Genomic DNA, 71,202 nt, shown 5'->3' with positions numbered 1-71,202 from the left:
CTTGTTGTGATTAGCTAGCTATGTCTATGTTTTCCACTAATATATCCATTTGTCATGTTTGTATAATAATTTCCATGTTGTAATATTTGCAGAAACTATGGAGCACGGCCGAGACGAGGAAGCAGAAGAGGTGTTGGGGGACATAATCGCAGCCGGAGGTGATGTCATCTCGTATCTCAACGAAACCGATGGTCTGGAAGGGGAGGGTGAAGCAGGCTACGGTTATCAAACAATGGAGGAGGAAGGACATGATTATGATGGCTCCGGTGACCGAATGACGGTGCAAGAAGGAGACCGTGATGACGGCTCCGGTGACCGAACATAGTCCGGCCAGGTATATATATTAATTAAGCCTGTGCTGACTAGCTAATTGATGCATTCATTGTTTTGGTATGTACACATATTAACTCTCGTCTTTCTTCTTTTTTCTAGCCCTCCGGATCGAGCACAACTTCGGTAAAGAAACGAGGCCCGAAGAAAAAGTTGCGCTCGGATGAAAGGTTCACGATCACAGCAATCGCGCGCGACGGCCAACCGATTAAACCCATCCGGACCAAGCAAGCATTTTCTGCTCAGTGCGGGGGGACAAGATCCCGACCACCATCCACCAATGGTATAAGCCTAAGAAGGAAGACCCTAAGGTGTCTTATGTCAACGATATGCAGAAAGATGCTCTTTGGACCGCGCTGAAGGAAAATTTCACCCTACCGCCAGAGGAGGATCCGGAGAAGCCAGTTAAAGAGGCATTGATCAAGTCTCATGCTCTTAAGAAGATGGCAGATCTATTCAGGAGGTGGAAGACTAAGCTGAAAACAACGTCTGTCGACAAAGAAAAGACACCAGAATTCACCGGCCGGTATGAGAAAACCAGAGAATACTGGGACGCATTTGTGGCCCACAAGACATCGGAGAAGAGTAAGAAGATGTCAGCGAAAAACAAGATAAATGCTGCGAAGAAGGAGCATCACCATTGCACGGGGTCAGGTGGCTACCTCAAAGCCCGACCGTTGTGGGCCAAGGCTGAGAATGACCTGCTTGATAAAGTGGTCGAACCAGAGACATTGAACTGGCCAGACCGTTGCCGGACTTGGTTCTTCGGGGTTGGCGGCACCTTGGACCCTGTATCAGGGAAATGCGTTTGGACGAATGAGCAACTGCGAATACCCATCACGAAGCTTTAGGACTATATCGCCGCAGCGCAGCAAGGGACGTTCGTTCCAGACAGAGAGAACGACGAGCTCACAATGGCCCTCGGGAATCCTGAGCACCCTGGACGGACACGAGGCACGCCAGGCTCCATTCCGTGGAGGGCTGGGTTTCCGGACGCAGGCGGTTACAATTGCCAGGAGAGGAGGAGGAAAGTTGAGCATACCCAACTGCAGAAGCTGCACGCAAGGGTACAAGCTCTAGAGGAACGAGAAGCAGTTCACAGCAAGCGACCTACCGAAGCTACCCCGCCATCTCAGCGGAGAAGCAGCGTGGCTTCCACCGAGCTGCTTCAGCTAGAGCCTGTCTTCATGGATCCTGCTAGCTACCCCGTGGATGCTATCACGGAGTCTCAACATTGCCACCTTATGACGCAATGACAGAAGTTCAAAGTCAAGGCTGCTGTCGGCTCTGTTCGACCTCCTGAACCCAGCGCAACTTTTCACTGTGGTCCAATTCCAGAAGGATATGCTAGGGTGATGGTGGATGAAATAACGGAGGGATTTGAGGACCTCGAGCTTGACCACCCTACCGGTGAAGGGGAGACTCACCTAGGTTCTACTCTGAAGACTCCATGCCTATGGCGGAAGGAGCTCATCAACCTTCCGAACTGGACGCCTCCACCTCCTCCTTCTCCGGCAAGTCAGGGCACTCCGGCGATCGTGGATCTTGTTCCGGTAGTGCTGCTCCTCGTGATCTGGGTTCACGTAACGTCGGTTGCCGTCGGCTATGGGCCGTTAAAAGGCCAAAACTCAGGTCCGACTACAAATGGCCCAACTCATTTATGGTCCGTTAACAGGCTGAAAGGCAGACGGGGCCGGGAATTGGCCCAACACTTAAATGGGTCGCTAAAAGGCCAAAACTCAGGTCCGACTACAAATGGCCCAACAGATATATGGGCCGTCACCAAGCTGAAAGACACACCGGGCTGGAGATTGGCCCAACACTTAAATGGGTCGCTAAAAGGCCGAAACTCAGGTCCGACTACAAATGGCCCAACTGTTTATAGGCCATCAACAGGCTGAAAGACACACCGGGCCGGAAATTAGCCCAATATTTAAATGGGTCGCTAAAAGGACGAAAGATGTACATTGTGAAAATGGGCCCATCCACTAAATGGGCCGTTAACAGGCCGAAATCTCATCGGGCCGATATTGAGCGCAAATATATAGCGGGCTGTTAACGGGCTCGAACTGACGATGGGCTACAATGGTGTCAAATCTTTAACGGGCCGTTGACGGGCCGAATTGGCACATCTCGTATGGGCCGAGGGCTTAAATGGACCTGACACAAGTAGGCCTTATATGGGCCGGCCTGCTATTTTTTAATGAGCCGGCCTTTTTCACCGGAATGGGCCACTGTTGGGCCGTGACATGTGTCGACCTGTCATAGGCGCCTCCTGTCCAATGAGTGGAAGGCATATGTCCCAACGGTGAGGCAACACGTGTTTCCTCCAGCCAATGATGATTTTACACGTGGAAAATCCCCATTGGTCCGGGCTGTTAACGGGTTATCGGATCCAAAACCGGACCCGACAGCTTAACGGCGTTCTGTTACGGTGGATGCCACGTGTCGGTCACCCTTGACGAAAGCACTTCTGTGACGTGCGATTTATCATCATGGAAGTGGACACTTCCGCGATGATAATTTTGGTAATGTCATGGAACACTTCTATGACAGCACAGGTATGACTATCTTGATTCTGTCATAAATTTGTCATGGATGTACATGCATGACAGAAAACGTGACCTACTGTGATAAACACGTATCATCACGGAAGTGTATTTTTTTTGTAGTTAGGGGGTCGAGGGTCGGGAAATAAGGTATGTGGAGGGTCGAGGGTTTGGCAATGTGCACAAGTTGATCCAAACCCTAGAAGCTCTGCCGAGGCCACTCAAATTTACCAAGTTAAAAGAGCGTTGTCGTCGAGGCCACCCCGAACCCTTGAAGCGTTGCCAAGGCCAACCCATACCCTAGAGAAGCGTCGAGGCCACTAATACGATTCCTTGTTGTGATTAGCTAGCTATGTCTACGTTTGCCACTAATATATCCATTTGTCATGTTTGTATAATAATTGCCATGTTGTAATATTTGCAGAAACTATGGAGCACGGCCGAGACGAGGAAGCAGAAGAGGTGTTGGGGGACATAATCGCAGCCGGAGGTGATGTCATCTCGTATCTCAACGAAACCGATGGTCTGGAAGGGGACGGTGAAGCAGGCTATGGTTATCAAACAATGGAGGAGGAAGGACATGATTATGATGGCTCCGGTGACCGAATGCCGGTGCAAGAAGGAGACCGTGATGACGGCTCCGGTGACCGAACATAGTCCGGCCAGGTATATATATATATTAAATAAGCCTGTGCTGACTAGCTAATTGATGCATTCATTGTTTTGGTATGTACACATATTAACTCTCGTCTTTCTTCTTTTTTCTAGCCCTCTGGATCGAGCACAACTTCGGTAAAGAAACGAGGCCCGAAGAAAAAGTTGCGCTCGGATGAAAGGTTCACGATCACAGCAATCGCGCGCGACGGCCAACCGATTAAACCCATCCGGACCAAGCAAGCATTTTCTGCTCAGTGCGGGGGGACAAGATCCCGACCACCATCCACCAATGGTATAAGCCTAAGAAGGAAGACCCTAAGGTGTCTTATGTCAACGATATGCAGAAAGATGATCTTTGGACCGCGCTGAAGGCAAATTTCACCCTACCGCCAGAGGAGGATCCGGAGAAGCCAGTTAAAGAGGCATTGATCAAGTCTCATGCTCTTAAGAAGATGGCACATCTATTCAAGAGGTGGAAGACTGAGCTGAAAACAACGTTTGTCGACAAAGAAAAGACACCAGAATTCACCGGCCGGTATGAGAAGACCAGAGAATACTGGGACGCATTTGTGGCCCACAAGACATTGGAGAAGAGTAAGAAGATGTCAGCGAAAAACAAGATAAATGCTGCGAAGAAGGAGCATCACCATCGCACGGGGTCAGGTGGCTACCTCAAAGCCCGACCGTTGTGGGCCAAGGCTGAGAATGACCTGCTTGATAAAGTGGTCGAACCAGAGACATTGAACTGGCCAGACCGTTGCCGGACTTGGTTCTTCGGGGATGGCGGAACCTTGGACCCTGTATCAGGGAAGTGCGTTTGGACGAACGAGCAACTGCGAATACTCGTGACGAAGCTTTAGGACTATATTGCCGCAGCGCAGCAAGGGACGTTCGTTCCAGACAGAGAGAACGATGAGCTCACAATGGCCCTCGGGAATCCTGAGCACCTTGGACGGACACGAGGCACGCCAGGCTCCATTCCGTGGAGGGTTGGGTTTCCGGATGCAGGCGGTTACAAATGCCAGGAGAGGAGGAGGAAAGTTGAGCATACCCAACTGCAGAAGCTGCACGCAAGGGTACAAGCGCTAGAGGAACGAGAAGCAGTTCACAGCAAGCGACCTGCCGAAGCTACCCCGCCATCTCAGCGGAGAAGCAGCGTGGCTTCCACCAAGCTGCTTCAGCTAGAGCCTGTCTTCATGGATCCTGCTAGCTACCGCGTGGATGCTATCACGGAGTCTCAACATTGCCACCTTATGACGCAATGACAGAACTTCAAAGTCAAGGCTGCTGTCGGCTCTGTTCGACCTCCTGAACCCGGCGCAACTTTTCACTGCCATCCAATTCCAGAAGGATATGCTAGGGTGATGGTGGACGAAATAACGGAGGGATTTGAGGACCTCGAGGTTGACCACCCTACCGGTGAAGGGGAGACTCACCTAGGTTCTGCTCTGAAGACTCCATGCCTATGGCAGAAGGAGCTCATCAACCTTCCGAACTGGACGCCTCCACCTCCTCCTTCTCCGGCAAGTCAGGGTACTCCGACGATCGTGGATCTTGTTCCGGTAGTGCTGCTCCTCGTGATCTGGGTTCACGTAACGTCGGTTGCCGTCGGCTATGGGCCGTTAAAAGGCCAAAACTCAGGTCCGACTACAAATGGCCCAACTCATTTATGGTCCGTTAACAGGCTGAAAGGCAGACGGGGCCAGGAATTGGCCCAACATTTAAATGGGTCGCTAAAAGGACAAAACTCAGGTCCGACTACAAATGGCCCAACAGATATATGGGCCGTCACCAAGCTGAAAGACACACCGGGCCGGAGATTGGCCCAACACTTAAATGGGTCGCTAAAAGGCCGAAAATCAGGTCCGACTACAAATGGCCCAACTGTTTATGGGCCGTCAACAGGCTGAAAGACACACCGGGCCGGAAATTAGCCCAATATTTAAATGGGTCGCTAAAAGGCCGAAAGATGTACATTGTGAAAATTGGCCCATCCACTGAATGGGCCGTTAACAGGCTGAAATCTCATCGGGCCGATATTGAGCCCAAATATATAGCGGGCTGTTAACGGGCTCGAATTGACGATGGGCTGCAATGGTGTCAAATCTGTAACGGGCCGTTGACGGGCCGAATTGGCACATCTCGTATGGGCCGTGGGCTTAAATGGACATGACACAAGTAGGCCTTATATGGGCCGGCCTGCTATTTTTTAATGGGCCGGCCTTTTTCACCGGAATGGGCCACTGTTGGGCCGTGCCATGTGTCGACCTATCATAGGCACCTCCTGTCCAATGAGTGGAAGACATTTGTCCCAACGGTGAGGCAACACGTGTTTCCTCCGGCCAATGATGATTTTACACGTGGAAAATCCCCATTGGTACGGGCTGTTAACGGGTTATCGGATCCAAAACCGGACCCGATAGCTTAACGGCGTTCTGTTACGGTGGATGCCACGTGTCAGTCACCCTTGACGAAAGCACTTCTGTGACGCGCGATTTGTCGTCATGGAAGTGGACACTTTTGCGATGATAATTTTGGTAATGTCATGGAACACTTCTACGACAGCACAGGTATGACTATCTTGATTCTGTCGTAAATTTGTCATGGATGTACATGCATGACAGAAAACGTGACCTACTGTGACAAACACGTATCATCACGGAAGTGTATTTTTTTTGTAGTTAGGGGGTCGAGGGTCGGGAAATAGGGTACGTAGAGGGTCGAGGGTTTGGCAATGTGCACAAGTTGATCCAAACCCTAGAAGCTCTGCTGAGGCCACCCAAATTTACCAAGTTAAAAGAGTGTTGTCGTCGAGGCCACCCCGAACCCTTGAAGCGTTGCCGAGGCCGCCCCAAACCCTAGAGAAGCGTCGAGGCCACTAATACGATTCCTTGTTGTGATTAGCTAGCTATGTCTACGTTTGCCACTAATATATCCATTTGTCATGTTTGTATAATAATTTCCATGTTGTAATATTTGCAGAAACTATGGAGCGCGGCCAAGACGAGGAAGCAGAAGATGTGTTGGGGGACATAATCGTAGCCGGAGGTGATGTCATGTCGTATCTCAACGAAACCGATGGTCTGGAAGGGCAGGGTGAAGCAGGCTACGGTTATCAAACAATGGAGGAGGAAGGACATGATTATGATGGCTCCGGTGACCGAATGCCGGTGCAAGAAGGAGATCGTGATGACGGCTCCGGTGACCGAACATAGTCCGGCCAGGTATATATATTAATTAAGCCTGTGCTGACTAGCTAATTGATGCATTCATTGTTTTGGTATGTACACATATTAACTCTCGTCTTCTTTTTTCTAGCCCTCCGGATCGAGCACAACTTCGGTAAAGAAACGAGGCCCGAAGAAAAAGTTGCGCTCGGATGAAAGGTTCACGATCACAGCAATCGCGCGCGACGGCCAACCGATTAAACCCATCCGGACCAAGCAAGCATTTTCTGCTCAGTGCGGGGGGACAAGATCCCGACCACCATCCACCAATGGTATAAGCCTAAGAAGGAAGACCCTAAGGTGTCTTATGTCAACGATATGCAGAAAGATGATCTTTGGACCGCGCTGAAGGCAAATTTCACCCTACCGCCAGAGGAGGATCCGGAGAAGCCAGTTAAAGAGGCATTGATCAAGTCTCATGCTCTTAAGAAGATGGCACATCTATTCAAGAGGTGGAAGACTGAGCTGAAAACAACGTTTGTCGACAAAGAAAAGACACCAGAATTCACCGGCCGGTATGAGAAGACCAGAGAATACTGGGACGCATTTGTGGCCCACAAGACATTGGAGAAGAGTAAGAAGATGTCAGCGAAAAACAAGATAAATGCTGCGAAGAAGGAGCATCACCATCGCACGGGGTCAGGTGGCTACCTCAAAGCCCGACCGTTGTGGGCCAAGGCTGAGAATGACCTGCTTGATAAAGTGGTCGAACCAGAGACATTGAACTGGCCAGACCGTTGCCAGACTTGGTTCTTCGGGGTTGGCGGAACCTTGGACCCTGTATCAGGGAAGTGCGTTTGGACGAACGAGCAACTGCGAATACCCGTCAAGAAGCTTTAGGACTATATCGCCGCAGCGTAGCAAGGGACGTTCGTTCCAGACAGAGAGAACGACGAGCTCACAGTGGCCCTCGGGAATCCTCAGCACCCTGGACGGACACGAGGCACGCCAGGCTCCATTCCGTGGAGGGCTGGGTTTCCGGACGCAGGCGGTTACAAATTCCAGGAGAGGAGGAAAGTTGAGCATACCAACTGCAGAAGCTGCACGCAAGGGTACAAGCGCTAGAGGAACGAGAAGCAGTTCATAGCAAGCCACCTGCCGAAGCTACCCCGCCATCTCAGCGGAGAAGCAGCGTGGCTTCCACCGAGCTGCTTCAGCTAGAGCCTGTCTTCATGGATCCTGCTAGCTACCCCGTGGATGCTATCACGGAGTCTCAACATTGCCACCTTATGACGCAATGACAGAACTTCAAAGTCAAGGCTGCTGTCGGCTCTGTTCGACCTCCTAAACTCGGCGCAACTTTTCACTGTCGTCCAATTCCAGAAGGATATGTTAGGGTGATGGTGGACGAAATAATGGAGGGATTTGAGGACCTCGAGCTTGACCACCCTACCGGTGAAGGGGAGACTCACCTAGGTTCTGCTCTGAAGACTCCATGCCTATGGGGGAAGGAGCTCATCAACCTTCCGAACTGGACGCCTCCACCTCCTTCTTCTCCGGCGAGTCAGGGCACTCCGGCGATCGTGGATCTTGTTCCGGTAGTGCTGCTCCTCGTGATCTGGGTTCACGTAACGTCGGTTGCCGTCGGCTATGGGCCGTTAAAAGGCCAAAACTCAGGTCCGACTACAAATGGCCCAACTCATTTATGGTCCGTTAACAGGCTGAAAGGCAGACGGGGCCGGGAATTGGCCCAACACTTAAATGGGTCGCTAAAAGGCCAAAACTCAGGTCCGACTACAAATGGCCCAACAGATATATGGGCCGTCACCAAGCTGAAAGACACACCGGGCCGGATATTGGCCCAACACTTAAATGGGTCGGTAAAAGGCCGAAACTCAGGTCCGACTACAAATGGCCCAACCTTTTATGGGCCGTCAACAGGCTGAAAGACACACCGGGCCGGAAATTAGCCCAATATTTAAATGGGTCGCTAAAAGGCCGAAAGATGTACATTGTGAAAATTGGCCCATCCACTGAATGGGCCGTTAACAGGCCGAAATCTCATCGGGCCGATATTGAGCCCAAATATATAGCGGGCTGTTAACGGGCTCGAACTGACGATGGGCTGCAATGGTGTCAAATATGTAACGGGCCGTTGACGGGCCTAATTGGCACATCTCGTATGGGCCGTGGGCTTAAATGGACATGACACAAGTAGGCCTTATATGGGCCGGCCTTCTATTTTTTAATGGGCCGGCCTTTTTCACCGGAATGGGCCACTGTTGGGCCATGCCATGTGTCGACCTATCATAGGCGCCTCCTGTCCAATGAGTGGAAGACATCTGTCCCAACGGTGAGGCAACACGTGTTTCCTCCGGCCAATGATGATTTTACACGTGGAAAATCCCCATTGGTACGGGCTGTTAACGGGTTATCGGATCCAAAACCGGACCCGATAGCTTAACGACGTTCTGTTACGGTGGATGCCACGTGTCGGTCACCCTTGACGAAAGCACTTCTGTGACGCGCGATTTATCGTCATGGAAGTGGACACTTCCACGATGATAATTTTGGTAATGTCATGGAACACTTCTACGACAGCACAGGTATGACTATCTTGATTCTGTCGTAAATTTGTCATGGATGTACATGCATGACAGAAAACGTGACCTACTGTGACAAACACGTATCATGACGGAAGTGTATTTTTTTTGTAGTTAGCGGGTCGAGGGTCGGGAAATAGGGTACGTAGAGGGTCGAGGGTTTGGCAATGTGCACAAGTTGATCCAAACCCTAGAAGCTCTGCCGAGGCCACCCAAATTTACCAAGTTAAAAGAGCGTTGTCGTCGAGGCCACCCCGAACCCTTGAAGCGTTGCCGAGGCCGCCCCAAACCCTAGAGAAGCGTCGAGGCCACTAATACGATTCCTTGTTGTGATTAGCTAGCTATGTCTACGTTTGCCACTAATATATCGATTTGTCATGTTTGTATAATAATTTCCATGTTGTAATATTTGTAGAAACTATGGAGCACGGCCAAGACGAGGAAGCAGAAGAGGTGTTGGGGGACATAATCGCAGCCGGAGGTGATGTCATGTCGTATCTCAACGAAACCGATGGTCTGGAAGGGTAGGGTGAAGCAGGCTACGGTTATCAAACAATGGAGGAGGAAGGACATGATTATGATGGCTCCGGTGACCGAATGCCGGTGCAAGAAGGAGACCGTGATGACGGCTCCGGTGACCGAACATAGTCCGGCCAGGTATATATATTAATTAAGACTGTGCTGACTAGCTAATTGATGCATTCATTGTTTTGGTATGTACACATATTAATTCTCGTCTTTCTTCTTTTTTCTAGCCCTCCGGATCGAGCACAACTTCGGTAAAGAAACGAGGCCCGAAGAAAAAGTTGCGCTCGGATGGAAGGTTCACGATCACAGCAATCGCGCGCGACGGCCAACCGATTAAACCCATCCGGACCAAGCAAGCATTTTCTGCTCAGTGCGGGGGGACAAGATCCCGACCAGCATCCACCAATGGTATAAGCCTAAGAAGGAAGACCCTAAGGTGTCTTATGTCAACGATATGCAGAAAGATGATCTTTGGACCGCGCTGATGGCAAATTTCACCCTACCGCCAGAGGAGGATCCGGAGAAGCCAGTTAAAGAGGCACTGATCAAGTCTCATGCTCTTAAGAAGATGGCAGATCTATTCGAGAGGTGGAAGACTGAGCTGAAAACAACGTTTGTCGACAAAGAAAAGACACCAGAATTCACCGGCCGGTATGAGAAGACCAGAGAATACTGGGACGCATTTGTGGCCCACAAGACATTGGAGAAGAGTAAGAAGATGTCAGCGAAAAACAAGATAAATGCTGCGAAGAAGGAGCATCACCATCGCACGGGGTCAGGTGGCTACCTCAAAGCCCGACCGTTGTGGGCCAAGGCTGAGAATGACCTGCTTGATAAAGTGGTCGAACCAGAGACATTGAACTGGCCAGACCGTTGCCGGACTTGGTTCTTCGGGGTTGGCGGAACCTTGGACCCTGTATCAGGGAAGTGCGTTTGGACGAACGAGCAACTGCGAATACCCGTCACGAAGCTTTAGGACTATATCGCCGCAGCCCAGCAAGGGACGTTCGTTCCAGACAGAGAGAACGACGAGCTCACAGTGGCCCTCGGGAATCCTGAGCACCCTGGACGGACACGAGGCACGCCAGGCTCCATTCCGTGGAGGGCTGGGTTTCCGGACGCAGGCGGTTACAATTGCCAGGAGAGGAGGAGGAAAGTTGAGCATACCCAACTGCAGAAGCTGCACGCAAGGGTACAAGCTCTAGAGGAACGAGAAGCAGTTCACAGCAAGCGACCTACCGAAGCTACCCCGCCATCTCAGCGGAGAAGCAGCGTGGCTTCCACCGAGCTGCTTCAGCTAGAGCCTGTCTTCATGGATCCTGCTAGCTACCCCGTGGATGCTATCACGGAGTCTCAACATTGCCACCTTATGACGCAATGACAGAACTTCAAAGTCAAGGCTGCTGTCGGCTCTGTTCGACCTCCTAAACCCGGCGCAACTTTTCACTGTCGTCCAATTCCAGAATGATATGCTAGGGTGATGGTGGACGAAATAACGGAGGGATTTGAGGACCTCGAGCTTGACCACCCTACCGGTTAAGGGGAGACTCACCTAGGTTCTGCTCTGAAGACTCCATGCCTATGGCGGAAGGAGCTCATTAACCTTCCGAACTGGACGCCTCCACCTCCTCCTTCTCCGGCGAGTCAGGGCACCCCGCCTCCTCCTCCGCCTCCTTCTCTGGCGCGTGGAGGCACTCCGCCTCCTTCTCCGCCTGCGCTGGCATGCCCGAGCAGCCAGCTTCCTCCTTCTTCGCCTCTTCAGCAAGGGCGGAAGAGACCCGTCGCCGCTCCAGCTGCTCCGGCGCGTCGTAGTCCTTCTCCTCCGCCTCGTAAGCAAGGAAAGAAGACAGCCGCAGCCGCTCCATCTGCTCCGGCGTCTAGCAGTACAGCCAGAGGCGGGAGTCAATACAGATTCGATCCATCTCTCAAGCCTTTAGAGAAGTTACCATACGAGAGGACCGCGGAGGAAAACGCGAAGATCGTGGAAGCCGAAGTGAGGGACTTCTTTGAAGAAACATCCACCTCCGGAGGAGAAGATAGATCCGGTGAAAGCAAAGCGCACTATCGATGCCCTGAAGAAACCACCACCGTCTCCGCCGAAAAACAACTATGAGTGCATTACTGAAAAGGCATATATCGAAGCGGAGCGGTCGGGAAGTACTATCAGTGATTGAAGGTTAGCGAAACGACGAGCTGGGAAAAAAAGTGCCCGGCTCGGTGAACAAGCGAACCAATCGTGCCCCCCGCTCAAGGTGTCTAGCGATATCGTCGCTAATCATCCGGAGATTTTGCACAATACCAATCTTGTAGATTACCTGCCCGACGATGTACATTATGATTTCTTGGAGGTGGACAAACACAAATACCATTACGGGAAGCCTCTCGTCAAAGATGAAAGATCTCTAACAACGATGATGCGAAGATTCCATGATTGGTACATGAAAACCTGCAGAGAGTCTGGGGGACGGATACTTTGACGCTGAGAGTTAAAGAGGAGCACAACCTCGTTGGAATTGATCTGTTGTCTATTCCATTTGAGGAGTTCTTCCAGTTTTTCAATCAAAAGGCCCTCGATAAATTAACGGTCACTTGCTACTGTCTGTAAGTACTACTTCTGTCATTAAGTCTCTATATATAGCTCAGCTCTTTCATTGTATGTATTTATAATTATCCTCACTATATTATGTAGATTGAAGATCGTCGAATGTAGAAAAGCAGAAATCTATGATATTGGGTTCATTAACACAAATCTCATAGATGAATTTACGGTTAAATTTCAAGCCAAAGAAAGTGAGGCCAACTTGCTCAAATCGTTGCTAATAAATCAAAACAGATAAAATACTTTTTGCTTACAACTTCGAGTGAGTGTTACTGTCTTGTGCATAATCGGTTTCCCTTATTACTCGAGGTTATAGTAATGTAATTGATGAGTTATGCATGCATGCGCAGCTTCCACTATATTCTCCTGGAGATTAAGCTTGAGCAGGGACTAGTAACCGTCTTAGACTCGAGACGAAAAGATCCCGAGACCTATGCGGACATGACTAAAATGCTCAAGAAGTAAGTTCAATCGATCATTATCGCACCATATCGGCAACTTTTTGTTCATTTCCTGATATCAAGTAATTGTTTTGTTTGTCTCGCAGGGTTTGGAAAGTATCCACACAAGCTCCGGGACTGCCGGGGGAGCTGCGATTTACATACCCGAAAGTAAGTACTACTAGCTAGCTAGTTCCGCGCATCTCCCGTTGATTCTAGCTACTTTCATCAATGCCATTTATAATGCTTCATTATCAGTTTGATTGACCTCTATTTCTCGTAAAGTGCCTGTGGCAGGAACAAGGGAATGATTACTGTGGATACTACGTGTGCGAGTTCATCTACAACGCGACTTGCAAAAATAAGCGGGGCTACTCTAAAAGACAATATGATGTGCGTAAGCAATAATATTCATAATTTCATTTTATTACACTATCATTTTTGTTGAGTTTCATTCATATATATGTATTAACCCCCTTCTTCAAATTAGACGTGGCAGATGCAGAATGAACTCCTACCACAAGATCGCATGAAAGCAATTCAAGAGGAATTGGTGGGATTCTTTCGTGACCACGTCATCAATAAAGCCGGAGAATACCATGTGGAAGCAGAGTTCATATATAATTAGGGGATTATATTGTAAGAGATCTTAATATTGTATATATGTAGCCATCTGTCCCGGTTGGTGTAAGAACTGGGACTAAAGGTATAGGGTTTTAGTACCGACCCTTTAGTCCCGGTTCCTGAACCGGGACAAATGGGCCTTACGAACCGGGACAAATGGCCCTTTTTCAACTAGTGTATCTGTTTCTATTTCTAGTTGATGGTCTCTCGGCACTAATTGATAAAGGTATTGTGGAAGAACATATCTCTCCTCTGAGAATTACAAGAAGTACCCCTGGTATATACCACTTGTTGTTTGCAGATGATACTTTGCTATTCTTTAAAGCCACACTTCAGCAAGCTAATCATGTTAACCATATTTTGGACGTATATGGAAAAGTCACGGGACAACTTATAAATCAAGCAAAGTGCTCTTTGCTGTTTGGTGAGGCATGCCAGCAAGGCATGGTTACTTCTGTAAAAAATGTGTTGCATGTTACTTCATTTGGCTTTGAGGAGAAATATTTGGGACTACCCACCCCTGATGGAAGGATGACAAAAGGGAAAGTTTAGAACCTCTAGGTCAAGCTCACTAAGAGACTATTTGCTTTTGATGGCCATCCTACTCAAGCTCGAAAAGAAGACCTCATTAGGTCAATTGCATAATCCATCCCTACTTACTTAATGATTGTTTTTAAGCTCCATTTAGCGGTCTGTGATGATGTGAACCGGATGGTACGTAACTACTATTGGGGTGCTGAGAAAGGTAAATGCAAAACACACTGGTACGCTTGGGATAAAATGACAAGGCCGAAGTCCCTAGGCGGTCTTGGGTTTAGGGACTTTCGACTCTTCAATCAAGCGCTACTAGCCAGGCAAGCATGGAGATTGATTGCGTTCCCAAATAGCCTTGGTGCTAGACTCTTGAAGGAAAAATATTACCCTAATGGCAGACTAGATGACACCATGTTTACTAGTAATCCATCCCCAACATGGCAGACTATCAGTTATGGGTTGGATCTGCGGAAGAAGGGGCTGGTTTGGAGGATCGCAAATGGCCAAAATGTTAGAATATGGAGGGACAGATGGGTGGTGCGTGAGCTCTCTGGCGGCTTGATCTCGAGGAAGGGGCGTTGTTGGTTCAAGTGGGTGTTTGAGCTCATGGATTATAATGGAACATGGGACCAAACCAAACTACAACAATTCTTTGTACCCATTGACATATGTGAGATCTTGAAAATACGACCATCTCCACGACTTGGTGTAGACTTTCTTGCTTTGGCACCAGAGAAGTCGGGCATATTTACTGTGCGCAGTGCTTATCAACTTGCGTCGGATGAAGTGAGCAATAGTTCCATTGCAACTTCCAGTGAACATGCTGATGGAGCGCTGGTGGGATGGAAGCACATCTGGTCCACTCCAGCTCCACCAAAGGTTCTGAATTTTGCATGGAAGTTGGGAATAGATTCATTAGCTACTTGCAAGAACAAACAGAAACGAAACCTGGAGATAAGTGCTATGTGTCCTATTTGTAGCTGTGAAGAGGATGATTCTTTCCACACCTTTTGCTCATGCATTAATGCAAGGCGGCTATGGAGAGCAATGTCTATTGAATTGGACCTTCCGGATGTTACAAAAATACTGCCAAGAGGAAGAGATGGTTTGTTCAGATAGTTTCAGATTTGAATGAACATGTAAGGCTAAGACTGATGATGCTACTTTGGCGTATTTGGTATGTTTGAAATGAGCTAGTTCATCATAAACCTGCGCCACCAGTGAAAGTCTCTTGCCGCTTCCTAGCCAGCTACGTAGGGTCGCTACACTCCATTGCTATAAACCCATAGGCTGACCACTCAAAGGACAAGTACCCAGCTATGGTGTGTTTTCCTTTGACTGCTCCTACATGCAATATAAAGCGCCTTGATCCCAGCCCTTGGGCTCCTTCTGCGGCTCGAAGGGTAAAGCTGAACACCGACAGATCTGTGCTAAATGGAGTAGCAGGTACAATCACGACCGAACTGTTGTGTGGCTTGGATCGGGTCCTGATGAAATCCTTGACATTGCCGGTCGTGATTGTAACCCTTGATAGTTTTTGAGTAATACAAGTATTATCCCGCAAAAAAAAAAAACTTTAAGGTAGATATTTTGGCTTCGTTTGGAAAAAAGGAGGCGAGTGATGGGGTCTTTCACACGTCACCCTGTTTGGCTCTGGCTGGCCAGTAGGATCCTTAAGTTTCTTTTTTTTTCTATTACAAGTACAAGTATAACCTTCGCCGGATGGACGCGTACACGTTGCCTTTTAGTACCCTGTATTAGTATGTTTATTATACTTCCTATTGCACAAGGCTTCTATTATACGGCTGGGTGTCTGCTATAGCACTCCTGCTGCAGCCATCGGTCAGCAACTACCACTGGTAGAAAATAGGTCTTTAGTCCCGGTTCGCAAAGGCCATTAATCCCGGCTGTGCAACCGGGACTAAATATGCGCGACTAAAGGCCCCCCTTTAGTCGTGCCTCTTACGAACCGCGACTAAAGGCCTGTCCACGTGGGCGCCAGGAGTCCGTCGGGGCGGAGGACCTTTAGTCCCGGTTCTCGTGGCTAACCGGGACTAAAGGCCTCCTCCGCAGGTTTAGGGTTTTAGCCCCCCTAAACCTGATTTCTTTTTAATTTGTAGTGTTTTATTTCTTTTATATTTTATTTTGTGTTTTATTTTAATTTTGATGAAGTTTCAGTACACATATTCTACGCTACTATATACATGCATATGAAATTTCAAACAAGAAGAATTCAAGAGGAATATATAATATATATTCAATCTCGGGTGACCATATACAACTTCGAACAAGTTTCCATACACAATTAGGATGGATGACCATATACAACTTCGAACAAGTTTCAATCTCGGGTATGCATATAAATTTCTTCGTCCTCGGTATAGTGTTCTCCTTTAGGATTGATGACTTCCCTCATGAAAAATCCTGCTAATTCATCTTGAATTGGTCGGAAGCGAGCTTCTGGACTAAGCCTCCTCCGCAAGTTATCCGTCGCCTTCCGCACGCTATCCGATGCCTTCCGCTCAGAGGTGTGTCTCCGGATGTTCTCACAAACATAGTATCCACATAGATTGGTCCCCGGTGGCTGCTTATCCACATTAACTAACCTTCTAAAATCTAGCTCATGTTTGAATTCACCGACAATTTCTTCTGAGAACCGTCTCCAAACCCTACAGGGCAAAGAAAATTAAATGAACAAGGGAGTTATTAGTTACTTGATATTAGGAATGAATGAAAGAGACCGATCGATATAGAGCTCAAATGATTGAAAATAATTAATTTTGCAGCATTTTTCTCATGTCGGCCCAACGCTTTGAATCCGAATCCATGGAGTCCATGATTAGAACTTTGGAGGTGTGAAGTTCAATATTTAGCAGAATCCAGTGGAACCTGCGGACACGTTACATGCACAGTCATGCATAACTCATCGATTAGACATACCATGCATGGAGTAAACAAAAGAGAACATGCACAGTCATGCATAACTCATCGATTAGACATACCATGCATGGAGTAAACAAAAGAGAATGGGCACAAGAGAGAAACACTCACCCAAAATGGTAAGGAAATAGAATATGACTTTTGAGTTGATGCTTTCTAAGAAACTTGTACAAGTCTTTCTCCACGTCTTCGGGGTGATTTTGTAACACATGTCCATTAACGATATGTGGGTCAATGAACCCAACATCATGGATGTTTCTTATTTTGCATTCCCAAATCTTCAATCTGCATAATAGCGTACGCAACAATATAGTTAGGACAATATATATATATATATATATATATATATATATATATATATATATATATATATATATATATATATATATATATAGTGCAGGCAATGAAGAACGAGATGAGGTAGAAATAAATCACTTACAGAACGTAGCAACTCAGGATAGATTTGTCGAGCTCGCGCAGATTGAACAGCTGGAACAATTCACTCATATGAACTTGTACAGAGTACCGTTTGGTGTGATGCTCCTCTGTAACATCCGCATAAACATATTCTTTGCCGGCCCATGTTATGAAATGCTTGTACCAACGTAGCAGATTTCGCATTTGTGGTGGTAGACTCTTTTCCCGCGCAGGCTCGACGAGAGGCCCATTCCGCACATATTGTAATGCTATCTCACATACTGGCGCATCCTCAAGGCCTAACGAGGCACGAAGAGTCAAACCCATCTCGGACGCTTGTTTCATGGCACTCGCTACAGTCAATCCAAGTGCTGCCGCAGCTGCTATGATCTCGGGGTCCTCTTCCGGACCGGCTTTCACTATGAGCGGGGGGATCGATTGTTTATTCTGCATCCCGAGCTGGTCAACTTGTTTCCCGCTTTTTTTACTTTCTTCTTTCTCCTCCTTCAATATTTTTGCTTGCCTACGAAGGTCATGTCCATAGTCGTCAGGCATATTCAGCTCGGCTTGGGACGGTGTCGTCAAAAAATCCTTAGCCCACTTCTTTTGCTTCTCAGTGAATACTTGCTTGGGCTCAGGCTTGCCGGTTTCACTGACAAAATCAATGGTATATGTTTCTCCTGTTTTCATCGCCTTGGATTTGCCACGCTTTGTCGTACTCGATCCGGCCGAGGCTAAAAAAAGAAAGAGAGTCGCGCGCGTTAATACATATGTATTCACATTTCAGTAAGTTTGTATCACGAGAGGCTCAATGTATATATATACCTCGCCGGAGGTGGTTGCTACTTGCAATTCGAGATCGTCGTTTGTTGACGGTTGACCTCCGTCGACAATGTCCGTTCCTTCACCTTCTTGATCATCGACAATGTCTGTTCCACCGTCAAGGTTCAGAAAATAAGAGACTACATCCTCTTCTTGCTCATCTTCTGAGCCCGGCACATAAGGAATCTCGTTGTTTATGATGCCCATTAAATAACGTTCAGCCTCCGGATCCCTAAGCGGATCGGCTCTATCGTCCGCCATATGTCACTCCTGCATGTAGTAAAAATTAATTAAGTATAAAGGAATTAAAAAATAAGATTAAGGGGACATAGAGGAGGAGCAGCGACGGTTGAATGATTAAGAGCTATTAATTTTTGCTTTCATTTCAGCCATTTTTGGAAAACAACAAAAACAGAAATACTTTAGATGTCAAACTGCATGTATAAGGTTGAAAACATGTGCCAAATGTTTCACTGAAGATTTTGAGGTATTAAACATAATTTTTGGATAATTAATTAATTAGTTATGCCATTTTCTTTTTCCTTTTCTTTTATGACCAGAACAGAAAATTGATGTTTTTTTGGTCAAATTTATACAATTATTCCCAAATAAAATACCATTGTGTATATTTTGTTAAGACAAAATTTTAGAGCTCAAGTTTGCTCTCTCTCTCTGCTCTCTCTCTCTCGCTCGCTGACGGGTGACCACCAGCACGGGCACGCACGGCGGCGCCGTTTCCGCACGCGCGCGAGGCTGGCAAGGCGCGCATCCAGTACGCGGCGACGAGGAGGACGGCAGGCGGCGGAGGACGGCAGGCGGCGGCGGGCGAGAAGGCGGGCGAGAAGACTACGGCGGCGGTCCCCTCTTCTTCTAGGCACGCGAGGAGGACGGCAGGCGGCGGCGGGCACCTACCGGAGACGAGGGCGGCGCGGAGAAGACGAGGGCGGCGGCGCGGAGAAGACGAGGGCGGCGCCGCGGAGAAGACGAGGTCCTGGATGCGTTTGGTGGTTAGCGCGGAGAAGACGAGGGCCGCGGAGAATATATAGGGCAAGCCTTTTGTCCCGGTTGGGGACACCAAGACTAAAGGGGTACCTTTAGTCGCGGTTGGTGTTACGACCCGCGACTAAAGGTTCTTTCGCGCCGTTTTCGTTCCCGCGCGGAAAGAGCCTTTAGTCGCGGTTCGTGTCACGAACCGCGACTAAAGGTCCTTTTTCAAATACTTTTCATTTTAAAATCTTAAAAATACAAATAATATATCAAAAAATTCAGAAAAATAAAACTAATTCATTTTAAAATCTTAAAATAGAAATAATATATCAAAAAATTCAAAAAAATAAAACTAATTCATTTGAAAATCTTAAAAATACAAATAATATATCAAAATATTCAGAAAAATAAAACTAATTCATTTGAAAATCTTAAAAATACAAATAATATATCAAAAAATTCAAAAAATAAAACTAATTCATTTGAAAATCTTAAAAATACAAATAATATATCAAAAAAATCAGAAAAATAAAACTAATTCATTTTAAAATCTTAAAAATACAAATAATATATTAAAAAATCCAGAAAAATAAAACTAATTCATTTTAAAAATTCAGACCGATTGTTTTGTTCTACATCCTCGATCCCTTGAAGGTTTGACAAAAGGTTTGATACATCATTCAGTTCATCGACCAAATACAAATCATCCGGATTCGCCATCATACGTCCTGCCGTGCATTTGGTATGCATATATGCACTCAGTAGCCACGGCAGGGCTGTATGATGGCGATACCGATTGTTTCGTTCTACATCCTCGATCCCTTGAAGGTTTGACAAAAGGTTTGATACATCATTCAGTTCATCGACGAAATACAAATCATCCGGATTCGCCATCGTACGTTTTAATTCACATGATCCATTCAACAAAGTTTGGTACAATAAATTATTACACATCAATTCTTCCCTTGTGTCCCTGCTTGCTTACGATTGTGTCGTATCCATGGAGCATCCTCATCATTTAACTTAATGCTTGGGTCAGTGTTCACTTTGAAGGGCGGAATTTCACCAAACATATTATAATCTTCTGACATGTCTGTCTTGTCCTCCACTCCCACGATGTTTCTTTTCCCTGAAAGAACAATGTGGCGCTTTGGATCATCGCATGATGTACTGATCGTTTTCTTATCTTTCCGTTTCCTCGGTTTGCTACTCATGTCCTTCAAATAAAAAACCTGAGCGACATCTTTGGCAAGGACGAATGGTTCGTCAAGGTAACCAAGATTGTTGAAATCCACCATTGTCATTCCGTATTGCTCGTCCACCTTTACCCCACCTCCTGTTAGCTTGAACCATTTGCACCGGAACAAAGGGACCTTAAAGGAGGGTCCATAGTCAAGTTCCCATATCTCCTCTATGTAACCATAATATGTGACCTTTTGCCCATTCTCGGTTGCTGCATCAAAGCGAACACCACTGTTTTGGTTGGTGCTCTTTTTATCTTGGGCGATGGTGTAAAATGTATTCCCATTTATCTCGTACCCTTGGAAAGTCATTATAGTCGAAGATGGTGTCTTGGCCAACATGTACAGCTGATCTCCAACATCATTGTCATTCATTAAATGTTTTCGCAACCAACTGCCGAAAGTCTCCATGTGGGCCTTTCTAATCCAGGATTCAGGCTTCCCCGGGTTGTCCGAGCGTAAAATATTCTTGTGTTGCTCGAAGTACGAAGCCACCAAGCTGGAATTTTGCAGAACTGTGTGGTGTGCTTCAGTCATAGAATGACCGTCCATACATATCGTTGATTTCCTTCCGATCGTGCCTTTTCCACTTAGTCTCCGCTCGTGCCGCGATTGAGGAATACCAATCGGCTTAAGGTCAGGAACATAGTCAATACAGAACTCAATTACCTCCTCATTTCCATAGCCCTTGACGATGCTTCCTTCTAGCCTAGCACGGTTACGAACATATTTCTTTAATACTCCCATGAACCTCTCAAAGGGGAACATATTTTGTAGAAATACAGGACCGAGAATGGAAATCTCTTCGACTAGGTGGAGCAGGAGGTGCGTCATAATATCGAAGAAGGATGGTGGGAACACCAACTCGAAACTGACAAGGCATTGGACCGCATCGTTCTGTAACCGTGGTAGATCTTCTGGATTGATTACCTTCTGAGAGATTACATTGAGGAATGCACATAGCTTCACAATGGCTACTCGAACATTTTCCGGTAGGAGCCCCCTCAAAGCAATCGGAAGCAATTGCGTCATAATCACATGGCAGTCGTGAGACTTCAGGTTTTGGAACTTTTTGTCCGCCATGTTTATTATTCCCTTTATATTCAACGAGAAGCCAGACGGGACCTTCATACTGCTCAGGCATTCAAAAAAAATGACCTTCTCTTCTTTGGTAAGAGCGTAGCTGGCACGACCTTGAAACCATTCCGGATGCCGGTCATCTGGGTCTTTCAAAAGTTGCTGGTCCTGCCGTGCTTCCTTTGTATCATTTGTCTTCCCATACACGCCCAAGAAGCTTAGCAGGTTCACGCAAATATTCTTCGTAACATGCATCACGTCGATTGCAGAGCGGACATCTAGGACTTTCCAATATTGTAGCTCCCAAAATATAGATTTCTTCTTCCACATGGGTGCGTGCCCGTCAACTCCCCGCGGAACTGATTGTCCGCCAGGACCCTTTCCAAAGATGACTTTCAAATCCTTGACCATATCAAATATCTCAGCACCAGTACGTTCCACAGGCTTCGGCCGGTGATCTGCCTTGCCGTTGAAATGCTTGCCTTTCTTTCTTACATTATGATTTCGGGGAAGAAATCGACGATGACCCAGGTACACGTTCTTCTTAGAATTACCCAAACGTACACTTTCAGTCTCATGTAAGCAATGCGTGCATGCATTGTATCCCTTATTTTTCTGTCCCGAAAGGTTACTGAGAGCAGGCCAATCGTTGATGGTTACAAAAAGCAACGCTCGTAGGTCAAATTCCTCTTCTTTATGCTCATCCCAGATACGTACACCAGGTCTGCCCCACAACTGTAAAAGTTCATCAACTAATGGCCTTAGGTACACATCGATGTCGTTGCCGGGTTGCTTTGGACCTTGGATGAGCACTGGCATCATAATGAACTTCCGCTTCATGCACAACCAAGGAGGAAGGTTGTAGATGCATAGAGTCACGGGCCAGGTGCTATGGCTGGAGCTCTGCTCGCCAAAAGGATTCATGCCATCAGTACTTAGACCAAATCTTATGTTCCTTGCGTCAGCTGCAAAATCTTTGAACTCTCTGTCGATCTTTCTCCATTGCGTTCCATCAGCGGGGTGTCTCAACTCCCCGTCGGACTTACGGTCCTCTTTGTGCCATCGCAACAACTTGGCATGCTCTTTGTTCCTGAACAGACGTTTCAACCGTGGTATTATAGGAGCATATCACATCACCTTGGCGGGAACCCTCTTCCTGGGTTTCTCGCCCTCAACATCGTCACCACGGTCATCGCCTCTGATCTTATAACGCAATGCAGTGCATACAGGGCATTCATTCAAATTCTCGTATTCACCGCGGTAGAGGATGCAGTCGTTAATGCATGCATGTATCTTCAGAACCTCTAAACCTAGAGGGCAGACAACCTTCTTTGCTTCGTACGTACTGGCGGGCAACTCGTTATTCTTCGGAAACATATTCTTCAACATTTTTAGCAAATTTTCAAATGATGAGTCAGCTACACCTTCCCGTGCCTTCCATTTTAGCAAATCCAGTGTGCAGCCCAGCTTTTTCAGACTATTACCGCATCCTGGGTACAGCGACTTTTTGTGATCCTCTAACATGCGATCCAAATTCTCCCTCTCCTTGTCAGTTTCGCAGCGTCTCCGTGCATCAGCAATGGTCCGACCAAGATCATCAGCGGGCTCATCATGTGCCTCTTCTTCACCTTCACCTAACCCTTCCCCACCTTCAGCATCATCCTCCATGAAAGTATCACCGAAATGATCATGATAGTTGTCATCGATATCATCCCCTTCTTCATCTTCTTCCATTCTAACCCCTCTTTCTCCATGCTTGGTCCAACAATTATAGCTTCGCATGAAACCGTGCCGAAGCAGGTGCATGTGAACGTCTCTTGAGGAGTAACCCTTCTGATTCTTACAGACAGCACATGGACAGATAATAAAACCTCGCTGCTTGTTCGCATTTGCCACTACGAGGAAATCTTTCAAACCCGTAGTGAACTCGCCGGAGAGTCGGGGACCGTACATCCATTGCCGATTCATCTGCATTATTATTATATAAAGTATATAACTAACCATCATGCATTTGTTAAACTAACTAGCTAGAAATAATACAAATTAAACAATGAACTACACACATGCATATTTTATCAATGACACATGAAAGGTTCAAGTTGCTAACCGCGATCGCGGAGGAAAAATAAATGAGAAAGCTCAAGTGTGGCTCGGACACTTCATATCATGTTTGTTTCATGCTCTCGGGCATTTCATCGAACATCTTGTGTGCATAGGAGGAACCAAAAGCAAACCCACCACCCCCCTTCTGAATAGAAGTGGCACCAATTATGGCTGAGTGAAGTGAGCTGAGTCCTATATAGGGATGGGCCTTTAGTCCCGGTTGGCCTGGCCAACCGCGACTAAAGGCCTTCGGGCCAGCCTGAGGACCTTTAGTCCCGGTTGGCCAGGCCAACCGGGACTAAAGCCCCTCCCGTCTGCCAGCTGTCGACCGAGCGCGCTGGGCCCAGATAGTTGGTCGCGGGTCTCCTCCCGAACCGCGACTAAAGACCCCTTTGGTCGCGGTTCGATTATTTTAGGGCCTAATGGGGGCGTATGGAAGCCTCTTTTTCTACTAGTGTACCTCTGATTTCCTCCACATTCCCTATGACATGTTGCTACTTGCATCACAAATTTGCATTCTCTTAGGTGGTGTCTGCTGGAGGACGTCCAAGTATTCATCTTCGCTGGTCTTCCAATCGCTGCATATACAAGTATTTTGGGCACCTACTGGTACATAATCTTCCCAAATTCCCCTCGCTTACTAATTCTGAATTTTTGATTGCTTCGTTTAAACCTAAATTTAATTTGCTTGATTGAATCTGTAACCTTTTTTCATAAACCTCCATGCTTATTGAATCCCTCTTATCAAACTTATGCTTTCTGTGTGTAATGCACTAATGCTTCACAAAACTCCATGCTTATTGCATTCCTCTAATTAAACTACCAGGATGATGCCGACAGATCTACCAGGTATCACAACACTCACATGCCTATAATGCACATGATTTCATTATAACTAGATGAACTACATACCTTCTCTCTTTTTATTGATCAATTGGCTTAGCCCATAAGAGAATTATCTTATCTAAGTGTATACAGGAACAAGACTGTAGTCTTCCCAAAAGACACAAGCAACAGTATGTATTACTTCTCACATTCTACATAAAAAATATATCACAAGTATGAATTCTTTCCTTCAAATATTTACAATTCCAGATATTCTCCATACGCAGCAATGCAGACAATAATAATCCTGCAACGAACTCTGAACATCCGGAGTAAACCAATTAACCAAACATGCAGAAGAAATAGGTAATCTGTATTAACAATATGTACTTCAATTTTTAATTCCAACCTTATTTGTGGTACTTGCAAATTAACAAAGTTACGTTTCACAATACATGCAGGACAACATCCTTTGTGCTACTGATGAAAAATAATCTTCGCCTTCCATTGTAACAAAGAAATGTTATCATATGAAATACCTTTTGTTTCGTGCAACAACACATCTACATATGATGTTGAGTGTGACCACATGTACCTGCATGGATATATTATAAACAAATGCTACGACTTCAGTTTCCCTGCAACATGTCCTAATTTGTCCCGCTCAACTATGTATGTCGTGCTATCACTTTGCCAATGTTTAAAAAAGTCAAATATTACATGCATGTGCCATACTAATACCTACATTGACTGCTTAATTCTCTGGTATGTTAAATCACAATATAAATACAATTTTTGACTTTCTATACATTCAATGCTAAATTAGTCGTGTCTTAAAAAAATGTCTTTCGATTACACTTTCTATGACCGCAAGACATCTATATAACACCACCCATACCATTGTGTCCCTACAAGTTCATCTTTGCTACCATTAAGGCCGCGTTCGGATTCCCTCCGCTCCGCAGCTCCGCGCCGGAGCGGAGCGGCAATCCAGTTGATTAACGCCAGTATTTGCGGAGTTGATTAAAGCCCGCTCGGCACGCTCCGCTCCGCGGATGACTGCCGAACGCGGCCTAAATATTGATTGTTGGTAAGTACATGGAGAACCAACAGGAAGGCAACATGTATGACTATTAGAGCATCTCCAGCCGCGCCCCCAACACGCACTTCCCACGCGATTTTTTCACGCCGGCGCACAAAAATCGGCCCAGCCGCGCCCCCAGAAGCCCAATTTTCGCCGGCTCAGGCCGAATTTGGCGCCGGCGGACCCAAGCCGAACCCGGCGCGCTGGGGGGGGGGGGGGGGCGGGGGGTGCTCGGGGGCGCCGAGCGAAACAGTTTTGGCGCGAAAGAGCCGCGGGCGAAACATTTAAGGTTGTTTTCCGCCTCTCACTTTTGGCGTTTACCACAGTTAAAAGCACGCATACCTATTTTCCTACAGGATGTGATCTGATGCACCATAAAATATTCTGCCGCTTCACCAACACATCCAACAGGAGAAACACTCAAGGGATACATAGAGGCTATTACATACACGAAGAATGCTATTAAACTTCCCACAGACAACTCGGACTTGAAGACGACACCACAAAGGGTCATTCATTCAGGGGTGACAAATTCATCTTTGAGTAGATGAAGAAAGTAATCCCACATGGTCAAATTGTTCTCAAAGGAAGGAGGCACTAGCTACGAGGAAACTTAAGCACATATTATGATATATATCCTTTCAAACTTCAAGTACAATAAATAATGTACTTTCATTTTCATTTCTTCATGTTTCACATAATTAAATTCCATCCAAACTATTGCAACTAATATTCCCGCGGCAACGCGCGGGGGAATTGTCTAGTTACTCATGTTGTGCACAGCAAAAATAATGCTAGTCACTTTTTGGCCAATTTTGGACGATCATAATGCCGAACTGTTGTGTGGCTTGGATCGGGTCCTGATGAACTCCTCGACATTGCCGGTCGTGATTGTAACCCTTGATAGTTTTTGAGTAATACAAGTATTATCCCGCAAAAAAGAAAAAGCTTTAAGGTAGATATTTTGGCTTCGTTTGAAAAAAAGGAGGCGAGTGATGGGGTCTTTCACACGTCACCCTGTCTGGCTCTGGCTGGCCAGTAGGATCCTTAAGTTTTTTTTCTATTACTAGTATAACCTTCGCCGGATGGACGCGTACACGTTGCCTTTTAGTACCCTGTATTAGTATGTTGTTTATTATACTTCGTATTGCACAAGGAAAGTAACAGCAGCTCGTGCACCCAGTCGGAGTCGGTTTCCGGTACCGACAAGCAAAGTAGCAATACGTCCATGATTCTCTCGTCATATAAATAGTCACGACCAGCACGGGTCAAACCACCCAAGAAAATACTTGTCGCCTCCCAATCTTTCCTCGATCGCGTACGTATCTCGATCGACCAACCGACCTACCATGGAGACGGGCATCGGATCCGTGGACGGGCCCAAGGGGGCGCCGAGCGGCGCGGTGGCGTGCCCAGCGACGTTCCCGGCGTCGTCGCCCACCTTCGTCGGCTCCCCGGAGGCCACGCTGGGGCGCCACCTTGCGCGGCGCCTGGTGCAGGTCGGCGTGGGCGACGTGTTCGCCGTGCCGGGCGACTTCAACCTGACCCTCCTCGACTACCTCGTCGCCGAGCCCGGGCTGCGCCTCGTCGGCTGCTGCAACGAGCTCAACGCCGGCTACGCCGCCGACGGGTACGCGCGCGCTAAGGGCGTCGGCGCGTGCGCCGTCACGTTCACCGTGGGCGGGCTCAGCGTGCTCAACGCCATCGCCGGCGCGTACAGCGAGAACCTCCCCCTGATCTGCATCGTCGGCGGGCCCAACTCCAACGACTACGGCACCAACCGGGTTCTTCATCACACCATCGGCCTCCCCGATTTCTCTCAGGAGCTGCGGTGCTTCACGCCGGTGACGTGCTACCAGGCCGTCGTCAACAACCTCGACGACGCCCACGAGCAGATCGACAAGGCCATCTCCACGGCTCTCAAGGAGAGCAAGCCGGTGTACATCAGCGTCAGCTGCAACCTCCCCAGCGTCCCCCACCCCACCTTCAGCCGCGACCCCGCCCCCTACTTCCTCGCACCAAGGTCTGCATGCATGCTCCCTACGTTTTACTTTCTTTGTTTTTCTTCTTTTTTTGGCACGTGTCATGATCGATCACGAGATGCAAGAAGATATAATGTCGGATCAATAAGGACGTGCAATGCAATGCATGCAGGATGAGCAACCAGATGGGACTTGAGGCGGCGGTGGAGGCGACGGTGGCCTTCCTGGACAAGGCGGTGAAGCCGGTGATGGTGGCGGGGCCCAAGCTGCGGGTGGCCAAGGCAGGCACGGCGTTCGCGGAGCTGGCCGACGCGAGCGGCTACGCGGTGGCGACCATGCCGTCGGCCAAGGGGCTGGTGGCGGAGACGCTGCCACGCTTCATCGGCACCTACTGGGGCGCGGTGAGCACGGCCTTCTGCGCCGAGATCGTGGAGTCGGCGGACGCCTACCTCTTCGCCGGCCCCATCTTCAACGACTACAGCTCGGTGGGCTACTCGTTCCTGCTCAAGAAGGAGAAGGCGGTGATCGTGCAGCCCGACCGCGTCACCGTCGGCAACGGCCCGGCCTTCGGCTGCATCATGATGAAGGACTTCCTGACCGAGCTGGGCAAGCGCCTCAAGAAGAACACCACCGCCTACGAGAACTACAAGCGGATCTGGGTGCCCGAGGGGCAGCCGCCCGAGAGCGAGCCCGGCGAGCCGCTGCGCGTCAACGTCCTCTTCAAGCACGTCCAGAAGATGCTCACCGGCGACAGCGCCGTCATCGCCGAGACGGGCGACTCGTGGTTCAACTGCCAGAAGCTCAAGCTCCCCGACGGCTGCGGGTACGAGTTCCAGATGCAGTATGGCTCCATCGGGTGGTCCGTCGGGGCGCTGCTCGGGTACGCGCAGGGCGCCACGGACAAGCGCGTCATCGCCTGCATCGGTGACGGCAGCTTCCAGGTGACGGCACAGGACGTGTCCACCATGCTCCGATGCGGCCAGAACAGCATCATCTTCCTCATCAACAACGGCGGCTACACCATCGAGGTCGAGATCCACGACGGGCCATACAACGTCATCAAGAACTGGAACTACACCGGCCTCGTCGACGCCATCCACAACGGCGAGGGCAACTGCTGGACAGCCAAGGTCACGTGCGAGGAGGAGCTGACGGCGGCCATCGAGACGGCGACCGGGGACAAGAAGGACTGCCTTTGCTTCATCGAGGTGGTGGCGCACAAGGACGACACCAGCAAGGAGCTCCTCGAGTGGGGATCCAGGGTCTCCACCGCCAACTCCAGGCCACCCAACCCGCAGTAGACGACACTAGTAGATCTAGATTTTCATGATTTGAGCGGGGCTTTTTCGTTTCGATTTAGAGTCCAACGTACGTTTGATTTTACTACTAGCATGCTTGTATGCATGCAAACTTCGTATACTATTTCTAGCAGGGTCGAATTAATAATAGTGTGATGATTAATAATAAAGTTGGATGATTCTTCTTAATTATTTGTGTGTTCTTTCTACCGCTGACAGTTTAGCCTCCAGCTCGTTCCAAGCCCTTTCTCAATGATATTTTCTTCATTTTCAATTCAATCATGAAGAACTACATTGGGCATACCACGCAACCAACCGCGGCGTGAGAATACCACCGCGCCACCGCCATGAAGGCACACCTTCACGCCGCTGCGTCCCGTGCCAGCCTTGACCGCGCAAGGGGGCGAGAGGTCCCCACACCTGTCGGCACCGGCTGGGCTTTGCTCCGTCGCGCCTTCTGGGCGTGGCAAGGGAGGAGGACGGAGAGCGGCCGACGGCTAAGGGTTCCTCGTAGTCGCTTGCGAGATCGAGCGACACTGGAGGGAGGATACCAGATCTATCTCTATCACTCGGCCCAAAATCCCCATGGTTTCGATAATTACCATGCTACATCATAAAGGAGTGTCGTATTGCACATGGGGTTTGTTCGCTCTGGATGGTGTATGGGAGGAAACACGATGCCAAATGCACCAGAGAGCGTCCTCTCACGAACACACTTTAAGATTGTTCGTTCAATAACCCTTCATGTATTCGGGTGATGAATCCTTGATACTGGGTTAGAGAAACTATTATTCTTTTCATTCATTGGGTTAGAGGAATTATTTGTCCTGATTAGCAAAAAAAAAAAGAGAGAGGAACTATTTGTCCTAACTCCTGCCCCGTAAGTTTCCTTTTCCAAAGCAGCAGTGTACAAATTCCTTAAGAAAGGTAAGAAACTAATACGAAACTGAGATATTAAAACACCCGGTTGTCAATATCACCCCTGAGGCGATTCAGATTCTTGTTAAGCAAGTCACCTCCGTAAAGAATTCATAATTTTAAAAAACACAAATCAAGTCAAGAGCTGGCCTCAATTCTACCACGTGCTAGCTTACTTATCAGTAAGATGTGATGAGAAATGGTTATCTCAAATTTAGCCACGAACCTTGCCCTTGATCATACAACAAGCTACATCAGTTTTATTGGTAAACAATATTGTGGTTATGCAATAAAAATTCTTGATTTATTCCATGTAATTTACTGCCTTTAGTTAATTATTCAAGTGTTTGGCAAAATAAAGTCTTTTCTTTGCGGAAGGGCAAAATAAATTAAACATTATTGTGGTTATGGAATAAAAATAACATCTATGTCTCCTTTTACATGGTATACAGAGCAAACTCTTCCCATCGCATCTATGTCTTCCAGTTCGTCCGCCATGGTTCTTCCTTCCCTTGCTTCCCTCTGCCACACCGTCATGGAGAAGCTAACTAGGGATAATTTCCTGGTTTGGAAGGCTCAGCTTCTTCCGCATATAAGGGCAGCCGGCATGACCGGCTACCTCGACGGCAGTGTTAAGGAACCAGCCAAGGTTCTGTCCACGGAGAAGGACGTCGCCGGCAAGAAGGTCATCGAGGAGGTGCTCAACCTAGAGCATGCGATCTGAGTCACCCAAGACCAGCTGGTCTTGGCGTTCCTCCTTGCAACTCTGTCTCGCGAAGTAATTATGCAGGTAAATAATTACGCCCGCTCGTACCCCCTGCCTTCCTTCCACGACAACGCGACTTGCATCGGCTCCACCGACGACTGGATCGCCCTTCGCCAAGATGACCACGCTGATGGATGCAGCTACCTCCTGTACAACCCTTTCTCGAACGGAAGTATTCTGCTCGCACTCGACGGCATCATCGACAAGGCTACCACAGTCTTTGCCGTGGTTCAAGAAAAATAGAGACATGGTGCCAAACAATTAGTTTGCCATGGTTCATAAATGAATTTACCATGGTACAAACAATGAAAATGCCATAGAAAAATAGAGATAGTACATTCACTGCGGACTGGTCCCCCCCCCCCCCCCCCCCCCCCCCCCCGCCCCCCGCGTCTGCGTACGCGGACGGATGTAGGACATTTTTTGCGAGTTGCCGTTGGAGATGCCCTTAGCCCAGGTCAAGAAGAAGACACTGGGTATTCGTAAAAAAAAGACACTGGGCATGAGTTAAAAAGCTTGGAGGTCAAGGTCATTGGATAGGTATGACAATGATGCACTTGCTCAATTTATTTTGGCTTCATATAAAATATTTAGCCAAGGAGAAAGTGTGGAGAATGATGTTGAAGAAAAGTAATCTACAAGGATGGAATGAGGCGCGTGGTAAGGCAACCAACAAGTTATTATAGCTAGCATGCATGGAGCGAGTCCGAGTCTGAGGAGGAGGAGGCATCAACAGGAGCATCAGACGAGGAGGCAATGTTCCATGTATGAAACAAAAAAATATGAACAAAGTTTTAATTATATAAGAGAGCCAAAGCCGGGTGCGCCAAGCATCCAATGTCCTAAGTCTAAGTCGCGAATAATACACGCGAGCACACACGTTATATCTAACATGGCTTTCTCTTTGTTAATACATCTAGGTGGAGCAGGGGTGCATCACTTATAAACTGGTCACCACGCCCTCCCCTTGGTGAGGTAGGACAAAACAAACTCTGATAGTTTAGTATTGCATGGCTCCTCTTCGCCGGCCCCATCTTCAACGACTACAGCTCGGTGGGCTACTCGTTCCTCCTCAAGAAGGAGAAGGCGGTGATCGTGCAGCCCGACCGCGTCACCGTCGGCAACGGCCCGGCCTTCGGCTGCATCATGATGAAGGACTTCCTGACCGAGCTGGGCAAGCGCCTCAAGAAGAACACCACCGCCTACGAGAACTACAAGCGGATCTGGGTGCCCGAGGGGCAGCCGCCCGAGAGCGAACCCGGTGAACCGCTGCGCGTCAACGTGCTCTTCAAGCACATCCAGAAGATGCTCACCGGCGACAGCGCCGTCATCGCCGAGACGGGCGACTCGTGGTTCAACTGCCAGAAGCTCAAGCTCCCCGACGGCTGCGGGTACGAGTTCCAGATGCAGTACGGCTCCATCGGTTGGTCGGTCGGGGCACTGCTCGGGTACGCGCAAGGCGCCACGGACAAGCGCGTCATCGCCTGCATCGGCGACGGCAGCTTCCAGGTGACGGCGCAGGACGTGTCCACCATGCTCCGCTGCGCCCAGAACAGCATCATCTTCCTCATCAACAACGGCGGCTACACCATCGAGGTCGAGATCCACGACGGGCCGTACAACGTCATCAAGAACTGGAACTACACCGGCCTCGTCGACGCCATCCACAACGGCGAGGGCAACTGCTGGACCACCAAGGTGACATGCGAGGAGGAGCTGACGGCGGCCATCGAGACGGCGACGGGGGACAAGAAGGACTGCCTGTGCTTCATCGAGGTGGTGGCGCACAAGGACGACACCAGCAAGGAGCTCCTCGAGTGGGGGTCTAGGGTCTCCGCCGCCAACTCCAGGCCACCCAACCCGCAGTAGACACTAGTAGATGTCCATTTTCATGATTTCAGCACGGCATTTTCTTTTCGATTTAGAGTCTAACGTACGTTTGATTACTAGCATGCGTGCATGCATGCAAACTTCGCATACTATTTCTAGCAGGTTGAATTAATAATAGTGATTGATTAATAAAGTTGGACGATTCTTCTTCTTAATTTGTGTGCTCTTTCTACTGCAGACAGCTCTTCGCAGTCCTTTATCTCACTCAGATTTTCTTATTTCTCAATTGAACCAAATATAAGACCTTTTTTTTAGTTCAACGTCTTATACTTTGGTACAAGGGTACATAAAATATAAGACTTTCTTTTAGTTCATCGTCTTATAGTTTTGTACGGTTCAATCACGTTGTCGACAAGGAAACAGAGAAAAATAGATTAGAACAGAACTTACAATTAAACTTGCAAGAAGCGTTGGCTTGCATCAGTCTTTAAATCTGCACACAAAAAACCAAGCAAGTTTCAATCCAAACTAGAGGCTAACTCCTGCTTTGCCGTGCCGTCCTTTTTTTTTGCGGGTGAGCTGCCATTTTTTTTGCGGGTGATTCCGAAGCACGTGCCAAACCTGCAGATAGTGCTCCCGTTCATAGACATCCGTGTCATGACTTCACCCTCGTCTTGGTCTATAGTACGACCGATGGGAAGAGATGACTTGGGAGAAGCAACATGGTTGTGTGAGCCAGGGAGACTGCAAGCCCAAGGAGAGGAGGGAGGGTAGTGCATGTGGGGTCAAGCTTGGAGAGAAGGGCGGCAGGGCCGTGCGCTTCCCTAAGCGAGATTCTGGATGCGTTCGAGAAGGCTAGGAGAGAGATGGGCGCAAGGACGTGTGGGACCGTGCGCTGGTTGTGCGGCAACAATTTGTTGGGGGTGGAGCGCCGCGAGGTGTGACGGGAGTGGGCGTCGGGGAGCTGGAGTCATTTCCAAAGATCCTATGATGCAACTGCCTCAAGAATGATCCTTGGATCATTGCGATGGCTTTTGTACCGACGCTTCCACGCTACAGGACAATTCTTTCATGTCCTGTGCATACAGTCAAGTGATCCAAGCATCCCTGACCATTCTCTTGCTTCACTCTCAGTCATCCACAGGGCCGGCTCAAGGATTTCGAAGGCCCCGGGGCGAACTTCACCAATGGGCCCAACAGAGAATTTTTTTTTGATCGATACACGAACAAATAAATATATTATAAAGTCATAAAGAGCAGTAAATTTTCGTTAGAATCAAATATCTGATATTTTTTCTTGGCTTCACAAGTATCATAGAAGCTACAATGCACATAAGAATATAGAAATAGCATGCTAGCAAACCTCCAGTAATCATGAGAAGCGAGACTTCCGTGCATTTTTTGACGCAAAATCATCAATGATAATGTCAAGATCAATACTGTCCAATGTATTCTTCTCGATGCAGCATATGGCCAAACCATTCAGTCTTTCTTGGGACATTGTTGACCTCAAATAATTTGTTAGTAATTTCAGTTTTGAGAAACTTCTTTCAGCTGATGCAACGGTGACAGGTACATTCAAGAGGATACGATAAGCAAGATCTGGTTGTTCGCCATTGATGATATATAATTGCCCAGAATTTGTAGCAGTATCTTTCCTCAACATGAATTTATTCATATATAGCCCCCTTCTGAGATTGAATCAACTTCTGTACTCGTTTCTTGTTATTTCTTTTCTGGTGATCAGATAGATGCTTTTTAGGCAACATGCTTACACTACCAATGGATGCAGCTGCAAGTGATGAGCGATGCAAAGAAAGAATCAGACACCGGATTGAGATTTTAGACTAAGAAGTAAGAACATATAGCACGAGAAAATAGAGTCGCCCACCACGGTTTCATAGAACTAGAGTTTTGATCTGAGACTACCTCTCTATCTTGATCTTTCCGACAATTTCTTGTGGAGATGGACACAACGTGATCAGGGAACTAGGGATTTCAGTGATGCAGTCAGGCCATCGGGCGGTCAGGGACTGGATCAGGACGACTGGATGAGACAGCAACTGGGTGACGGTTCAGTGCGTGAATCACGATCGACAATCGCTGGAAAGAAAAGGAAACGACGATTTCGTTCCGTGCGTGGCTGGCTACCTTCCTGGGCTAGGTGTGCGCCCTGGGTAGATGGGCCTTTCTTTCTCTCTACTATGATACGTACATACTCTATACTAGATATGGGCCCCCAATTTCGTCCGGGCCCTAGGCCGTCGCCCCTACTGCCCTGGGCCAGAGCCGGCCCTGCATCCACCTCTGGGTGTCCTCGGTTCGTGCTCTCAAGTACTCCGGGCCGAAGAGAACGATCCTTACTTTAGTGAATCTTCGAACAGACTCCAAGATTGTGTCTTCACCAATGCAGACATAGTAATCAATTGCATCAGCCGAACAACCATATGCCAAGATTCGAACAGCCGCAATGCATTTCATCAGAGGGCTTGCACTTATCTCTCCACATGTATTTCTCTGAAGCTTGAACCGATCATCATATCTCTCAACGGCTTTTGCAATGGTGAGAAAAAGATTTGTGTGCATCCGACAGCGTCGGCAAAAGTACTTCTTCGGATAGGTTGGCTTTGTGGCAAAGTAGTCTTTCATGATCTTCGCGACCAAATTGTGTTCCTCTCCTCGTGTGCCAAACATCATCATTGAAAATCATGCCTAAACACAATGTCAAAGTCATCGTCGTCTTCTTCATCTTTGAATTACGGGGAGTCCTCCAAAGTCATCTGCCTCAACCACTTCATCTACAATTCAAACGGCTTGGTTCACAAAGAAACGATAAAAAAAACTCACCTAGCCAATTCGTCGAACACTTGCGGTGCAATGGTGGTGCACCGGCCGACCAATGTCGTTCTAACCAAATAGGTCGGCGGCGACAAGAGGGAACGACCTACAACGGTGTGCAATCAACGTGAGATGCGGCGGCCGGCAGAAAAAGAAGAAGAAGAGAAGCAATTCAACGAATCAACAACAAAGGCGACGGTGGCGGCGGTTCACGTAATTCCGGTGACGGGAACGAGGGGGGGGGGCGAAAGGGTTGGACGTCGGGCAGAAGGGCGGCGGAGGGCAGTGGAGGCAACGAGGCAGCGGTGGGGCCGGCGGGGGGTTGCGCCGGCGAAAGTGCAGGTGCGGGGGGCAATGCGAAGGAGTGGCTCGACTTTTACTCAGCCGCAAATCGGCGGAGTAAATTTAGGGAGAGGATTGGAGAGAGGAGTAAAATTTTAGTCCCTTACGATAGATAAGGGATCGGCTAGGTGCCGGTTAGAGGAGTAAAAAAAAAAATTTACTCCTCTAACCGATTATAAAGGATCGGTTAGAGTTGCCCTTAATGCGCTAAAATCTTAGCAAATATTTGTATGCAATCTCCATGATTTATCTACCATCTTATTGTTAAGCACTTATTTGGTAAGAATTTATTACTTACCGAAAAAATATGTTTTCAACTTGGTAAGTTTTTTTAACACAATACAGACGCAAGCGCTCATATACACGCGCATACACTCACCCCTATGAACGCACACACGCACACCCTACCCATATGAGCTCCTTCGAAAGACTGAGTCGGCATATGATCTTGAAATTTATGAAGTTACCGTACGCACCTCGTCATCGACGGGAACGTCTACTCTCACTGAATTTGCATCGCCGGAAATCCTGAAATAAATCCAGGAATAAATGCGAGCATCAGGACTTAAACCCTGGTGGGCTGGGGATACCACAGTCCCTCTAGCCATCCAACCACAGGTTGGTTCACTTTACCTTGGTAAGTTAATAAAACATGAGACAAGTGATTCCATTTTAGCGAAAATCGATGGGAGAAAAATCAGAAATGAGAGAAAAAAAAAGTGAACCTTGTAAAGAAGGAAAGTGTGGGACGTATGTAAAGAAAGTTGGACGAAGAGATGTGAAATGGAACCTTGCGTTGTTTTTCAAGTATAGTAGAGGTAACCTTCGCCGGATGGACGTACACGTAACCTTTTACTAGTAGTAGTACTCTGTATTACTCTAGTATGTACTCCGTACGTATTACACAAGGAAAGTGACAGCAGCTAGTGCACACCCAGTCGGAGTCGGTTTCCGTTACCGACTAGCAATACGGCAACTCCCTGTACCATCTATATATGTGCGTTCCCGCTACACGCAAGTTCGCCAGCTTAATCGATTATTAGTTCAATTGTAGCTACAGCTACTGCACGTAGGCGCGATCGGAGCTGCGTCCATTCTGATGGCGGCCTCCTGTTGGCCGGGACTGCCACAACACCTCCTACGGTTGTTCATCGCCCGACTGCCTTTCCCCGCCGACCACGCCCGGTTTCGAGCAGTGTGCCGCTCCTGGCGCGCCGCTGTGCACGAGCACGTCTCCTCGCGGCAGCTACCATGGGTGGTTCTACCCGACGGATGCTTCTTGACACCCTCAGACATCGATTTACACCGCCTCCCTTCCTTCCCCGAGAACGCGAGCTGCATCGGCTCCACCGACGACTGGATCGTCCTTCGCCATGATGACACTCACAGCTTCATCTTGCACAACCCGTTCTCTGACGCTACAGTGCCGCTTCCTGAGCTAGACACTATCATCGGCAACAACTCTGAGGTCCGCAAGGTGCTCATGCGGTACACGGCTGATGACCTCATTGTCGCGATCACCGACAACGAGAAGTATCAGGTCATCATAACCCGCCCAGGAAAGGGCTCATGGTTGCCTGGTACATGGGAGTTCCCCTACATCTACATCATCGACGTCGCGTTCTTGGGGGACAAGCTCTACGCAATTACCAAGGCCGAGGATCTCCTTGCAATTGATATCGGTTCCGATGATGACAACAAGCCCACAGTTGTCCGTGGCACTCGTGTCATTAGACACCCGCCGGGTTACAATGATTATGATGCGTGGTGCGAGGAAGAAGAAGCCGCGGGGGGAGATGCAGACCAGGAGGAGGAAGAGGGTGTGGCGATGAATGACAACGACGATGGAAGGGCAGTGAATGAGCAAGAAACAATGAATAGAAAGGAAGACAATAGTATCGTAGATGGCGTTGACTATGCATACGACGAACTCGGAGATCGCATCATCATCATCCGCTACCTCGCCGAGTCACGGGGAAAGCTTTTCATGGTGAGACGACGACTACAAACCCGTCGTCAGCAATGTTGTTCCGACTTTACACTTGGGGTGGATATCTTGGAGGCCGATGAGAGCGTTGGCGTGTGGGTGCCCGTCGTCGATGGGCTAGGCGGTGGCCAAGCGTTGTTCATCAGCAGACGCTTCTCTAGATTCGTACCTACACCCAGCGGAGATGTGCAAGAATATACCGTCTATTTTGCCGACACGGGTGAGGAATTTGATGTGCGGTCTCAGACTTTTGGCCCAACAAGGTGGTGTATGCCTTTCAGGGAACCATCCTGGCTGTTTCCCACGCACGAGGCAGTTGTTTAGTACCGGAAACAAATCCGCGTGGTTTTCGAGACATGCTCGATGCTGCCTGCACGATCCTGCCATTCAGCCGACTTACTCGCTGATGTCAACAAGAGCATCTCCAGCCGCCGCCCCGCCCCCCCCCCCCACCACCCCCCACTCCCCGGAGTGCCTCCCACGACCACTTTTTTGGCACCGGCGATGTAAGAAAGTGCAAAAAGAAAACGGCCCAGTCGTGCACGAGGGATGGCCAATCATGAAGTACAAAGCTCGCCTCGTCCAAAGATTTCCTGCAGAAACAGGGGATCGACTTCGACGAGGTCTTCGCTTCAGTGGCCCGCCTAGAGTCAGCATGCCTTCTGCTCGCGCTCGCCGCACACGAGGGATGGCCAATCCATCACATGGATGTGAAATCGACCTTCCTCAATGGCGATATGAAGGAAGAGGTCGACGTCAAGCAGCCTCCAGGCTTCGTTGTCGTCGATCGCGAGCACAAAGTGCTGAAGTTGCGGAAGGCATTGTACGGACTCCACCAGGCAGCCCGGGCATGGAACGCCAAGCTCGACGCCACGCTCGTCGACACGGGTTTCCGACGCTGCAACTCCGAACACGCCATCTATGCACACGGGTCAGGCCGCGAGCTCCTACTCCTGGGGGTGTACGTGGATGACCTGGTGATCACCTGAGCCGAAGCCACGGAGATCGACGGGTTCAAGATGGAGATGAAGGCCACGCTTCAGATGACTGACCTTGGGTTGCTCTCCTACTACCTGGGCATTGAAGTGCGCCAGGTTCCCTTCGGAGTGACTGATACTTGTGAGCTGCGTTGGGATTTTTCCCAAAGAGGAGAGTAAATGCAGTACGGTAGAGATAGCAAGGTTATCGAACCAGTAGGAGAATCACGCAAAGTCTTGTAAACAGCACATGCACACACATAAGCAAATACTTGCACCCAACGTGGTCTCCTTGAACTCGTTACTTGCAAGAATCAAATCTTATAGTGGTACATAGATAAATTACAAAATAAAATAAAAGGAAGTAAAATTGCAACCAAAGTATTTTGAATTTTTTATATGAAGTAGACCTGGGGGCCATAGTTTTGGAGATGCTACCAATACATGGAAATTAACCCATTTCGCTGGTATAAGCTGACACCATTGCATTAGAGATTTTTTTTTAGCAAATAAACCAAAGACAGATTTGCCGGAGATCCACACGCCCGCCGACGATACTAGACGCACCATCGGAATGGGGGCTCGGCGGGGAGAATAATATTTCTTCTTCAAAGAGCCGCCGTCGTCTCGCCTGCCTATGTAGGACACAAACCCTAACAGAACTCGAAGAAATTTTCAAAAACGAAACGGACCAAAGACCACCGGAGAGGTAGCGGACTGGCGGCGGCGCCGGTGGGAGGCAGAGGAACCCTAACATTTCTGGAGAGGGGGCGGCTGCTGTCCCACCTGAAAGATTCATTGCATTAGATTTGACCCTGGAGAAATTTTCATGCAGCTTCGGCCCTGGCTCTACTGCAATGGTAACCGCTACAAGTAGATGCCAGCCTTGGTAGCGCCGCTCTCTTTCTACCTAGTAGACATGAGCAAAGACGGTGACTGCGGCATCGCCTGCTTAAGATTAGGGATGGAGCAGGATAGGATTGGGGCAAGCGTGGAAAGCATGAAGAGAAGGGTCTCCTTCACTGCTTTGAACATATTGGTCGTGAGAAGGTAGGACCTTAGGATATGAAGGAACGGAGCAGGAATCTTCCTAGATAAAAGCGTTTGAGAGAGATTGGTGAGGTTGAAAAACTGCGCGCTGTCGCCACATGATTGAAGGGACCTAAGAAGGTCTAAGAGCTGAACATTTCTAAGCAGTTGGTTTTTAGACTAGTTTACTCCCTCCGTATCAAAATATAAGATATTTTTGTAGACTAGTTTAACCTAAGAAACGTCTTTTCTTTTGATACAGAGGTAGTACATCTCAATGCAATCTGTACGCCGTTGGGGATGCAGTTATGTTACTTTTTGAGATTTTCAACTGGAGTCCACTACAATCGCAGACGGAATTTTGTAAATGCATGAACTGTATCAGCTGAGCTTACAAGTTTGCAAGCCATAAATCACATGTGCTCATAAAATCACATGTGCTCATAATAAAAGTAGGTAGGAGTACATCAAATTTGCAGATTTTCAACGGTGAGTGTAAGTCCAGTACAATCGCGGATGGAACTTTGTAACATGCGTGAACTGTATCAGCTGAGCATACAAGTTTGCAAGCCATTAAATCACATGTGCTCATAATAAAAGTAGGTAGGAGTACATCAAATAAACAACAGCTCATCAATGCGGCCTCAAAATCAACCACCATGATAGAGCTGCCGACCGGGTCACTGATAGAGTGATGTCTGATGTGCAATATCAGCTAGGGCCGTACACGTAACGTAACCAGCCAACCAACCAAGTTGACAACGATTTCACTGACCGATCTCCATATCTTCTGAAGATCCCAACCAGGTCGACACACCACACCAGGCGTCGGCGAAAAGTGGCAGTCGGCCAGCAGCAATTAGCTTCTTCTTTGTGAGGCATGGAGAAGAGCAAGGTTCTTGTGGTTGGAGGCACCGGTTACCTCGGCAGGAGGATCGTGAAGGCCAGCCTGGCCCAGGGCCACGAGACCTACGTGATGTTGAGGCCGGAGATCGGCCTCGACATCGACAAGCTGCAGATGCTGCTGTCGTTCAAGGCGCAGGGAGCGCGGCTCCTTGAGGCGTCGCTCGACGACCACCGGAGCCTCGTCGCCGCCGTGAAGCAGGTGGACGTGGTGGTGTCGGCCATGTCCGGGGTTCACTTCCGTAGCCACAACCTCCAGCTGCAGCTCAAGCTGGTGGATGCTATCAAAGAGGCCGGAAATGTTAAGGTAGGCTAACTCACTCAGGGGAATTATAAGTTAGTAGTATGAACTTTTGTCGCTAAAAAATGGTAACTCTCACAATATCCATTTCGAGAGAGAGAGAAACAAAAGGGGGTTTATATGTCGGTTTTTTTTTTAGTTTTTCTTGTCCGGTGTTTTTATATTTTTTCTTATTTCATCCTTTTGTGCTTAAATTCATGATGTTTTAAAAATACATGAATATTAAAAAATAGTAAACATTTTCTAAAATATGCACACAGATTTTAATTTCAGAGAACATTTTTTAGTTTTTCTTGTCCGGTGTTTTTATAGAAAAAGAGGTTTCCATACGCCCCCATTAGTCCCCAAAATAATCGAACCGGGACTAAAGGGGTCTTTAGTCGCGGTTTGGGAGGAGACCCGCGACCAACTATCTGGGCCCAGCGCGCTCGGTCGACAGCTGGCGGACGGGAGGGGCTTTAGTCCCGGTTGGCCTGGCCAACCGGGACTAAAGGTCCTCAGGCTGGCCCGAAGGCCTTTAGTCGCGGTTGGCCAGACCAATCGGGACTAAAGGTTAGTCCTTTAGTCGCGGTTGGCCAGACCAACCGGTACTAAAGGGCCCATCAAACTCCCCACCCCCCCCCCCCCCCCCCCCCCCCCGTGGACCACCTTTTCAGTTTTAGAAAAACCAAAAGAAAATGATGGAAATGTCAAAAAAATAAAATAAAATAAGTTTCTCATGTGATATGTGGTCTAGTTGTTGGGAAAATTAACAAATATGAATTTCGACTTTATTTGCAAAATCTCTCTGGAATTTCTTAAAATGGGCATAACTTTTGCATACGAACTCGGATGAAAAAGTTTTTTATATGAAAAATCATCTACTCGAGAAGTTACATCCGAATTTAACGGGGGAACCCCGTTAAACATTTTCAAAATCCTTTAAAACCTAACAGAAAAAAGATACGGGGCTTTTAAGATCTGGAGAGGCAAAAAAATTCAAACTGTGGTCAAACAATGGTCAAACTAATTATTCTAGAATATTAGTGTTACTAAATAATTATTTCAGTTTTTTTAAATTTTGGTCAAATCTGGTCAAACAGTGGTCAAACAATGGTCAAACTAATTATTCCAGGAATATTAGTGTTACTAAATAATTATTGTTTTTTAAAACAATAGTTTCAAACTCAAACAGTGAAATGTGTCACCTCATGCTCAAGCTAAATTCCTGAGGGTTAATAGAATTGACATCCTACTATTGTCAAGAAAACAACAAGTGCAGACTTGGAAACGAGGGAGAATAGAACCCGGAAGTTAAGCGTGCTTAGGCTGGAGTAGTGAGAGGATGGGTGACCGTCCGGGAAGTTAGATGATTTGGAATGATGAGGGGTGATTAGAGATTAGAGGATAAATTGAGCAGTGATGAGGGGTGGTGATTAGAGATTAGAGGTTAAAATAATTCAGAAATTTGAAAATTAAAAAAAATTAAACAAATTCGCAAAAAAACCAGGTTTAAACCTGCGGAGGAGGCCTTTAGTCCCGGTTAGCCACGAGAACCGGGACTAAAGGACGGGCCTTTAGTCCCGGTTAGCCACAAGAACCGGGGCTAAAGCCTTTAGTCGCGATTCGTAAGAAGCGCGACTAAAGGGGGGGTCTTTAGTCGCGCATATTTAGTCCCGGTTGCACAGCCGGGACTAAAGGCCTTTTTTCTACCAGTGTTGTAACATATAAGGATATTTTTTGAAAATTTTGAGAAATATTGTGAACATTTTAAAATTCCGTTGAACAATTTTAAAATTATCCGAATATTTTTTTAAATAGATAATTTTCTGTAGTTGTGATATGTTTTCCAAAAATAATTGTGACCCTTATGCAAGCAACCAAACTACTAACCCTTTATGTTTACCCTTTGCACGCATATGGCTGGCCTGTCCCAATGGGCCTCCTTAGGAAATTCATGTTGCTAACCAAACACGCAGTAAAAATCTATTTCTTAGCAGTGGTGCCCAAGCAACAAGCCACACCTTAAGATAACCTGGTTCGTTCGCAGAAATCTTGTTAAAAAATCACCTTGCGTATTGAAAATAAGAATAATTAAGAACACGATATGTTGTGATTTTTCTTAATTTGTGTTTTTAACATGATGAAAGCAGCTCGAGTGTAGTCATAATCAATAAGTATACAATTTGGCATGCAGCGTTTCCTACCATCTGAGTTCGGCATGGACCCAGCAAGGATGGGGCATGCTCTTGAACCAGGAAGGGTCACATTTGATGAGAAGATGGAGATAAGAAATGCGATAGAAGAAGCAAACATTGGCCACACTTATATTTCTGCAAACTGCTTTGCTGCTTACTTTGTTCCTAACCTCTGCCAAATGCGTACTCTTCTTCCACCCAAGGAGAGAGTTAATGTATATGGAGATGGCAACGTCAAAGGTAAACATATACAAACATATGTACTTCTAGGTTTTACATATCCTAGTTGTATGATTACTCCTGGGTTTATGCCGCTCCCTTCAAATTTCCACTTGACTATTTAAAGTTATATCGTGCTATGCAGCAATATTTATGGATGAAGATGACATTGCAACGTATACAATCAAGACCATTGATGATCCACGGGCCTTAAACAAGACAGTATACCTAAGACCGCTGGAAAACATCCTTAGTCAAAATGAGCTGATTGCTAAATGGGAAAAGCTTTCAGGAAAGGCTCTTGAGAAAATTCCCATTCCCAGTGCTGAATTCTTGGCTTCAATGGAAGGTAAGAGAAAAACATTTATTGCTTGAGTGTAAAGTATAATATATCTCAGTTTTTTTTCTCAGCTTAGTAGTACCAACATATGGTGGAAGGGCACATCAAATTTCTAGGAAAATAATACCCTTTTTCATGTCATTTTCTTACTAGGCAATGGAATTAATTGTGTCAAAATATTTTTTTAAATACAAAGTTCTGTAGGACAATATTTATCCTTGTGGAGAGTTATCATAGGACATATACAACATAATTATGTTAGACTTCTCCTGAAAGCTTGAGAGACAGAGTGCAGCGTGAGAAGCAGGCCTTCCTCTAGTCAAGGAATTATCTCTTGTCACCTAATTAATATAATATCTTAATAAGTATTTCTATGTATATAAAGCCATATGCCCTGTTCACATGATTTGTAATAAAGAATTGGCGCAATAAATTATTACTAGCTAGAGATAACATTAAAGAATAACTAATTATATAATATACATATATCCCTATTATCGTCCATGAGGATGTGTAAGTCTTCCCTACCATTGTACCCGACCCTCGTATGGAACTACAAATTTAAAATTAAGTGTGTGATTTTCTCCAGCACAATAAGTAAGTATTACCATTTTTTTATTATCTCTCTTTGGAAGCAATTAGATAGTACTAGCTAAATAACCGTGCGTCGCAATGGGGCAACTTTATTCTAGTGGTTCAACATAGGGAAATTTTGCTTTGGTTGAGATTGAGATATGTTGTGGGAAGGGAATCCATAGGAAAAGGTAAGGAAAGTTACAATGTGATTGACATTGTCTACGTATAACTACGTGATTTCTTCCTAGTGGTGATTTATTTGATTTCTGTTTATTAATTCGCAAGGGATTTATTTCCCTATGAACGAGGAGATAGGGGGACGGTTCAGAAAAAATAATAATGAGGCTTATCGCGTGGTTTAAAAAAATCGATATGAGGGAAGCGATGGAAGCGAAACCAGCAAGCTCTCCTTTAATACTAGAGATACGAAAATTAGTTAGACTGGTGAGATGAAAATGTGTTCAGTTAGATATTTAGATTGGTTATGTACAATTTTTTGAATCCATAGAGAACATAGTGATCAAACTTCTTCAAAATAAAATAAAAACCATGCCCATGAAATTAAGTGATTTGTCATGTACATGATCATTAGTTATAATTGAAATCTAATAAATGCAGGAAAACGATTTCGTCCCCTGAAAGTGTATTTTGAAATTGTGTCGCATGTATTCAGCAAGTATTTAGCCTTTCACATTCCAGATTTATTTAAGACCAGGCAAAGAAACAGTTATTTGACCATTTTTAAGAAACTTGCAAAAACCTTTTTCCACTCCAATTGCCACATCACCTATATGTTCTATTCACATACAGGTACGGACCTTGCAAATCAGGTGGGGGTAGGGCATTACCACCACATTTTCTACGAGGGTTGCTTGACAAACTTTGCCATTGGAGACGATGGGGAAGAAGAGGGTTCTCTACTCTACCCAAAGGTTCAGTACACTAGGATGGAAGAGTACATGGAGCGCTATGCATAACTATCTTAGCTCAATGACACCGGCATACGCTACACACCACCTATGTTTGAAGGAAGTTCCATTGATATGCTATTTGTTGGAAATATGCCCTAGAGGCAATAATAAAATACTATATTATTTGCATGTTCGTAATTAATCTTTATATTCTATAACTGCAACGGTTCTTGAATATGAGATCCATTCGCCAGCGTCCAAGAAGAGATCCTCGGTGGTTGCGCCGTCCTCTGCAAGCGCAACCACAAGGTGGAGCACGCTCTGGCGCACATGCGACATCGTCTGGACACGACGAAGCGGAGGTCCTCCCGGAGTTGCTACCAAGGAGGCGGTGGGGTATAGCCGGGTGTAACAGTGGGGATGACGGGATGAGCGCCGTCAGGTTAGGGATGAAGAGGAAGAGTGTCACTGTGGCCGGTGACGATGGAAAGGACAAAAAAATAAAGAAAAAGAGATCAGCTGAATCCCGTCGGAATCTCGCCGGAATTTGGCGGTCGGAGGTCGGCGGGGCTGCGAGGTGTCTGTGGTGGCATGTGGTGGCCACCGGAGGTAAGGAGGGCAGCGCCGGAGTGGATGCGGCCGAGCGGGGCAAGCGGGGGAGTGAGAATGATGGCAAACAAATTGTGGAACTTATATGAAGACAAAATGCACCATATAAATGGGAGCAGCCTATATTAATTGAAAGCTTGACCATGAGCGCTAAGAGCGACTACACGATGCACACAATGTATTGGAGACGTTACTGATACAAGGAAATTAACCCTTATTAATATGATTTTGCTGCCAATTACGAAAGTTGTTTTATGGTGCTGCAACTTATAGTGGTCAATCATTGTACACACTACACACAAAAAGTACTAGAGCATATACAATGGTCTATAGCGTGGTCTTCTCAAAGACAAGGCTACCATTTGCAATAGAGGTGTGTGTGGGCGAGGGGAGAGGGGAAAGACTTGGCAAAATCTTCACTAAATCATTGCTAATTCCAATCAGTTTTTAAGTATAGAAGCTGACACTACCATTGTATTAGAGTTGGCCTTGGAGAAATTCTCATCTAGCTTCAGTCCTGGCTCTACTGCAATGGTAACCGCTACAAGTAGATGTCAGCCATTTCGCGCCGCTCTCTTTCTACACAATAAACGTGAGCAAAGACGGTGACTGCGGCATCACCGGCTTAACACATTAGGGATGGAGCAGGGAGGGATTGGGGCAAGCGCGGAAAGGATGAAGAGAATGGTCTCCTTCACTGCTTTGTGTTTCATCTTGGTCATAAGAAGGTAGGATAGGAAGGAAGGAATCACGAATCTTCCTAGATAAAAGCGTTTGAGAGAGAGATGGGTGAGGTTGAAAAACTGCATAAACTTGTCGCCACATGATTGAAGGAACCTAGGAAGGTCTAAGAGCTGAATATTTCTAAGCCCTTAAGAAACCGTAGGTATTACATCTTAATGCTACCTTTAGCAAATACTATTTGCATGCTTCTAAAATCACGGGGTGATTGAAATTAAGCAATAAAACATGTGAATTAGAGAAGGCACCCCGTACAATGAAGACAAATGTCTTATAATTCTTACTAAGGGATCATCTCCTAGCAAAAAGAAGAGAATCATTATTTTGTTTGCTCTCTCTTTTTCCCCTCACCAATTATCATGTGTGGCATCCCAAAATTAGCGACATGTCTATGCCCTTATAAATGCTTCAAATGATGGCCTCTGGAAGCACTAAGCTTCAGGCAAAGTTTTACTACTTGAAGTACTATAAGTAGACTGCTTAATTTCTTCGCCTTGGTAATCCTATATACCTAAAAGACTCATCCCCACTAAGTTATTTATCTCAAGATGAAAGTATACCACATCACTATACAATTATGTATGGGATGAGGCCCACCTCAACATGCAACCATGCATGGAAAAATATTTTTTATCCTATGATTCCACTTATATTTAATAAATATTTTACAAGTAAGCATAATCAAATATAATAAATTGTATGTATTTTAATTTTGGCTCACATGTTATTTTACAAGTATGCATATTCCGCACAATCAAAAATCTTATTCAAATATATTGCAACTAATTACCGTAACAACGTGCAGGGCATCATCTAGTATATACTACTCGCTAACTAGTAAGTTATGTTACCCTTTGAGATTTCCAACACTGCAATTGCCGATGGAACTTTGTAATATGCGTGAACTGTATCAGCTGAGCTTAATTACAAGTTTGCAAGCCATAAATCACATGTGCTCATAAAGTGAAAGTAGGTACACCAAATAAACGACAGCGCATCAATGCAACCTCAAAATCAATCACCATGATAGAGCTGCCGGGTCACTGATAGAGTGATGTGCAATATCAGCTAGGGCCGTACACGTAATGTCACCACCAACCAACAAGATTGACAACGATTTCACTGACCGATCTCCATATCTGAAGGTCCCAACTAGGTTGACACGCCAGACTTCAGCATAACAGTCCGGGCAGCAATTTGCCTCTAGCTTCTTCTTTGTCAGGCACGGAGAAGAGCAGGGTTCTTGTCGTTGGAGGCACCGGCTACATCGGCAGGAGGATCGTGAAGGCATGCCTAGTTCAGGGCCACGAGACGTACGTCCTGATGAGGCCGGAGATCGGCCTCGATGTCGAGAAGCTCCAGCTGCTGCTGTCGTTCAAGGCGCAGGGAGCGCGGCTCGTGGAGGCGTCGGTGGACGACCACCGGGGCCTCGTCGCCGCCGTGAAGCAGGTGGACGTGGTTGTCTCGGCCATGTCGGGGGTTCACTTCCGTGCCCACAAGCTCCTGCTGCAGCTCAAGCTGGTGGAGGCTATCAAAGAAGCTGGAAACGTCAAGGTAGTCTAATTCAGTCTGGGTGATTACTATATCAGTATATACTACTTATATGCAACTAGCAATACTTAGTGGCGATCTGAACCGTTTGTCTCTATCTTCTTTTCTTGAACACTCAACCGTTTGTCTCTATCCAACAAAAAAATCGGTGCAACTGGACATTTCACTTCTACAACTAAAGTTGCTCGTAACTTTTTGTGCAACAGTAAGTCCAATGGCGGATCTAGAATCTCAGCCTTGGGTATAATTTGGTTTTCGTAATTTGTGAAAAATTATACTATATATAGTATAATTTGGTTTCCGTAATTTGTGAAAAAATATATTAACTTGCTAGGTATTTATTGCTCAGTTCGTAGTCGAATTCTATTTTGCAATTTTGGAGGGGGCGGCATGGCAAACCTCTAGATCGCCCGCCCCTGACTATAAGTCTCAGAAATCACAATGTGAATTTGATCAGACTTAGAAGTAGCAGTTTTTTTTTATTCGATCTAGAACAGCAAGTACGTTTTTTAGAGAATAGCAAATACATTCATGTGTAAATGGTCTACAGTACTTCACAAATGACACCACCGTATTGCCGTGGGTGGCAGATTTTGGATGTCTTCCGGACCTTTTGATGCTCCCAGCAATACATTCACGTCTAGAAGATTTTTTAATAAAGAAGTAGATGTGAGACCCGTGTAAGAACCGAGGTTCGAACCCACGCCGGCTGGGAGGCAGCACTGCCCCCTGACCACTGCGCTGAGAGCTCATCCACAAAAATAAATGATCAACAATTTTTTACAAAATAAAATAAGTTCAATCCCCACGAAAGCTAAAAGAATAAGTTCAGTATCCAGGCCACTGAGGAGCTCTGAGCAGACGGAGAGAGATAATCTGAATTACTGTGTGTTGGTCTTGGCAAAAATAACAAACACCAACCTTCTGTAAAATCAGAGCGCTTGCTTGGATACTTACTGGTAAATATCATCACCTCTATAATTGTTCAGGCATGTTTGTGTAGCTGCTGAGTTGATGTGGGTCGGACGTTGCACATGCATCAACAGCGGCACTAGATCTCACTGTCTCCCTTTTTTGGCTGGTGCATTATTGGAGCTAGCATAGTTAGAAGACTTTCCTTACACGCACAAAAACCACTACTTAGAAGACATCGACTTTTTCTAGAAGCTAGCATTCTTATAATAATACTATAACACCAGAATTTGGTTAAATATTACTCCAAAAATATATACTTTATGTATTACAAAAAAAATTGTCACTGGATCTGTAATAAATATCTCATAAACCATGTACAAAATATAGTAGTTATTTTTCGAGATTTTGTATTAACCAACCAAAATATGCCGTATGTATCCCAACAGAGGAAGCACTAATTAAACTCTGTTCGAGACTACGGCAAGTAGAAACACATCAAATTTTGGAAAACATAAAAATAAACTCCGAGGAGGTCTTGGGATATGAGGAAAGAATTATTGTTGAACAATGGCTTCTTACTTAGTATAGGTAATAGTACTCTGCGCTGGGATACTCAGGATATTTGTTTAGAAAACAAGTTATCCCGTCTGATTATTGAATGTCTCCTAAATTTTTCAAAAAAGTAAGTCAATGACCAAATATAAACAAGTAATTTAGCAAGCAGCTTTGAGAAGATCCTTCAGTATGGTCTCTAAGGCCACTTTTGGTTACCTACATGGTGGTTGGTGTCTCATATCCAAATGGAATTGTTTACTTTTTGTGATGTTTGGTTGCCTGCATAAGACCGTAGCTAGATGTCCATCGTATGCAGAAAAAGCCCCAAAAGGCCATATTAGGATGGCCGTTATTCAAGGCAGGCCTACACACAACATGAAGTAGGGAATTTAAATCATTTCTTGTTGGCCAAGTTGCATCTCTCCCTCTATCTCACAGCTCATGCAAAACACATCCCTAAAACAATCATAAAGGTTATTTAACCCACCAACCCTTATGCAAGCAATCAAACTATTAGCCTTCAGGTTTTTGCATCTGGCTAGCTTGTCCTCAGTGGGACTGACTAGAGAACTGATGATGAGGGTAACCAATAAACCAAACATGCCCTAACTATTTACTTTGTTGTGCAGTGGCTTCTTAGGACTCCATTTCTTTGCAACGGTGCCCAAGCAACAAGCCATCACACCTTAAGACAACCTGCTCCGTGTAGCAACAATAAATCTTACTATAATCTATTATGAATTCAACCGCAAAAAATATATCTATTATGAATTAACAAAAAAATTAACTTAGGAAAATACTATGTGGGAACCTGTCCCACATAATCTTAGGTTGCGGTGCTTCACACCCCTCTCTCACACATGTATGCATGCAAGCAAAAAAGTAATACATGGAAGCATGACATTAGCAGATATTATCTTGGTTTTAATTTTTGTTAAACTTTTATCTCTCAAACCAATAACCTGATTGATGACCCGCTTTCACTGTTGACTTCACCGTGAAAAGATATTTGAAACTAGATCCCGTGTTGATATGTTTTGATATAAAAATTCAGTAACTATCATGTTAATTCCACTTACTTACCATATTATAGCCATTTAGTTATCAGGTATATCATAACTTGGTTTCTAGATTAGTCAAGATCATTATCTCCGCACTATAATCTGGTAAGTAGACAAAGAAAAAAAAAAGTAACCCTATGAAATAATTTGCTAACTCAATATGAATAATCCGGCAAACCATGTACTATAAATGTGGTAACCGGCGGCGACGAAAACAAGAATGCTAACACAAGATCTTGTTTTGAAGCCCCTGCCGAGAATAACTCGTTGGTGAAAATGACTCGCTAATCCGATCAACGGTCTGTGAGATAAATCATTTTAAAAACCAACTTTACCAATTAATGTGATGATGAGGTGCAAAATTCTTACATGCATGTGCTCTCCCCTAGGAATTTCTCCAATAGGACCCCGTTGTTGTGTAAGACTTGTGGGGGGGGGGGGGGGGGGGGGGGGGGCACTTAGTTTTTCCCTTTAAATTAAGAAAATGGTACATTATGATTCTTCTTATGTTTTTCTTAAATTGATCAAAGCATCATTAACTATGAGCTCGCGTGCAGTCATACTAAAAATATAATTTTCATGCAGCGTTTCCTACCATCTGAATTCGGCATGGACCCAGCAAGGATGGGGCATTCCCACTACTAGGGAAAACCTTATGCACAGAACTTTAGCAGTAGCGCTTGTTAAAAAAACGCGCTACTGCTACACAGCAGTAGCGCGCGCGGAATAATTGCGCTGCAGATACATATATAGCAGTAGCGCGTCCCGTTGTAAGGGCGCTACTACTAAAATTCCCACCACTAAACCGATAGGCTACACATAGTAGTAGCGCTCTTTTACAAAACGCGCTGCCGCTAATATTGTTGTAGCAGCGCGTTTATGTGTAAGGCGCTACTGCTAACGAAAAGAAAATAAATTGGAAAACAAGTAGAAAAGTAAATGAAAATGAAAGAAATAGAAAAAGGAAAAAGGAAAAAATAAAATGTAAAGAAAAATAAATGAAAAAAGGGGAAAAAGGAGAAAGGCATAGTAGTAGCGCGTTTCTGAAAACGCGCTGTAGCTAACTTAGCTACCGTTATGTTTCACTTAAACAACTAGCGGTTTCCCTCCCCACCCGGCCACCACTTCTCCCCAAAATCCCTCGCGCCCCACTTCGCCGCCGTCTTCCCGATTCGCCGTCGCCCCACTTCGCCGCCGTCTCCTACTGGCGTGGACGCCCGCAACCTCATCCTCACCGCCGCCGCCCAAGGCCGCCCTCAGCCTCACCGCCGCCGCCCGAGGCCGCCCTCGACCTCACCGTCGCCGCCCTCGACCTCACCGCGGTGGCCCTCGACCTCACCGCCGCCCGAGCCCGCCCTCCCCGCCCCGCCTCCGTCGCCGAGCACCTCACCCCCACCTTCTCTCCCCTCTCTGTAAGCCCCCCACCCCTCCCTCCACCACTCCTCTCTCTCTGCATTTTAGAGCAAAATTAGTAGAGCAAAAGTTAGTTTATAGCAAAAAATTTAGTTTAGAGTAAAAGATGTTAAGTAGTAGATGTTAGAGCAAAAATTAGTTTAGAGCAAAAAATTAGTTTAGAGCAAAGAAATTAGTTAGGGCAGTAGGGTTTAATTAGGGTTATTGTTTTCATAGATGTTTTTTTGAAAGAAAAAAATGAAGAAAATATTGTAGCAGTGCTGCTTGTAGTATATAGTGATACTAGTAGATGTTAATTAGGTTAGGGCAGTAGTGGTACTAGTAGATGTTAATTAGATGTTTTTTAGTTAGGGCAGTAGGGTTTTGCTAGGTTAATTAGGTTAGTAGTGCTGCTAGTAGTAGTGGTACAGTAGGTTAATTAGGTGAAGTTAAATGAATAACCTAAATGAATGAAATTAGTAGCTAACTGATTTTTTTTCCTTTCATCATTATAGAGCACTAAAGTTAACTTAATTTTGTTCTATTAGTAGTTAAATGAATTATCTTCTACACTTAGTTTTTGAATTAGCTTGTGAAATGTGGACATGTATATTTGGACATGTGGTTGCTCGTGTATATTTGGACATGTGTTGCGGTGTCGAAGATGGATATTTGAACACTGTTTCCAGGGAATGAAGCCGAGTAGCCTATATTTTGCCGGAATGTTGATTCATTTCCATTCCGGTAAATTTTAGGTTCTCGATTTGTCCACTTTTTAGCAAAAGTCATGCCGAAATTTTCCGTGAATTTCGGCATGACTTGTGCTACAAACTAGGACATATCGAGTGCCCGGAATTTGCCGCACCGGGAAGGATTCAACGTTCCTGCGAAGCATAGGCCTTTTTTATGTCATTATTCATTTTATTAGGTCTAGAATTAATTGACTAGATTTAATCGTAGGAAATATGGCTAGCAATGATGAAGGACAGGGTTCTGGTGATTGCGACAACGCGTACCTGGCGGCAGACAAATTTTTGAGCCTTGCCGACGATCAACGGATGTTGTTGCTGGGCCCACTGGTCGCATCAGGGACTGAGACCGACATGCAGACCGGTGCTCAGACTGAGACCGGCACTGAGACTAAGACCGGCGCTCAGACTGAGACCGGTGCTGAGACTGACACCGGCATCGAGACCGGAGCTGAGACTGAAACCGGCGTCGAGACTAGTGGAGCCGGTATAGAACCGAAAGCAAAGAGGCAACGGCTTCCTAACAAGCTCAGGACTACTAGACTGATGGTCACGAAGGTGGACGACGGCAATTTTGAGCCAAACGCGCCCGAGGAAGCGCGCGCGTGCTACGGCAATCAAAGGCTGCATCATACGAACAACCGCCACCATCAACAATGAGAAACTACAGAAGATAGATAATATGAGGCCCTCCCTCCTAAAGAAGCTGCACCAGATATTCTTGTTCCCGGGCCAGAATGAAAAGGATTATAAAGATCCAGATAAGGACCCGGCAATGAAGAAGATAAACAAACACGCCATGACCAAGTTTAGCGACGCGTTGGCCGCCTGGAAATCAAGGGTGAAATATCGGATCGTCAACAAAAAGGAACCCTACTCCGAGATTGTAAAGGATTATCCGACAATCACGGAAGAGCACTTTCAAATATTCAAGGCGGCTTGCGAGGCCGAAGCTGCCAAAAAAAGTCGAAGTACATGAAGGGGCTTCAACAGAGGAACTTTGGGTGCCACCACCTCGGAAGCCGTGGTTACGGCGGGAAGAGGTCCATATGGGCCAAGGAGGACGCGGAAGCCGCGAGTCTGGGCATCCCAGACCCCTTGGCGGAGTTCACCGTCCCGCAGGAGCGTGACGTCCTCAGGGCCCGGCACCGTTGGGACCCAGTGAATAAGGTTTTCGAGACGAACGCGATCACGAGGGAGTTCATGAGACTGCTGGTAATTTTAGTTTCTGATCAATTCGACTACACGTTAGTCATATTTGTGAACAATCCTTGTGCCTTTTGCAGAGAGAGCAGCACAGGATTGCGGCCGAAAGTGACTCGCCGTCTGAGGAGTTGGCGAGGCCCAAGTGGGACACTCCATTCAACCGGGCGTTGAACATATTGAAAAGACTCCCGATGGAGACTCGACCGTCGTATGGACGTGTGCACGGTGTCAGAGAGGGTGCCACGTGGAAGAAGTACTACCGTGAGTCCACGGAGGAGAGAAAGGAAAGACGGAGGTTAACTGAAGAAAACATCGACAAGAAGGTTGAGATTGCGGTTGAGAAGAAATCATCTGAGACAGTCACAACAGCGGTAGCTACCGCAAAACAGGTGCTTGTAGATATGTCTACTACCTTGGTTCCCGCCGTTTTCAATTGGAGCAGGCAAAATCCAGAAAAAAAAGTAGCGGACTTTCCCCTTTCTGACTTCTTGGGGAGCAGCTCGACTAGCGTTGCACCAGCACCTGCAGCTGCACCTGCTCCCACACCGCCTCCCGCACCGGCTCCTGCACCTGCTCCCGCACCTGCTCCGGCACCGGACGTGCTCGGCGGTACTTCGTCTTTGGCTGAGCTCGACGCCCTCACGGTATCTGTCACACCGGCCCCCTTCAATAAATGTATAATCTCCCGTTTTCGTTGCCTTTCGGATGTCTCACGTCGCAGACTTTTCTTTGCAGGCCGACGAAACCCCATGCACCATATTGTACACCATCGGCGACCAGAAGGTGGACGTGGGGAAGGCGACGATAATGAAGCCGAAGGAACCATTGTTCCACAGCCGGCCGATCCCCCCCCCCGAACGTCTTCAAGGTTTCCGTGGCCAGTGTCAAACCATGCCACGAGAATTTGCCTCCTCTGGTACTAGTGGGGGATGACGACGAGACCCCGCGGCGGCTTGGTGATTGTTGCAATGGGTGGGTCCTGTTGTGGCCAAAGAGTCTGCTTCGTCTGGAGGCGGCCGGGAGCACACCCACGAGCACGCAGCCTCAGCAAGGTATGAACATCAACATCCCACCTACCCAATTAGCGTCGGCTGTCGTGCTGGGTGATAGCGGAGGGGGTGAGGAAAAGGCTCCATTAGTCGCTGGTGACGTCGCCATAGATGAGGATGAGGATGACGATGACACTCAACAGTATTTCAATACTGGCGCCTACTTAGGGTTTGAGCGTCATGAGTCGGTGCCTGAATTGCCGCCTCAGCAGCCTCCGGTAGTAAAGAAGTCTAGGAAGAGACCGAGGAAAGGCAACAACAAAGCTGCTTCTATGATCCAGCCGCCTCAGCAGCCTCGGGTTCAAGACTGTATAGATATCCCCGGTGCGGCAAAATGGCATATCCCCGGTCAACCAATCGTACCTAAAGATTTAAGGAGACTTCATGACGATGTGCTGCGGATAGAGAAAGGCATCATCGCCTCAAAAAATCCAGGATACCCACTCTACGTGGTTAACGTGCCGCGGCAAAGTTCGTACGTCCACACATGCGCCGCGGACAAGTTCTTCCTTCGATTCGATTACATCTTCGACATGTTTCACTTGAAGAAGCTGGATTTTACGTTTGTCCGCCTTTATGCCTTGCACATGAACTACCTCATCGGGGTTGAGCAGATACCTCATATCCGTGTCGCTGACCCGTACTTCATGCACGAGGGCTTCTTGGGAGTCTGCGCAGAGCACCGTGAATATGCGAGGGAATACATCGCCAATTTCATGCTCGCCAATAAGGACAAGGAGGCGATTATCGTGCCTTATCATCCCCTCTAAGTCATCCGCGCGGATATCCTTCCTTTGATTTCAATCATTCATTTGCACAGTGGAGGCTAATTAATTTGAGGTGTATTTATTTTGCGCAGCGGCGGGCGCGCCGTCCTCATCATCCTCTACCCCCGATACTCCCACGCTCTTTACTTGGAATCGTCGAAGAACATTAACAAAAAGGATTACACCCACATCAAGTCTGTTCTCGACAGTGCTATGTTTTACTACGGCGCACGGGGTGGAGAGGTCAAGGACAAGAAGAAAAGGGACGACAGGCCCGCCTTCAGCCATAAGACCGACTTCTGCTGCATCCAGCAACCGAGTGATTCTCTTAATGATGGACTCTATGTCCTACACCACATGCTGAAGTACAGACGGGATCACCAGAACCTTCGCATGTCACCTAGATCCGGCGATGCCCATATTCTGCAATGGGCAAAGAACTTAGGAGATATCGAGGATCATCGACTTCGAGCTAAGTTCTATCACATCCAGCGCGAACTTGCCCAAATCATCATGAAGGAGGTCGTCGGAAAAACAGGGATGTTCTACGAAGAAGGACAAATGTCACGGGAAGACGTCCGAACACGCGTAGCCGCTCAGCGTCTCGACCTGATGCCTTTCACTAAGCTCGGGGACTATCTCCCTGACTTGGATGGATGGCATGACATGGAGTGATTGTCGATATATGACAATGTGTCCATTTAGTCCATACTTTCTGTATGACGAAACTTTAAGTTATGTACGACGAAACTTTATTTGTGATGTAATTAAACCGTCCTCCTCGACTAGCGACGATCACTCTAGTTAGGGCATTTTGGGTATGATCAACTTTGTTATTTATGCTTATGATATGTTGCTTCTATTTTTGCCAAGTCTGTCTTTTTCTGTTGCTCAACTATATATGTTGCATATCATCGACTCATGTGACGATGCAGGTGCATAGATCATCGATGGCGAAGAAGTGCTACGCCAGGAGTATATATACGACGAGTGGCCGGAGTGTCAGGCCCAGGTGTACCGGTTTCCGGTTTCCGAGTGACAGGCAGTAGTTAGTTTAGGTTCACGCTAATGCGAGAGAGGGATACGAACTCATGTATTGCATAGTTCCGCTCTCACTCAAAGTGATAGCTCTTCTCGCGTATATCATTGTTTAGATGGATGACAATGTAGTTGCAAGTAATCGAGACTTGTATCGCTATTTTCGAGATGATGACGAGAGACCACTTTGTGTTGGATGATGATTATGATGATGACATGATTTGATGAGACTATTTGTATGTATATGCTATGATTACATTTGTATGTGTATGATATGCTAAAGATTATTGTATAAAGCCTATTCAAATACAAAACAAATGCAGAAAAAAACAGAAACTAATAAAACTAGCAGTAGCGAGGGGAGCAAAGTTAGCAGCAGCGCTCCTTTACCAGTAGAGCTTCCTGCTAAAAAGCGCTGCAGATATTAGCAGCAGCGCTCTGCACTAAAACGCGCTACTGCTAGCCATGCATAGCAGTAGCGTGGGACGACAGGCGCTACTGCTACACGTTAGCTGTAGCGCCTTATCGGTAGCGCGTCTTCCCGCGCTACTGATAGGCAAAATACCCGCGCTAATGCTAGGGTTTTCCCTAGTAGTGGCCCTTGAACCAGGAAGGATCACATTTGATGAGAAGATGGAGATAAGAAGGGCGATAGAAGAAGCAAACATTCCCCACACCTATATTTCTGCTAACTGCTTTGCAGCTTACTTTGGTCCTAACCTCGGTCAAATGCGTACCCTACTTCCACCCAAAGAGAAAGTTCACGTATATGGGGATGGCAACATCAAAGTTGAACCAATGTATACATTACTAGATGTAGCATTATTTATCCTAGTTGTATGACTCCTAGGCGTATCTGGCTCTCTTGAGATTTCTACGTCTGAATATGTGGTCATACAAACTATGTAGGGATATTCATGGACGAAGATGATGTTGCAACATACACAATCAAGTCCATTGATGATCCACGGGCCTTGAACAAGACAATGTACCTAAGACCGCCAGAAAACATCCTTAGTCAAAATGAGCTGATTGCTAAATGGGAAAAACTCTCAGGAAAGGTTCTTGAGAAAAATCCCATTCAGAGTGATGAATTCTTGGCGTCAATGAAAGGTAAGAAAACAAACATATATTGGTTGGGCATGAAGTATTGTAAACTCAGCTTTAGTAGTATGGTGAAAGGGCCACATATAATTTCCCAGGAAAATATCGACATCTTCTTTCCAGGACATGGAATTAACTGTGTGAAAATAAGTTTTCAAATAGTTGCATAGAATGGTTTATCCTGGTACTACAGAATATGTTAAACTTCTTTTCAAAATGTGAGGGGGTGAGTGAGAAATTTTGCTTCTTTTTATCTAGGACTTATCTCTTCCCGCCTAATATTTTTGAGCTATTTGCCGCCTCATTAACGAAGTCACGTAGGTGATCACTTTGATTATAATCAGGTGCAAATTATATATATGTGAGAAATATGCTTCCCTCCACAAGCGATTCTGTTAATTTTAGTGTGTTGTGCGTAATTAGTAATTATATAATCTTTCACATTATACATTATTTAAGACCAGCTAGATAACTTATTATTTGAAACCATCATTTCCATAAAAAAAACTTGCAAAACCTAGTTTCGCCCCAATTATCATACCTATTGGCCTACTCATGCAGGTACGGACCTTACTAATCAAGTTGGGGTAGGGCATTTCTACCACATTTTCTATGAGGGTTGCTTGACAAACTTTGACATCAAAGACAATGAGGAAGAAGAAGCTTCTCTACTCTACCCAGATGTTCGGTACCCCAGGATGGATGAGTACATGAAACGCTATTTGTAACAAAAAACATTATGAACCTGAACTATATTCATGTAAGCTCAACAACAACACATGCTAAAGAATAAACAACATCTATGCTTGGAGAGAGATTTACTAATACGTTACTCAACTAGGGCATAGTTATTCAAGTTATAATAAAGTCAAATTATGTGTTATGTACCGTCTATAGGTTCCATGGAGATGTCTAGAATAAAAAAAGAGTTCAATGTAAACTGAAATGAAGACTCCATCAGTTTGAAATAATTGGGATTATATTTCTTGTAACTTTGAACTTATAAAATATTTCTTATTGGTTTTGGATTTGCTGTAATAGACTTCTAAATTATTTGGATTGTACACCAATGAAAATTAGCTTTCAAGATACACGTTGTATATGATTCCTATCTGGGAAGGAGGAGGAGCCCTCCCCGTCGCTCGCGAATGTGCGGGTGCCTCATGCATTACCTCAGCCGCAACGGTGGCAACACGTTGTTAGGGAGCACCCTGATAGCGGCCGACGCGTGGCGTCGGACGTCACGCCTGACTGGGTCCTCATGGACCCCGACCTCACGTGGGCCTGGCCTGAGGACTGGTCGAGCACCACCGCGGAGACGTCCGAGCGGTGCCGGTGCCGCCTCAGCGACCATCTCGTCAAGATTGTGGTGGACGAGTCTCTGCACATTGCCGCCCTCGTCGTTGGCAAGGGCGAGGCCTGGGTCGGCGTCAGTGGCTGACGCGGCCCTGTGCCAGGTGGCGGAGGAAGCCGATCGGCTACAACGGGAGAGCTAGGTGGCAGTCAATCAGGATTGTTGTAGTTCCTATGCGCCCTAATATCGTTGGAAAAACCGCGACAACGATGAAGGAGCGCCGGCCATGGAGGCCACACGTATGATGGAGCAGATGAAGCCAGAGGAGCAGCTGGCCAGGGAGGCCACCCATACGAGGTCACCGTCTCGTATCTCGTGTAGTTTGATTTGGTTTCTTTAATTTTAGTTGAACTTGCCAAATATCGTCTGGTTTGAATGTGATATATGAACTTGGTTCAATTTCATCCGGTTTGCATGAATTTCATCATTTTTGTTCAATCTCTGTTTGAAATATGGGCGGACGTTTGGTCTTTTCTGTGGCCGGCTACAGTATCCGTGTCTGCAGACGTTTAGTGTGTCCGATTTAGGGCACGCCGTTGGAGATGCCTTATGTTACCTTTTGAGATTTTCAACGGTGAGTGTAAGTCCAGTACAATCGCGGATGGAACTTTGTAACATGCGTGAACTGTATCAGCTGAGCTTACAAGTTTGCAAGCCATTAAATCACATGTGCTCATAATAAAAGTTGGTAGGAGTACATCAAATAAACGACAGCTCATCAATGCGGCCTCAAAATCAACCACCATGATAGAGCCGCCGACCGGGTCACTGATAGAGTGATGTCTGATTTGCAATATCAGCTAGGGCCGTACACGTAACGTAACCAACCAACCAACCAAGTTGACAACGATTTCACTGACCGATCTCCATATCTTCTGAAGATCCCAACCAGGTCGACACACCACACCAGGCGTCGGCGAAAAGTGGCAGTCGGCCAGCAGCAATTAGCTTCTTTGTGAGGCATGGAGAAGAGCAGGGTGCTTGTTGTTGGTGGCACTGGTTACCTCGGCAGAAGGATGGTGAAGGCGAGCTTAGCCCAGGGCCACGAGACCTGCGTCCTGATGAGGCCGGAGATCGGCCTCGACATCGACAAGCTCCAGATGCTGCTGTCGTTCAAGGCGCAGGGAGCGCGGCTCCTTGAGGCGTCGCTCGACAACCACCGGGGCCTCGTCGCCGCCGTGAAGCAGGTGGACGTGGTGGTGTCGGCCATGTCCGGGGTTCACTTCCGTAGCCACAACCTCCTGCTGCAGCTCAAGCTGGTGGAGGCCATCAAAGAAGCCGGAAATGTCAAGGTAGGTACGCTAATTCACTGAGGGGAATTGCAATATATTTGTAGATATGCAACTAGAAGTTTCCTTTTTGCCCAGATATGCAACTAGAAGTTAGTATGAACTTTATAATTATATAGTTGAGGATCTCAACCCATGTCTCTATCTAACAAACAGTTCGGTGCAACTGGACATTGCGTTTCCACGCCTAAAGTTGGCCACAACTTTTTGAGCAACACTAAGGCTCACAAATCACAGTATAATGATACGCGCTGAGGCGGCACTTGTGCCTGCATTTTTGGAGAACTCCGTCCGATACCGACGCTCTCCAGTTTTGCGTAGATATTCTTTTCAAACGGACACCAACATACTATCAAGTTCCATTCCCACAAGTTAAAACAGTAAGTTCAGTCTCGCCCGGAGGCCACTGGAGAGCTCTTTGCTGAATTAACGCGTGTTGATCAATTATCATGCAAAATTTTTGCTCCGATGCTTTCCGGTAAAATAAAACTCTTCGATTGGATGCTTTCTCGTAAAATTTCTTCTTCATTATTGATCATCCAAAGTCATAGTTACTTTCTTGAGGGAAAGCCATAGCTGTTGAATTGACGTGGGTCAGGAAAGCTGCACACATCAACAACAGTACCAGATCCGCTGGTCGCCTCCCCTCCGTCGTGGGCTGGCCCATTTCACACCTTTTTATGCCACACTTTTTTTTCTAAAGTTCAAAAAATGTGTACACTTATCGGATTCGAACATGCAACCTCAAGGTCCATAACAACTCGTGATAACAAACTGGGAAGCGCAAGTCTTGTGTTACAGTCCACTTGTTTTTTTCTTACTTGTTGTGAGGTGGTTGGTTTTTTATTTTACTTTCTTCTTTTTTCGGTTTCAGTTTCTTTTTTCCTTTTTTTTCTGCTTTAGCCAAATTCGTGAATTCACAAATCCGTGCACTTTTTTCATTTTCATTTTTCTTTTCAAATCTCTGCGAACTTTTTTGTTACAAATTTAGTAAACCTTTTCAAAATCTCATGATTTTTTTAAAAATTTATGAGCTTTTTCAAATTTGATGACCGTTTTTCGCAATTGATGAACATTATTTTTCTCAAATTGATTAACTTAAAAAAAAGATGAACTTTTTCAACTTTTATGAACTCATTTTCAGTATCGATGAAATTTTTTCCAAATCTATGATCTTTTCTTTGTTTTTCAGAGAACTTTTTTGATTTCTTGCAACCTTACCTTATTTCCTGGTTTTTTTTCAACAGTACTAAAAAACCAGGCGGTTTTCCCTACCAAACCAACAGAAAAAACAAGAAAAACTCAGGCATGCCGTTTTTATACAAGTTTCTTATTTTTGGAGTTTTCTTGAGAAACGGCTGATAAATAACCGAACGCGTCGCAACGTGCAAACGGATGCAAATTTATTTGAACCAGGCATAGATGCCTACCATGGGCATGCACCCTTGGTGGAAAAAGTTGGGGTCACTCCTCACATGTCAAAAAAAAACATGTTAGACATAGGGTGTTCGGGTAGGCAAGAAGGGTCTGTTTGTGAACACCTAGCTTTTGACATCCGTCAAATGGTCCTAATTTTTTTCCATCACCCGGTATCACCAATTCATGCCGTCATGCCAAGTTGTTTTTGTTTTTCACAAGGTTTGTATTTTTTGGAGTTGTCGCGGTGAAAAAAGGTCGATAAATTGCCGGACGTGCCGCAACATGCAAACGGTGTCCGAATTCATTCAAACCAGCATGGATGAATACCATGGGCACGCACCCTTGATGGCAAAATTTGGGGTTAGTCCTAAAATGTCCAACAAAAAACCATGTTAGAGGGTGTTCGGGAGGCCAGAAGGGTCCGTTTGTGAACACCTGGTTTTTTACAGCCGTCAAATGGACCCAATTTTCCCATCACCTTGTATCATCAATTCATGCTGCCATGCAAAGTTGTTTTCGTTTCGACAAGTTTTGTATTTTCTGGAGTTTTCTCGGTGAAAAAAGGCCGATAAATGGCCAGATGTGTTGCAACATGCAAACGGTGTCCAAATTCATTCAAACCAGACATGGACGCCTACCATGGGCACGCACCCTTGGTGGCAAAATTACGATCATTCCTCACATGTACCACAAAAATCCATGTTAGACAGAGGGTGTCCGGGCAGGCCAGAAGGGTCCGTTTGTGAACACATGGTATTTTACATCTATCAAATGGCCTTAATTTATTTCCATCACCTTGTATCACCAATTCATGCGATCATGCCAGTTTGTTTCTGTTTTCGACAAGTATAGTATTTTCTGAATTTTTCTCGATGAAGAAAGGTCGACAAATGGCTGAACGTGTTGCAACGTGCAAACGTGCCCCAATTCATTCAAACTAGTCATGGGTGCCTACCATGGACACGCACCCTTGGTGGCGAAAGTTGGGATCATTCCTCATATGTAAAAAAATATGTTAGACACATGGTGTTTGGGTCTATGGTGAACACTTTGTTTTTCGACGTCTTCAAATGCACTTTTTTTTCCTTCACCTTGTATCGCCATTTCAAGCCACCATGCCAACTGGTACTCCCATAGGACAAGTTTTTGATATTTTAGAATTATTTCGGTGAATAACAGCCTGTATAATGGCCACACGTATCGCAACGTGCTGACGGTGTCGTAAGTCGTTCAAATCAGGCATGGATACCATGTCCATGCCAGGCTACTGTAAAAAGTTAGGGTCATTTATCCATAGTGCAAAAAAACACCAGTTAAGAGTAGGGTGCCGGAGTAGCCCAGACGGCTGCATCCGTGAGCATGGAGTTTTCTTAAATTCAATGCTTCTGTTATTTCAAATATGAAATTTCATAATTACGAATCAACATGAACATATTTTGATGTTCTAACCATTTATTTTAAATTTATCAACAATTTTGGAATTTCAAATTATTTATGAAAATGTTAAAATATTAACAATTTTATGAAAATTGCTAATAAATTCCCAACAGTTGCTGCAAATGTGAACGAAAAATAACTAAACTCAGGAAAAATAAGAAATGGATAGAAATGCGGCAGCCATGACCCAACACGCCGTCAGGTGCCTGTTGGGCCGGCCCAAGCATGCCACGACATTGTGTACAAGAGGAGAAAAAACGGAGTTTATTCATGAGAGGTGAGCTGTCCTGCTTGGTTAGTGCTATGCGTGTTAAAGTTGGAGGTTTGAAGTTCGAACCACGGCGTGTGCATATTTTATTAAACTTTACATTAAGGAAAGGTTAGCCGTACATATTTCTACCTAACACGTGGACAAGTAGCAGAAGCTTGTTTAAAAAATAACCATCATGCCCTTTGTTATGAAAGGGTACGGATCAATCTGAGCCCTTCATATTTTATTAAACTTAACAGTAAGGAAAGGTTAGCCGTACGTATTTCTACCTAACACGTGGACAAGTAGCCGAAGCTTATTTAAAAAATGACCATCATGCCTTTTGTTATGAAAGGGTACAGATCAATCTGAGCCCTTCATGTGTTTAGGGGTTGTACCGAAGCGGAAGCGGCGTAAAAGAGAGTGGTTTTGCATCTCATAAGAATTTGGCTACTCGAAGGACAAACAGGTAGTATTTGTCAAGATTCTGTATTAACCAGACAAAATATGTCCTGTGTATCCTCGCGGACAGAGTGCTGGGATATATGAAGCAGTGGTCAAGAGAGAGGGAAACGTGTTACTGTTGAACAATAGCCCCTCTCGCTCAGCCTAGTAATCTCCTGTTCCAAAAAATAAGATGTATTTTCTTTTTGAAGTCAAATCTTTCTATGTTTGATCTAGTTTCTAGAGAAATAATATCTATACCATTAGAACCGTCAAAATATCTATTCCATATTTTTATTATTTGGCTTTCTAGATGTTGATTCTTTTTCTCCATAAACTAGGTCCAATATAAAGATGTCTGGGTTTTCGAAAAACAAGTGCACCCTAGCAATATTGTGAAACCGACGGATTATTCTAAGCTTGGACATGTTACTTTTCTGGAAATGTTGATCTCCTGTGATTAAGGCCTCATGTTAGTTTGGATGTCTCATCTTTCTGAAAAATAGTCAACAAGAAAATATATGCAAGTACTTTAGCTAGAAGCATTGGATAGATACAACACATGACATGCCGCTCTTGGTTACCTGCGTCGTAGTTGGTAGCTTGTATAAAAATGAAACTTCACTTTTTGTGTTGTTTGTTTTCTATGTTTTTTTATTTTCCTTTTCTCTCTTCTTCCCGATTATTTTCATTGGGGTGGTCTTCGATTCTTTTCATCCCCTTTTCTTGGTTTTCAGGTTTCCTTCGGGTTTTTCTTTTCTTTTATTATTTATTTATTTTATTTTGGTTTTATTTTCTTTCATTTTATTTGTTCCCTTATCCACTTTTTATTTAAGTTTTTTCCCTTTCTCCACTTTAAATTCTTGGACGTCTTATAAAATACACCAACATTATTTGAATATCTAAACTGAGAAAAAGTATCCAAATACACAACATTAAAAATATCCTGGAATTTTTAAAATTGAAGAACATTTAAAAAAAATGAAGATTAAAAAATCTTGAACCTTTTAAAAATATATCATTTTTTTAATTTTGTGAATTTTTTATTTCCCTTATCATTTCTGTCAAAACTCACATACATTTGGAAAGTTTGGGGCATTTTTTTAATATTGTAATGAAATGTTTCTTAAATATGTAATAAAATTATACAACCGACTTTTTGAGAGAAAGGGGAAGATCTGAAAGATAATCACTGCCGTGTGCATGCCCTCGAATACGACATAATAAAACCTGAAGTGATAATAGTTTGTTTGCATGCATGAGGGTTGGTGAATGAATATACTCTTTATTTATTTCTTTCTTAAATTGTAGAAACATCATTAGTTATGAGCTCGGATGTAGTCGTAATGAATATACAATGCTTGCAGCGTTTCCTACCATCTGAGTTCGGCATGAACCCAGCAAGGATGGGGCATGCCCTTGAACCAGGAAGGGTCTCCTTTGATGAAAAGATGGAGATAAGAAAGGCGATAGAAGAAGCAAACATTCCCCACACCTATATTTCTGCTAACTGCTTTGCCGCTTACTTCGTTCCTAACCTGTGTCAAATGCGTACCCTTCTTCCACCCAAGGAGGAAGTTCACGTCTATGGAGATGGAAACGTCAAAGGTAACATAAGCAAACATTACTTGTAATACTTAATTTCTCCTAGCTTGTATAACTCCTGGTCCTGACTGTATCTGACTCATTCCGGATTTACACTTCTAATTATGTATGTTATATCGTACTATGCAGCAATATTCATGGACGAAGATGACGTTGCAGCATACACAATCAGGTGCATTGATGATCCACGGGCCTTGAACAAGACAATATACCTGCGACCAGAAGAAAATATCCTGAGTCAAAATGAGTTGATTGCTAAATGGGAAAAGCTCTCAGGAAAGGTTCTTGAGAAAATTCCCATTCCAAGTGAAGAATTCTTGGCGTCAATAAAAGGTAATAAAAATCATTCATTTGTTGAGTATAAAGTATTAGAAATCTCAACTTAGTAGTACCAAAATGGGGAAAGGGCCACGTGGAATTATAGGAAAATATTACCATTTTGCCATGCCATCTTACTAGAGCAATGGATTAATTGTGTGAAAATACATTTTTCATTCTATGTAAATGTTTCCTTGTGGGGGTATCTTAGGACATGTGTACAACGAAACTTTGTCTGACTTGTCCTGAAATTTTGGAATAGAGTGAGGAGAGAGAAGCATGACTTCATCTAGCCAAGAAACTATCACTTGATGACTAATTAAGATAATCACCTTAATTATTTTTGTTTTCACATAAAGTAGTCATACCATGTTCACATGATTCCTAATAGTTTTTATTTTGATATATGGAATAATTGTTTGCTAGAGACAACATTAAAGAATAACTAATTAAATTAAATTTATTTATTTATTCCTATTATCGTTGATGAGTATGTGCAAATCTTCCTCAACATTAGATGTCTCACTTAGGGAAGTGCAAATTTAGAATTAAGTGCATGATTTTCTCCATAGGAAACAGTAAATATTATCATATTTCTTTATTGTTACTTTTGTTTGGAAATAGCTGTATAGTATAAAAAATTTATTTAGACTCGCAGAATGAAATTTCTAATTATATATTTAGATTGGCGATGAACAAAATTTTAAATTCATATAGAACATAGCAATCAAAGATATTCAAAACTAAAAGACCATAGCCAAGAATTAGATGATATACGAGTCATGTACATGATCATAAATTATAATGAAATGCAGATTAGATAAATGCAGGAAATGTGATTCCCTCCACCATAAGAGATTTGTGTGTATTCAACAATTATTAACCTTTCACATTCTACGTTTACTTGAGGTTGGGCAAAAATATGTTATTTAAAACCTTGTTTTAATTAGAAAATTACAAAATCTAGTTTCCTCCAATCCCCATACCTACTACATATTCTACTCGTACACAGGTACAGACCTTGCTAATCAGGTGGGGATAGGGCATTACTATCACCTTTTCTATGAGGGTTGCTTAACAAACTTTGATATCGGAGATAATTGGGAAGAAGAGGCTTCTCTACTCTACCCAGAGATTCAGTACATCAGGATGGACGAGTACATGAAACGCTACTTGTAACTACAACTCTATGAACCTGAACTACATTGTCTCAACTACATTAGCACACGGTATGTACCACATATGTTTGAAGAAAGTTCCATTGATATGTTACTCCACGTGTGCACTGTTATTCAAGTTATAATCAAGTCATTTATGTGTTATGTACCATCTATAGGTTCGATGGAGATGCCCTAGAAAACAGTGGTCCATGGAAGTGAAACTGAAGACTCCATCAGTTTGTAATACTTTGGATTATATTTGTTTTAGCTTTGAACTTACAAAAAAAAAAATTTATTCGGACTAGCTGTAATGAAAATTTTAATTTATTATTTGGATTATGTATATGAAACTAGCTTGTAGCATACATTTCGTATAATGATCTATCCTTGAATATTTCAACCATTAACCATTTTTTAAAGGAGGTTAAACCCCCGGCCTCTGCATCAATCGATGCATGCAGCCATCTTTATTAATTATTCCATGAAGGTTTGACAAGAACATACATCAAGCCACCCGAAGCCACCACTCACACATACAAACTTGATAATGTGGAGTGCTCTCACTCCTCATATCTATAACCGATGTCATCGCCGATCCATCCATATAACGTATCGAACCAACAACCGGTGCAGCAGACCTAAAGCGTACACCACATGCACATGTTTAAGAAGCCGTCATCATCATCGAACCGATGTCCCATCTTCAGGTGAGAGATTCGCATCATCCTTGCCAATCTGGCCATCCGTCGACGCCACCATGGCGCCCAACGACTCCACCGCCCTGCGCTCGTCCATCCCGACGCGGAGACTCTAGAAGATCTGTCGTGCGTAGCACCTGCCGACCAGGAATGACACAACGTATCGGCCAGGCATGACTTGACATCTCCACCGAAGCTCCGCTCAAGACGAAGCCGCTCCGCCTCTTGCCTCTGTCTTCTAACGCTGCTCCACAAACGATGCTCCCCAGAAAGAAACGACACCGTAGTGCCACCATCGTCTGATCTGGAATACCATATCCTAGGGTTTTCCCCGGAGCAGCACGAGTGGGTCGACAGTACTTACAACTATGTCTCCCCAACTCGCAGCCGAGACTAGATGACGGATCTTGAGATCCGACCACCCAGCCTCTGGCCGACCACCTCTGACGAAGAAGATGACCACCACCGCCTGCTGCACCGACCAGAACAGATCTGACCGGAGGTGCCGCCGAGCAGTCCACCAGGCCCTCGACGTTGTTGCTGGTCCAAAGCCAGATGACGCGCCGTCGTAGCATAGACCACATCGCGCCACCGCCCGAACCAGGCCAGCTGCTGCACGCAGCCGCCCGTGACCGGGCAGCCCAACGCGCCTGCGTCCGCCATTGCCCGAGGCAGAGCCGGCCACCGGCGCCGTCGCCGCAGCCATCGCCATCTCTTCGCTAGATCGGTTGCGCCTCCACGCGCGTAGCTGCCCCACACCACCCCTGAGATGCGGGAGAGAGGAGGACCCCCGCCACCGCCGTCGGCCTCCGGGCGTAGGCCGGCGGCGTCCCCCGGCGGCGGCGGGAGGTAGTTTTGGCCCCGGCGGCAGCTAGGGTTGGGTACCACCTGAGTCGCCCGTGCGGGGAACGACGCGGGGGCTGATGCAGGTAGATGGATTTCGGCATTTCCTAAACGACGCCCGTAGCGCCCGAAATAGGCTTAACGGTACAGGACGCACACCCCATGCACCGCCCTGGGCCGGCCCACTTTTTTTTTGTTTAAAGACGCAAAAAACAGTGTGCACGGTGACTCAAACTGCGGATCTCCTGGCTCTCAGTGTTCATTGTCACAACCAACCAGCCACCCTCCTTGACTTGTTTACTTAAATCTTTTTTCTTCTTATACTCTTTTTTATTTTTATTTTTTTCATGGAATGCTTTTGTTTGGGTTTTATTATTATTTTTTCTATTTTATTTTATTTTTTGTTTTATGGAACATTTTGTTTTTGCTAAACTTTTTAAAAATACATGTTTTTCTTAAATTCGAGAACTTTTCTTGAATTTGATGAACTTTTTAAAATTCAATGAACTTTTTCAAATTCTATGAATTTTTTTCAAATTCGATGAACTTCTTTCAAATTCTATGAACTTTTTTCAAATTTGATGAACCTTTTTTGAATTCAATGAACATTTTTTAAATTTGGTGAACTTTTTTCAAAATGGATGAACTTTTTTTCAAACTTGATGTACTTTTGAAAAAAATCGATGAACTGTTTTTTAAGTTCATAAAAAAATATTCGTGAACTTTTTTCGAAATTTGATGAACCCTTTTTATTAAGAAACAACTTTTGAAAAAATGAAATAACTCAAAATTCTAATAAATAGCGCGGATAATATGGTTTTTAAAGTTTTTGCATTGTTATTAATCACTGGCGCTCAGCTGGTGTGGTGGTTAGCCGAACATTTCGTCAGTTCTAGCTGCACGGCGCGAGTTCGATTCCTCGTAGTGACGGTGTCCTGAATCAGGGGGTACTAACCTAGTCGGCCCATGCTCCTCGGCTGGGCTGGTGGGCCCTCATTCCGTTCGATGTGGACTCCAGAAGCCGCACGCTGGAGGCGTGATCGGGACTACATCTGCGAGCATCGATTCACATCGAGCTTCTTCTCTGTGAGGCATGGAGAAGAGCAGTTCATGTCGTTGGAGGCACTGGCTACATCGGCAGGAGGATTGTGAAGGCGAGCCTAGCTCAGGGCCACGAGACATATGTGCTGATGAGGACGGAGACAAACAGTAATTTCCATTAGACCATTTCATTTCTTCGTCTAATTTGCGGCTAATGCAACAATCTCTTTCGTATTAAACTTGTAGGCTAATTCAGAGTTTATGGATGCCGAATTGAGATAAGTCGCTAATAGTTTTGACTTTAAGGTCCGTTCATTTGACAAATACGACATCAATGGGTATCGCTTTCATACCTATGGCAAAGAGCTATCTATGGCCGACCGAAAGTCTACAAATTGGTGTGTCTCTGCTATCGGCGAAGGAGATACCGAGTATTATGAAAGAGTTGAAGCAATTTATGAACTTCACACTACTAGGAAAAGGGCTATAGATGGAATGGCCACTAATGGCGCACCAGACATGTGGTGCGCCATTGCTATGTAGCAATGGCGCACCATGTGCTGGTGCGCCATTAGTGTGAAATACACTAATGGCGCACCAGACACACGGTGCACCATTAGTAATAATTTTTTATTTTATTTTGCCAGACATACTAATGGCGCACCAGGACATAGTGCGCCATTACTAGTTGTAACTAGTAATGGCGCACCAGCAACATAGTGCGCCACTACAATATTTTTTTATTTTTTACTTTTTTGCAAAACTACTAATGGCGCACCTGGGGCAGTGCGCCATTACTAGTTTAAGCTAGTAATGGCGCACTGCTCCCTCGTGCGCCATTAGTGTTTTTTTTTGCAAAACTACTAATGGCGCACCATCAGTAGGTGCGCCATTAGTAACCAGGGTTACTAATGGCACATTATGTGGTGGTGCGCCATTAGTAACCTGGGACGAGCTAGATATTTTGGACAGCCACACCTACCCACTCACTTTCCCCACTTCATTCTCTCCTCCCTCCTCCAAGCTTGTCTCGGCTGCCTCCTCCTCCTCACCTCATTTGCACCATAAATTCATCCAAATTACATGGTTAAAGCCCCTTTTTTTGATAGGTAAGTAAGGGGGAAGCTATCTTTATGTTGTTCTCCCTCCAACAACGTGCACATGCACTTTTTATGTCCTAACTAGATCTATGTATGTTTGTGGTGTTGCATATGTTTGTGGTGTTGCATATATGTTTGTGTTTGCAGGTACCGGTATTTGAAATGCGATAGTTGCCAATATTTTGCCGGAATATTGATTCATTTCCGTTTCGGCGAGAATTTTGGCACTATGCATTCTTTTTGGTCCTATTTTTAGGGAAAGTCATGCCAAATTTTTTCTTGGTTCTAAAATATCATTTTGCTCTACCCCGCAGGTGACCATGGTCCGCACGATGACCGAAGGCATCGTGAATAGGTTTTTGAGCTCCGCGAAGGCCGAGATGCTTGAAAAGAACGAGACGGAGATAAGATGTCCGTGTCGAAGATGCAAGCTGAAGAGCCTTATTGCGGACCCGGATTCCGGGCAGGTGCGGGAACACCTGCTCTTGCGTGGTTTCATGGATGGCTATCGGTGGCAAGGTGATGAAGATGACTATGAAGTCGTCCATGGGGTCGGGCAAGAAATGAGGATGGGCAGCAAGACAAC

At 45.7% G+C, this 71,202-nt stretch overlaps 5 protein-coding genes and 1 long non-coding RNA gene across 6 annotated transcripts; all 6 read left to right on the top strand.

Moving 5' to 3' along the window:
- The first annotated feature begins 26,876 nt into the window (after positions 1-26,876).
- On the top strand, positions 26,877-29,129 carry LOC109785842 (pyruvate decarboxylase 2-like). Its single transcript, XM_020344434.2, has 2 exons — positions 26,877-27,550; positions 27,682-29,129. Exons 1-2 carry the CDS (start codon positions 26,877-26,879, stop codon positions 28,808-28,810), a joined length of 1,803 nt encoding a protein of 600 aa, XP_020200023.1. The 3' UTR covers positions 28,811-29,129.
- A 1,092-nt stretch (positions 29,130-30,221) lies between these two features.
- On the top strand, positions 30,222-32,360 carry LOC109785840 (pyruvate decarboxylase 2-like). The gene is made up of 3 exons (XM_073509520.1): positions 30,222-30,422; positions 30,516-30,719; positions 31,491-32,360. The coding sequence occupies exons 1-3, from the start codon at positions 30,222-30,224 to the stop codon at positions 32,358-32,360; spliced, it is 1,275 nt and encodes a 424-aa protein (XP_073365621.1).
- Positions 32,361-40,257: 7,897 nt separating this feature from the next.
- On the top strand, positions 40,258-45,159 carry LOC109785845 (isoflavone reductase homolog). Its single transcript, XM_020344436.4, has 4 exons — positions 40,258-40,704; positions 42,875-43,115; positions 43,240-43,443; positions 44,821-45,159. The coding sequence occupies exons 1-4, from the start codon at positions 40,375-40,377 to the stop codon at positions 44,985-44,987; spliced, it is 942 nt and encodes a 313-aa protein (XP_020200025.1). The 5' UTR covers positions 40,258-40,374; the 3' UTR covers positions 44,988-45,159.
- Positions 45,160-45,349: 190 nt separating this feature from the next.
- On the top strand, positions 45,350-58,386 carry LOC109785841 (isoflavone reductase homolog). Its single transcript, XM_020344433.4, has 6 exons — positions 45,350-45,363; positions 47,441-47,825; positions 50,939-50,985; positions 57,151-57,347; positions 57,467-57,667; positions 58,220-58,386. Exons 1-6 carry the CDS (start codon positions 45,350-45,352, stop codon positions 58,384-58,386), a joined length of 1,011 nt encoding a protein of 336 aa, XP_020200022.1.
- LOC141041521 (uncharacterized) lies at positions 51,762-56,850 on the top strand. The gene is made up of 2 exons (XR_012201721.1): positions 51,762-54,752; positions 56,452-56,850. It is a non-coding gene; the product is annotated as an uncharacterized lncRNA (long non-coding RNA).
- A 1,428-nt stretch (positions 58,387-59,814) lies between the features above and the next one.
- LOC109785846 (isoflavone reductase homolog) lies at positions 59,815-67,341 on the top strand. Its single transcript, XM_020344437.3, has 5 exons — positions 59,815-60,304; positions 65,219-65,459; positions 65,586-65,789; positions 66,787-67,003; positions 67,111-67,341. The coding sequence occupies exons 1-4, from the start codon at positions 59,975-59,977 to the stop codon at positions 66,951-66,953; spliced, it is 942 nt and encodes a 313-aa protein (XP_020200026.1). The 5' UTR covers positions 59,815-59,974; the 3' UTR covers positions 66,954-67,003; positions 67,111-67,341.
- The last annotated feature ends 3,861 nt before the right edge of the window (positions 67,342-71,202 follow it).

Source organism: Aegilops tauschii, chromosome 2, assembly GCF_002575655.3.
Source record: "Aegilops tauschii subsp. strangulata cultivar AL8/78 chromosome 2, Aet v6.0, whole genome shotgun sequence".
In the NCBI taxonomy this organism is placed as follows: domain Eukaryota; kingdom Viridiplantae; phylum Streptophyta; class Magnoliopsida; order Poales; family Poaceae; genus Aegilops; species Aegilops tauschii.
The sequence above is the reverse complement of the archived record's forward strand: the minus strand, read 5'-3'. Positions and strand labels throughout refer to the sequence as shown.

Excerpts from the sequence above, each read along its gene's own strand:
- LOC109785842 (XM_020344434.2), top strand. The coding sequence starts at position 26,877 with ATGGAGACGGGCATCGGATCCGTGGACGGGCCCAAGGGGGCGCCGAGC. Across the intron at positions 27,551-27,681 it reads CCCTACTTCCTCGCACCAAG|GATGAGCAACCAGATGGGAC; the intron begins GTCTGCATGCAT and ends CAATGCATGCAG.
- LOC109785840 (XM_073509520.1), top strand. The coding sequence starts at position 30,222 with ATGGTTCTTCCTTCCCTTGCTTCCCTCTGCCACACCGTCATGGAGAAG. Across the intron at positions 30,423-30,515 it reads GCAAGAAGGTCATCGAGGAG|GTAAATAATTACGCCCGCTC; the intron begins GTGCTCAACCTA and ends GTAATTATGCAG. Across the intron at positions 30,720-31,490 it reads CTACCACAGTCTTTGCCGTG|TTTAGTATTGCATGGCTCCT; the intron begins GTTCAAGAAAAA and ends AAACTCTGATAG.
- LOC109785845 (XM_020344436.4), top strand. The coding sequence starts at position 40,375 with ATGGAGAAGAGCAAGGTTCTTGTGGTTGGAGGCACCGGTTACCTCGGC. Across the intron at positions 40,705-42,874 it reads AAGAGGCCGGAAATGTTAAG|CGTTTCCTACCATCTGAGTT; the intron begins GTAGGCTAACTC and ends TTTGGCATGCAG. Across the intron at positions 43,116-43,239 it reads TGGAGATGGCAACGTCAAAG|CAATATTTATGGATGAAGAT; the intron begins GTAAACATATAC and ends CGTGCTATGCAG.
- LOC109785841 (XM_020344433.4), top strand. Across the intron at positions 50,986-57,150 it reads GACCCAGCAAGGATGGGGCA|GGCCCTTGAACCAGGAAGGA; the intron begins TTCCCACTACTA and ends TTCCCTAGTAGT. Across the intron at positions 57,348-57,466 it reads GGATGGCAACATCAAAGTTG|TATTCATGGACGAAGATGAT; the intron begins AACCAATGTATA and ends ACTATGTAGGGA.
- LOC109785846 (XM_020344437.3), top strand. The coding sequence starts at position 59,975 with ATGGAGAAGAGCAGGGTGCTTGTTGTTGGTGGCACTGGTTACCTCGGC. Across the intron at positions 65,460-65,585 it reads TGGAGATGGAAACGTCAAAG|CAATATTCATGGACGAAGAT; the intron begins GTAACATAAGCA and ends CGTACTATGCAG. Across the intron at positions 65,790-66,786 it reads ATTCTTGGCGTCAATAAAAG|GTACAGACCTTGCTAATCAG; the intron begins GTAATAAAAATC and ends ACTCGTACACAG.